Source organism: Pecten maximus, chromosome 9, assembly GCF_902652985.1.
Source record: "Pecten maximus chromosome 9, xPecMax1.1, whole genome shotgun sequence".
NCBI lineage: Eukaryota > Metazoa > Mollusca > Bivalvia > Pectinida > Pectinidae > Pecten > Pecten maximus.
The window spans coordinates 39,802,271-39,856,495 of record NC_047023.1 but is presented as its reverse complement, the minus strand read 5'-3'; the positions used below and the strand labels follow the sequence as shown (position 1 = coordinate 39,856,495).

At 34.6% G+C, this 54,225-nt stretch overlaps 4 protein-coding genes across 4 annotated transcripts; 1 reads left to right on the top strand and 3 right to left on the bottom strand.

Annotated features, from left to right (window-relative positions):
- Positions 1–17,155: 17,155 nt before the first annotated feature.
- LOC117335188 (DNA repair protein complementing XP-A cells homolog) lies at positions 17,156–23,307 on the bottom strand. Its single transcript, XM_033895171.1, is given in 7 exon segments — positions 17,156–19,279; positions 19,980–20,097; positions 20,985–21,151; positions 21,476–21,592; positions 21,734–21,843; positions 22,278–22,410; positions 23,218–23,307. Coding segments are annotated over 7 exon segments (834 nt in total). The 5' UTR covers positions 23,255–23,307; the 3' UTR covers positions 17,156–19,127.
- A 2,784-nt stretch (positions 23,308–26,091) lies between these two features.
- On the bottom strand, positions 26,092–27,534 carry LOC117335187 (alpha-(1,3)-fucosyltransferase C-like). Its single transcript, XM_033895170.1, has one exon. The coding sequence runs from the start codon at positions 27,411–27,413 to the stop codon at positions 26,190–26,192; it is 1,224 nt and encodes a 407-aa protein (XP_033751061.1). The 5' UTR covers positions 27,414–27,534; the 3' UTR covers positions 26,092–26,189.
- Positions 27,535–29,756: 2,222 nt separating this feature from the next.
- On the top strand, positions 29,757–41,355 carry LOC117335186 (deleted in malignant brain tumors 1 protein-like). Its single transcript, XM_033895169.1, has 11 exons — positions 29,757–30,024; positions 30,436–30,559; positions 31,113–31,264; positions 31,759–31,927; positions 32,287–32,607; positions 32,901–33,038; positions 33,464–33,637; positions 33,887–34,043; positions 34,737–34,900; positions 39,161–39,505; positions 40,995–41,355. Exons 2-11 carry the CDS (start codon positions 30,502–30,504, stop codon positions 41,315–41,317), a joined length of 2,001 nt encoding a protein of 666 aa, XP_033751060.1. The 5' UTR covers positions 29,757–30,024; positions 30,436–30,501; the 3' UTR covers positions 41,318–41,355.
- Positions 41,356–44,649: 3,294 nt separating this feature from the next.
- LOC117334008 (28S ribosomal protein S16, mitochondrial-like) lies at positions 44,650–48,603 on the bottom strand. The gene is made up of 3 exons (XM_033893427.1): positions 48,598–48,603; positions 46,316–46,487; positions 44,650–44,774 (listed from the first exon to the last, which is right to left on the bottom strand). Exons 1-3 carry the CDS (start codon positions 48,601–48,603, stop codon positions 44,650–44,652), a joined length of 303 nt encoding a protein of 100 aa, XP_033749318.1.
- Between the last annotated feature and the right edge of the window lie 5,622 nt (positions 48,604–54,225).

The following is a 54,225-nucleotide window of genomic DNA, read 5'->3' as shown; positions in this document are numbered from 1 at the left end:
ATCTCTTCCTATCGATTGGTAATTGCATTCGGTTGACAATTTTGTAATCTATTCTATTTATTTTTTATAATTTCAACACTTATACGTCCAGCGAAGAGGTTCCTTAGAAAGGAACCTATGCTGAAAACTATCCTAAAGTAATATCAAGGTTAAATAGATATAGCATTACAAGACCGAAATCACAGCGTACCTCACCACGGAATTACGTTTGAACTACACTGTCTCGCTCATTATGGACTTTGCTGATGGTTGTAACAATGGTCTGGCACTAGTAGCCATTTCGTTCTAATTATGACTAATTATGACTACAGCAATTAAAGGCATAGACCTGCGGCGGCCATGAAGATGACCATGTTGAAACATATATAAACACACGGGTGGAGGTTGTTCAGCTCACTTATATAATCTCCCAAGGGTAAGTGCACTTTGTGCGTGCACATTGTATACCACCAAGCGTGGTTGATTTAAGTTTATACACTTTCTTTTGCAATTGTTTTAAAATGAATAAAGTTTACATATACAATGTTATGACACTTAGTCATGTTACATATTTAACACAGGTCATAACAGCAAATTAAGTAAATGCAAAATATGCACATTTTATTCAACAAATCTTTAACAAACCAGCATAATTTGGAAACAGTCATTTACTTCAATCTGCAGGATGGACATTAAAAGCTTTAGATTTTGCCATTTTCAAGAAATCTGATAAAATACACCATAACTTGTATGGACGGAGCGAAAATATGATTTCAAAGATAACTCCTACTTTACAAATAAATGCAGAATGTACATTTTGCATATATAGATATAGAAGTAACTTGACCTTTTGTCACGTAACATTTAATTATACATGTATTAATAAAACAAGTCATAAACTGCAGTGCCCGGAGGTGCCTTCCGTGTATAAAATGTAGATCACGTCTTCAAACGAAAATAATATCAATATAAAATTTCAAACAGACATTGCAGATCTTACGAAAAGTGTGAGTAATCTGTACAAAGAAAGGGAAAAAACACAAGACAGAGCTAAGAACTACCATGCAGAAATTACAACATTGAAAGCACACAGTAAGGAATACGAGGGACGATTCAACGAGATACACAATGAATTAAAACCCATTAAAGATGAAAACGCAAAGCTAAAAGAATCGGTAGATACTCAAACCAAACAGCTGGCTGATGAAAAAATTAACTGTGACAGTAACATAAAAGAAATACGTAAAACAATCACTGACGCAAACGCTAAGATTAAGAAGGCACAAAGTGATCACGACAGAAACTTCAACACTTTAAAGAATGACATTACGACAACGAAAAACAAAATATCAGCCTGCGAACAAATCGCAAAAAGGTTCGATGATGAGCAATTAAACGGTGTGGAGAGTGTAAAAAAGACACTGAAATTAGCTCTACAGAGAACGAAGAAACAAATGAAAAGTGTGCGAGGAAAAAGTCAAAACAGTAGCGATTCTAACGGTACCTGTACGGTAGCTGTCCATAATGACGCCGCCGCAGGCGAGCAGTCTGGTGTAACGGAACAGGTGAGTGTTGCGGTATCAAACCGCTTCACTGTGTTGGATCCTCACAGCGAGAATGTCTACAATAGGAGCTACGCTGATGTGACTGGGCGGCGATATGAGGTCGGGTACGACACATGATCCGGCACTATCCGTGACACAGGTTCCAAATGATTCGGTGAGTAGTCCTAATACCGAACATGACAGTGGACAGAGTATGCACCCTACAATACCGGTGCACTTTCCATCGTCGGTCTGCAGCACTGTTGACAATAGGTCTAGAGTAAAAGACCTGGCGGATAAGTTTGTAGGGTATAGAACCCATACTAAAAGGAGGATAAGCCGTTTTTATGTGTACGGCATAAACAGTCGAGTAGCATCCGAATCGTCTATGCGGAGCTACTTAGAGCGATGCAATGTTCGCGTGACGCATTTACGGTACTTTCAAAAACGATGGAAAAGCACTGCATCCGCTCAAATGAACATTCTATCTGATGACGAGCACATAGTGATGGGGGAACATTTCTGGCCTGATAGTATACAGATGAGGCCGTGGATGCCCCGTGAAGTGTTTCTAGACGAACACAGGCGCGGTTAGCAACATGAACTTTATGTGCTGGAACATTGGGGGTATGAAGTCAGGAACTCCGTATCTTTTACAATGCTTAAAAGAGTATAATATACATGTATGTGGTCTATCTGAGCATTGGTTAAGGGAGCATGAAATGTCACATTTTGACAGCCTAGAGGCTATAGGGTATCAGGTAGTAGCTAAGTCTGTAGTAGAAGTTGATCCTTTTAGACGAAAATGTAATATTAGAGGTGGGGTAGCTCTACTTTATAAAAAATTCAGAGTTTAAAGTCCACGAGATTGAAATCGAAAATCCAAGGGTAGTTGGTGCAGACATATGCATATCACCGAGCCATAACATTTATTGTTTTGCTGTGTATATGCCGGCAGCTTCCAGATCAAATGATGTTTTTTATGAATATGTTGAAGTTTTGGAAAGCTTGTATTTTACGTACTCGGACAAAGGTAGAGTATTTTTTCTTGGTGACATGAATGTAAAAGTGAGAGGTCCGAAATATAATTTCAAGGAAGACGAGCGTACAATGTATTTTCAAAACTTTTTGGAGACAGCGCGCTTGTTATCGATTAATGTACAAAACATATGTAATGGTCCGACGTGTACGTTTTGGCCACAAACTGGCTTCAGTACTGTGATTGATCACATATTGGTAGAGTCACGTGACTACGACCTCGTTGATAAATGTGAAGTTCTAGACGACAGTGAATTAAATGTTTCGGAACATCTACCTATTATTTGTACGGTCGGTATCCCTGCCATTGACTCCATGTATGCAGAAGGCGGTAAACCTATGACATTTAACTGGAAGAAATCCGTATCAAATGGGAATGTTGAAAATTATAAAATGACTTTAAAATATCTGTTAACACAATTGATTCTGCCTGATATTATAAATAATGCTCAAATTGATACTTTTCAGGAGAACATTACAATGTGTATATTTAAAGCCTCCGAGCTCACACTTCCAAAAGTTAAGTATAAAAAGTATCTCAAACCCTATTGGAGTAATGAGTTAAGAGACCTTCATGCAAATATGCTCGTAAAGAGAAAGCAGTGGTTGAAAGAAAATAAACCTAGAGAACCTACTGTATTAAGTTATAAGGAGTATAAAGATGTTAAAGCTGATTTTAGAAGGCGGTTGCGGAAGGCATTTAACCAGTATATGTCTGAACAATTTGAGGAAATAGATAGATCAGGAGAAATAGATAATAGGCTTTTATGGCAATTATTTAAAAGCAAAAAATCCAGATCACGATACACACAAACAGAAATAAAACATCATGGTAAAACTTTTCGTGAGCCAAGCGATATATTGGAAGTATGGGCTTCTCATTTTGAAAATCTTTTTAAAGATAGTCGATGCGGTAAATTTGATGAATATTTCTACAATCACATTATGGATAGTATCAAAGATATTGAGACTAATATACATGAGGAGCGCGATGTTCTCTTACATAATCCAATAACAAAAGAAGAGGTGAAAAAAGTATGTAAATCTCTAAAGACTGGGAAAGCAGGTGGTTGTGACGGCATTGTATACGAACATCTCTTAAACGGTAGTGAAACGCTTTTCAGATGCCTAGCAAAGTTATACAATCTAGTTATAGAGTATGAATATATACCGACGGACTGGAAACGGGGGACCATTATAACGTTATACAAAGGAAATAATAAACCAAAGGACGATCCCAACAGTTACAGAGGGATAACATTGTAACCGGTTATTTTTAAAGTATTTGAGATGTTGTTATCAGAACGAATAAGTTCAGTTCTAGATTCCGATTCGCTTATTAGTAAACATCAATCGGCCTACCAGAAAGGCTTATGTAGTCTGTGTACATCTTTTAACTTGCAAGAATGTGTGAGGTACAACACGGAGAACGGTGAAAATGTATATGTTAGTTTTTTAGATAGCAATAAGGCTTTCGACACAGTATGGCATGCTGGCCTGCTTTTTAAGTTACATGAAGTTGGTTTAAAATCCAAAGTATGGAAAATATTGAAAGGTATATATACCGGTGTCAGAAGTAGAATTTTGTTTAATGGTTTACAGTCCAGATATGTACCGATGGAAAGAGGTATCTTACAGGGTAGTGCGTTATCAGCGAAAATGTATCTAGTATTTATCAATCAATTGTTGAAAGATATTGAGCAGAGCGGTAAAGGGTCAATGGTAATTGATATAAGAGTAAACGTCCCTACTCAAACGGATGATATATGTCTTATTAGTAATAAACGTAATGATTTGAAATGTATGCTTAAGATGTGTAAAGATTATAGTAAGAAATGGAGATTTTTGTTTTCCTCAGTCAAAAGTAAAATTATGTGTTTTAGTAAACACAAGAATATCAAGTCAAATTTTTATCTATACGATGAAAGTATACAAGAAGTTGAAAATATTGTCCATGTAGGTATAATGTTAAATTGTACATTACATTCATACGAATGCACCAAACGCGCATGTAATAAATTAAAAAGTGGTACAATGTGTCTAATTAGGAGTGGTGCACACCCTAGTGCACTGAACCCCGTGACTGCTGGTAAATTAATCAAACAAACTGTGTATACGTCAGCACTATATGGTTGCGAACTATGGATTTTATCTAGGAATGAAGTTTTGATGTTAGAGAGGGCACATAGGTTTATTCTCAAAGCAATTCAGGGATTTAATAACAGGACCCGTACCGATATGTGTTTGGGGTTGATTGGATGGACAACCATAGAAGGTTATATAGACATTAAAAAACTATTGTTTTTTGGAAGATTATGCCATTTAGAGAAGAGTACTTTGACATATTGTATATTTTTAAGAAGGCTTTACAAATCTATGTTAAGTGGAAACGAAAACAAGGGTGGAATTGTGGATGATATTATGAGAGTAATTAATAAATATAAATTGAATGATGTAATCAAATTATTTATTCAAACAAGTACATTTCCCTCAAAACCGAAATGGAAGAAACTCGTGAAAGCGTCAGTGTTGTCAAAAGAAGAAAAAGAGTGGAAAGAGAGAATGATGAGCGATAATGAATTCAGTAGATTTAGGCTTATTCATAATAAATTAGAACCGCATGTGTTATGGAAACTTGCAATGAAATATCCTTGCTGCAGAAACTCCATACATTATGTTATGAAAATTGTCGTTTCCAACTTTACAAATGAATTGACAGAGCTATGTCACAAATGCGGCAATATGTATAGAGATGTTTTAACCCATATCATATTAGACTGTAGTTACATCGATAATCTGAGAGATCAATTATGGTGTTCCATCGCATGTATTAGTGACACGGGTTTATTGTTGAGTGTCTATCTACATTCCCTCTCGGATAAAGAACTTGTACAAACCTAATTGGTGGACCAATTTATTTCGAATTGAGTAAAGTAGATATTGATGAATTCAGAAGAATAACAGTAGTTGCTGTTGAAAAAATGTCAAAAACTTATTACCAGTAGCGTGACTGACGTCACTACATTTAAATATTTTTTTTTTTTTTTTTTTTTGAATGGATGAATATACATCATTAATTACGGTTTGCACGTATGATTTAAAGTGTAATCTATTAATCATTGTAATTTAATATATGAGTATGTGAAATATATATGTCTAGAAAGTGATATTCGAATGCACCTTAAATGTAATGTCTGTTTATAGAGACATATTATCGTAGATTATGTACATAGTACCACTAATCGACTATAATGCACAAGTCTATTGTTAATTCCATTTGTTAAAAATTATGCACATTTAATTATTCCTACATGCATGTCATTCAAATGTATTTGTATATACACTAATGTATGTATTCTGTTTATAAAATCTTCATTTTGGAGGAAATAAAGAGAATAATAATAGATAACAAACTTCAATCCTTAAAATTCAAGACGACCGACCGCCTATTTTTCAAAAGCTACACGTGTAGGTACACTTTAGCCGCATGAGAATATAAAATCTACAAATTAAACTTTGCCTTCAAGCTCCTTATACATATCAGACGGTCTGTCAAATATCTCCGGATAACAATGATTACGGCCGGACGGAATGGCAACGCCAAGAGGCAGCACGTCCCTTTTGGACGGACGAACGACAACGCCAAGAGGTAGCACGTCCCTTTTGGACGGACAAACGACAACGCCAAGAGGTAGCATGTCGTTTTTGGACGGACGGAAAGACAACGCCAAGAGGTTGCACGTCCCTTTTGGACGGACGAACGACAACGCCAAGAGGTAACACTTCCTTTTTGGACGGATGGAAAGAAAACGCCAAAAGGTAGCACGTCCTTTTTGGACGGACGGAAAGACAACGCCAAGAGGTAGCATGTCGTTTTTGGACGGACGGAAAGACAACGCCAAGAGGTAGCATGTCGTTTTTGGACGAACGGAAAGACAACGCCAAGAGGTAGCACTTCCTTTTTGGACGGACGGAAAGACAACGCCAAGAGGTAGCATGTCGTTTTTGGACGGACGGTAAGACAACGCCCAGAGGTAGCACTTCCTTTTTGGACGGATGGAAAGACAACACCAAGAGGTAGCACGTCCTTTTTGGACGGACGGTAAGACAACGCCAAGAGGTAGCACTTCCTTTTTGGACGGACGGAAAGATAACGCCAAGAGGCAGCATGTCGCATTTTGAAACAGATGCGTAATATACTACATAAGTTATAAGCTTAAATAATATCCCATTATATTACATTTTTACCAGTGAAAAATCGAATAAGATTCATTGCATTACATTTTCCGATTTGACTAATTAAAACACTGCTTACAAACGACACTGTTAGATATCCTTTATGTCTTTGGGTATGACAATAGTACAGACCCGTGTACGTTCGCTGTTCCGTCTTAAACGCAAACGCTACGGAAGTGCTACGGAAATGGTACGGTAATGCTACGGAAGTGCTACGGAAATGGTACGGTAATGCTACGGAAATGGTACGGAAATGGTACGGTAATGCTACGGAAGTGCTACGGAAATGCTACGGTAACGCTACGGAAATGCTACGGTTGACGCTCACAAATAATCGACCGTTTCTGAATAAATTATCTGGTTCTTATAAAAAGCGGATCCTAGACGAAGCGAACACGTAGAAACGACAGTGCAATGGTGTTTGATGGAGTGAATGTTGTATCGGGAAGTGGAAGAACGTTTTATCAAATTGTACTACTATAGAAAACCTCCGTATGCAAAAAAACTGTACAACTTTTTAGAAACCGGAAATATTAAGGTCATATAAGGATCTTTCAAATTTAGGAAAATTTATTATTCTCGACAACAAAAGACGATAGCATTTAATTTCAAAATAAAATCACTCTCTACACTAGCGCTGCGGTCGCGTATGTGTTGTCTCTGTGTGTCCGAACTTTATTGTTGTGTTTTTATGTATTTATCTATATTTTCACTGCATTTATTCACTGCATTTGTACTGATAAACCGTAAGGTTTAAGAAATCAACTAATTGAATTGAAAAACTTGTATCAAAGTGTTAATTTAGGTACAGGTAAACAGATCAAGATTTCTGAACACAGATTGACCAGGCTATGAATAGACCCCCTATAGGGCTAATTGTAAAAAGGAGAAACTGACCAGGTGTGGTGATGACTTATACTCCTGAGCCCGATGACTCCTAATCAAGTGTATGTCCATGGCTGGCCATCAGGTGAAGTTGACGGTGGTGGGGAGGGGGATTAGTACCCATGGCAACAGGTTAGGGGGACAATTAAGTCAAGTACATGTACATGTCTGGCAAGTCTATATATAACAATCACTGGTACATATTACTGGTGTGTATGCATGCATTGACGATTTGTTTTAAAGTCTGATGTCGGATCAGAGGAAACTCTGGCAGGGGAGGGATAAAAACTAAAAACAAGACATCAATAATTATATACTTAAGAATATACAATGTACATGTGCAATCAGATACGTGTATATCACACGTCTGCAATGGAGCGGACTCTGTGTGTTTACTTGATAATGGATAACACTCTGAAAATCTTTATTAATGGACTTGTGTTGTGATCTAACGTTCAGTTGAGTGACAATCAGTAAACCTTTGCACCCAAGGAGAAGTGAGGAGTGCACGATAATTAGTTCACAACTGGGTTTTTTTTTTTTTTTTTTTTTCTGTTGTTTTTTTTTTTTTTTTTTTTTGTTGTTTTTTTAACTTATTGTCACAAAGGACATAACCAGGTAATACATTGTTTCAATATATAAAGACTTCAACAGTGTAGAGTGAAGAATCTACCTTTGAAATAAATTTTGATGTTGTATGCGATCATTTTAATCATTTACATGCTTCTATTAAAACACATCAGTTTGTGTCAGAGGCCTAATAATGGCTGACTCAGGTGTACATGTACTTCATGTAAATATTTTGTCGGACAAAATATTAATATTTTAAATTTTTATTGAATGTTAATTCACTAAAGTTTTGGCTTTTACATTGTTATTCGAAACTTGAAAGTTTCTTTTACAGTACATGTCATCTATATGATTTATACATTGTATGTTCTGTCGACAGATCTTGAGACATGTACAAATAAATGTACATGTCCAGGCTACATGTACATTACATTGAAGCCAAACATCTGGGAAAGGCCTGTTGCCAATGGCCAACTGGGCGCAATATGCAACCCTACAGCCTTGAGGACATGCATCCTATCACACCTTACCTGTAAGATGCTGATCAGTCTAGCTCTTTTGTGTCTGGCACATGGTATACCTGGCCAGGTGACCTGTCCCCAATTAACCCCCGGGGTCCTATTATGGCTCATTCTCACTGAGCCAACATATAGAAATTTACCTGTATTACCAGGCCAACATGTCAAATTTTACACCTGAGTGAGTTTAAACTATAGCAGTAGCCTGTTCTTACTTTCATGAGAGAAAATATAAAAATGTCAAATTGAATATGACTTATAAAATGATGACTCAAGTTCAAGTTCAAGTTCTTTATTTCCTTGAGCCTTACGGCTCATCGGTTCAACAAATATATACATGTACAGAAATGATACAATACAAAAACCACACACTCGCATACACACACTCACACACAACCGGACTAACACATACATTGTACAACAGGTAGAGTGTAGAAGGACATTTTTTTTTTATACTAATAAAAAATCTGTTCTTTGTTTATTACTGTATTTCATATATTTTGCTAAATTTGAAAGATCTTTTTTGTTTACTGTTTCTAGAAGTTGAATAAATTTGTACATACTAGGTTTATTATAATAATATTTCTTAATAAAACGTTTTCTTAGGTCTAAATGAAATACACATTTAATAATAAAATGAAATTCATCTTCAATGTCTCCACTGTTACAATAGGAACAAATTCTTTGATTTCTTTCTAAGTTATTAAATCTACCAATTTCAATATTTAATTTATGTGATGACAATCTAATTCTAGTTATTTCTTTTAAATTAGAAGTACCTATTGGTTTTGATAAATATGGCTGTAAGTAGAACTTTTCACTAATAAACTTGTACAGTGAACACTTGGAAGATGAATTGATTTTTTCTTTACATTCTTGTATACATATATCACATAGTCTGCATTTAACAATATTCATAATATAATCAGCTGTATAAATATCCCCATTTTGCCATATATACCCAACACCCATTCTATACAGTTCTTCTTTTACTTCATTCAACCATTCATTCCCGTTTTCTAACATATCTTGATAACAAGCATTTAACACACAGTTATTGGTTTGTTTTAATTTCAACCAATATTTAAAAATTCTAAATTTCCTCACTATTGCAAAAGGTAATCTCCCTAATTCTTGGTAAATCATACAATTAGAAGTACTTTTCTTAAACCCCAATAATCTTTTTAAAAACTGTAAGTGGATTTTCTCTATATCCGGTGCTTTATGAAAACCCCAAATTTCAGCCCCATAGTTAAATATACTACCGACGTATGTATCAAAAACATGTAGTTGGGTTTCAACGTTAAACAAATTTTTCTTTGATACTCCCGAAATTGAAAATAATGCTTTTCTTCCTTGTTCAGCAATTTTTTGTTGAGTTTTCTTAAATTTACCATTAAAATTCATTTGTATCCCCAGATAATTAAATTCATCTACGGTTTCTAATACACATCCGTCATATAACCACTTTTCTTCTTTTCTTAATTTACCACCGTTTCGGAAAACCATTACTTTAGTTTTGGTAGTGTTTACAGTAAGGTTCCATTTCTTTGTGTAAAGTAATAAAGTATCTAACATTTTTTGCAGTCCCTCGGGAGTTTCTGCCATTAAAACCATATCATCAGCATACATAATTAAAAACAAGTTAATAGTATATAACTCAATAGATGGACATCCTTCTGTTAGGAAATTCATTTCACAGTCGTTGACATACATGGAGAACAATAATGGTGACATTATTTCACCTTGGAATAACCCATTTTGACATTTAAAAAAATCGGACATATTATTATTATATTTGACACAACATTTCACATTTTTATAAAGTGCTCTTATAATATTCAACATTTTCCCTTCAACACCTTCTTTAATAAGTTTGTACCACAAATTTTGTCTGTTTATAAAATCAAAAGCTTTCTTGTAATCAATAAAACAGCAATATAGTCTTTTCCTATTTTTTAAAATTTTACTTATTAAGGTTTGTAAAACAAAAATGGCGTCTACAGTAGATAAGTTTTTCTTAAAGCCAAACTGAGCGTCACTTAATTTAGAATAATCACTATCAAATTTCATTAGGCGCTCATTTAAAATTGATGTAAAAATTTTACCTAAACAACTAACTAGTGTGATGCCCCTGTAATTATTGGTATCATTTTTATCACCTTTCTTGAAGATAGGTATAATATTGCCTAATGACCATGATGAAGGATAAAAACCAGATTTAAAGATATTATTGAACAATTGGACTAAGCAAGGCAAAAGTACCTCTTTTCCTTTAATAAAATACTCATTTAATAGTAAGTCTGGCCCACAAGCCTTAGAATTATTCAAGTTTCTGATAGCTTTAAGAACTTCACTATCAGATATCTGATTATCTAATTCATGAAACATATTATTTGGTACATTTATGTCATAATCATTTAAAAAATCATTGACCATTAGATTATCCACAGGTTCTGTTGTTGATAATTCACTAAAATAATTGTAAAAATCTTGTTCGTTAAGATTACCATGAACAATATTTTTCTTTTTCCTGAATTTACTGTAAAAAGCTTTAGGATTACTTTTTCTCAGAAAAGCCATCATATTTCCCTGTTGAGCTACATATTCACGTTTTAATTTAGCTTCGAGTTTTTTATACTCAAATGTTTCACCCTCTCTTTTACATTTTTTTTTTTCAAAACTTTCCTTTTTGCCGATGATGGTAAATTTTGTAAAGCAGCACGTTATATTTAAGACTCCTATCCGATATTGACAGAGTCTACGACGGGTGTAAAACTTTAAAATGTACGTTTTATATAAAAAAAAATATTGTTATATAACGTTTAGCAACAAAAGATATACAACTGAGTATCCCGACAGCTTGGGTGAGGAATCTCTAAAGAAAGAAACACATGCTAAAGACTTGGGTGTATGGGTCACTCCGAATCTTAACTTTTTATTTCATGTTAGATAAGTGGTTGGTAAGGTCATGCCAATCTACATATTTGGATTTTCAAAATGTTATTCGCTCTCTGTACATTAGTGCAGGCAGTTAGATTACTGCTCTGAAATATGGTCATCATAGCAAGAAATACTCGTACACCAGATTGAAGTTGTACAGGTTTTATTTTTTATTTTATTATTTTATTATTTCTATGTTTTAAATCAAAATTAAACGATAATAGTCTATATTACATGTAAATTTGTACACAATTCAACTTACCTAGTCTGGTATGAAGGCATTAATACATATATTTTTATTCAAATCTGTACATAGTCTGCTTGATCGAACTTTTACAAGATACTACTTTTTAGTTCCACATCTTTTTTTTGGACTAGGTCGAGTATCTCAACCTTGCTTTATCCCTGTAAATGCTGGATTATTGTAAGAAATTGTAATGTTCTTAAAAGAGTCCTAATTAATTTTAACTACCTTCGTCATGTTCCCGACAGTTTTTTAACGTTTCACTTGAGAGATTTATGTCGAACGAAGATTTGTTTTCAGAATTAGGTCTCTTGTTTACTGTTCATAACAAGACTTACTTGATTGTCTGGATGATTTCTATTTTGGACATCAGTTCTATTTCACATGTGTATGCACTTTATATACCGTATTTGCTCTTACTATGTAATTAATTTACTCTTGTTATACTTTATCAGAGACATATATATATATATCACACATGTAATATATACGTCTCTGATTTTATCAATTTGTTATCAATTCTGTGATTAGACCTTTGGGTTTTAAAATTGAAATAAATAATGAATAACTCCAAAGATCACGATGACATTCTCATTAAAGTTGTACGTTTTATGAATCAGTCTATAGCCTTAATTACCTGTAGGCTATAATTATCTCTTTTTGTTCTACCTTTCACACCTATATCACTTGGTCCACAAAATACCTTACCTTTAGTTTACCTGTATACAACATGCTTTGTTGTTTGTATCATTGCTGACAATTAAGTCTAACTACCCTAGTTTACCTGTGTGATACTGTCTGGAGCATTTGTACCCTATACATGTAGCCTGACCAGTGCATATTATATGAAACTGTTTTAAAGGTTAGACTATAGCACAGTAAAGGTAATATTGTTTATTTAACACGATCTTCATCTTGGTTTCCATCGTAATGCGTCGACTACTACTAGGATCCGCCATTTTTTATTACACTAAGATCGATGGACCATGTGACTTGACTTGGTTTTTGTGAGAGTGCTATTTTTTCTATACAAAGATACAGACAGATTTATAGCCGTATCTATGTAATTCTCACCTCCTTACATGTATAAAATTATTTGCTGTCGCTACATTTCTTTTTTGGCGTTCGGTAAGTATATTTACCTAAATTTCGTTTCGATAAAAAATACATTCCGCAAAATTTTCTACCGAACGGTTATGAGACGGTCTGTGAGTGAAAATAGGTAAACGCAAATGCTACGGTAATGCTACGGTGAGTGGACGCAAACGGTACGGAAATGGTACGGAAATGGTACGGTAATGCTACGGAAATGCTACGGAAATGGTACGGTTATGCTACGGTAATGCTACGGAAATGGTACGGTAATGCTACGGAAACGCTACGCTTCAATCGGAACTGCGAACGTACACGGGTCTGTAATATACCATTGTGTTTTGCTATGAAGATTCCTGTGACAGGTCTTGTATCCAAATGGATATCACAGGTACAAGTTCATGACTATGAATAATTCTTATGACCAAAATGAAACCATCATTGCTATTAATTAAATTTCATTCTCTTATGTCAATACTGTGTTTCGGTTGATCAATGACTGTTAAAGCTCTGTCAGCCCATTTGTATTATAGATGCGATTACTCCAAATTGTTACATTACGTAGAATTTTATCGACGGTTGCCATTAAATGATCGTACATCACTATAAAACATGACGTTGTTACATATAATCTTCCGCGTTTTATATCATCGATGCATTTTTATTTACGAATTAACACCTTACGCCAATTCTACATTTAGTCTACATCTATTCCTATCGATTGGTAATTGCATTCGGTTGACAATTTTGTAATCTATTCTATTTTTTTTTTATAATTTCAACACTTATACGTCCAGCGAAGAGGGTCCTTAGAAAGGAACCTGTGCTGAAAACTATCCTAAAGTAATATCAAGGTTAAATAGATATAGCATTACAAGACCGAAATCACAGCGTACCTCACCACGGAATTACGTTTGAACTACACTGTCTCGCTCATTATGGACTTTGCTGATGGTTGTAACAATGGTCTGGCACTAGTAGCCATTTTGTTCTAATTATGACTAATTATGACTACAGCAATTAAAGGCATAGACCTGCGGCGGCCATGAAGATTGACCATGTTGAAACATATATAAACACACGGGTGGAGGTTGTTCAGCTCACTTATATAATCTCCCAAGGGTAAGTGCAGTTTGTGCGTGCACATTGTATACCAACAAGCGTGGTTGATTTAAGTTTATACACTTTCTTTTGCAATTGTTTTAAAATGAATAAAGTTTACATATACAATGTTATGAAACTTATTCGTGTTACATATTTAACACAGGTCATAACAGCAAATTAAGTAAATGCAAAATATGCACATTTTATTCAACAAATCTTTAACAAACCAGCATAATTTGGAAACAGTCATTTACTTCAATCTGCAGGATGGACATTAAAAGCTTTTCAAGAAATCTGATAAAATACACCATAACGTGTATGGACGGAGCGAAAATATGATTTCAAAGATGACTCCTACTTTACAAATAAATGCAGAATGTACATTTTGCATATATAGATATAGAAGTAACTTGACCTTTTGTCACGTAACATTTAATTATACATGTATTAATAAAACGAGTCATAAACTGCAGTGCCCGGAGGTGCCTTCCGTGTATAAAATGTAGATCACGACTTCAAACGAGAATAATATCATCCATCATTTTAGGTACCGACATACGAGACATCCGGGCAACTCGCTATAGTACCGCGATTATATATACACAGCTACCGCTTATTACCTTACATAAAATCATTTATCAATTAAGTGACGATATTGTTAATTGGGTAAAGCGGGTTAACGAATTCTATTTGTATACAGTTGGCTAAAGTTAGTAAAACTACCATAGTTATATGATCGTTTTGGTTAGAATTACAGTCAAACCTCCCTATCTCGAAGTCAGTCGGATCACGATAAAACAAAATCGAGATATCACGGGAATTCGAGGTAACCGAGAGCATTTTATGTTTAGTATTTTTGCTGATGGATCTGAATTTTGACTTCCGAGTATTCAAGTTATCAGAGTTGGAGATGACGCAGACTGACAGTAACAAATGTACCGACATCGGTACAAGCTCGCCTCATACTATCATGTATCCCACACTAGAATTAGGGGCGAAGTCACCAAGCGGAATCTATATTGCAATACAATGGTACCGATATTTAAGCAAAAAAATACAATATTCAAAGGTAAAATATACAGAGTTTAAATTAGGTTTTACATTATTGAAAGCATTGAAATTATCATTATTATGAAATATATTCCACTTTTGATAGCAATAGTTAACCCCCACAACAACCCTGAAACCAAATATCAGAAACCTAGCACAATTATATAGGAGTTTAATGATGCAAAACGATGTATTTGACATAAAAAAATCCAAGTCCAAAATGTTTGGGTTTTGTTGTTGTTGTTGTTTTCTTTTTTTAAACTTTTTTTTCACAAAATATTCATGCCGTCTCCGGATAGTTAAAGTTAGCCCCCATAGCAACCATCAAATCAAATATCAAAACCCCGGTAAAACAATAAAGGAGTTTACTGATGCCTTTCAATAATTCCAACGGGATATTCCTCGGCGAGATCACGATATCATTCATCAACCTACATCTCTCGATACCCAATATGTTGAGTTCGTTTGTCAGTTCATCGCGGAGTCATTGTTGTATTGATACAGGCAATATAGTTCCACTACTTTCAGTTTTACTCAAATGTCTGTGCCAAGGATGATCCTCGTATATCGCGAGGAACATCATCCTCTATACATGTTTTAGGACTATGTATTCTATTGACAACCTGTACGTCTGACCTTGACAGTGTAAGATAGACACCACTGATGTATCAGACATATAAGACATGATTTAGGTAAGCATGCGGAATATTGATAAATACGAAGGACTTTATCACTTTGTCTTGTTTGTTTATAGATCCAGGGGTTATTTAGAAGATTACATTCCACATTGCTGCAGATTTATGCATCAGTAGGAGACCTTTTATACGATAAAATCCGACATGATGTACCTCTTGTTTGGAATCTATGGATCCAGTATTTGTAGAAATATTCCCTACAATATCCACCTACTGTAGGTACAGTTGGGAAGGGGGACCACAGTACTTCATTAGTGTATATTACAGATACTGAGATACATGTACTCATGTCCTTGTGAACATCATTATCTCATGTACGCTTTGGTTTTTAATCCATTATAATTTCAATGAGATTTATTGTAAAATATCTTATACAATTTCATTATTTCTAAAATTCTTTAAAAAATCTTGATACATCACTTAATGATGTCGAAATACCTTGTGGCCATGCTTTGTATGGACATGTTTCCATGGAATGATGTGAACAAATAATGTTTCAATATTTTCTAATATTTAAGGACATCGAGACAAAATGATCCAATAAACAATTTAAGTTACGACATACATGTAAATGGACAGTGTTCGGATAATGGTATTTATGCTGCCATGATCCTTACAGCATGGCGAGAATGGGCGCCGGACGCAGTACGGGAAGACGACGGACATAGCACGAGAGGACGACAGACACAGCACGAGAAACGACGGACACAGCACGGGAGGACGACAGACACAGCACGGGAGGACGACGGACATAGCACGGGAGGACGACGGACACAGCACGGGAGGACGACGGACACAGCACGGGAGGACGACGGACACAGCACGGGAGGACGACGGACATAGCACGGGAGGACGACGGACACAGCACGGGAGGACGACGGACACAGCACGGGAGGACGACGGACATAGCACGGGTGGACGACGGACACAGCACGTGCTCCACATTTAAGTATTGCTAGTACAGTCGGCAATACAAAGAAAAGTCAGTACTCATCATATGTATAATTATTACTGCAGTCGGCAATAAACAGATAAATCTGTAATCTTCCAATGTAGCATTATTACTACAGTCGGTAATAAACAGATAAATCTGTAATCACCCAATGTAGCATTATTACTACAGTCGGCAATAAACAGATACATCTGTAATCACCCAATGTAGCATTATTACTACAGTCGGCAATAAACAGATAAATCTGTACTCACCCAATGTAGCATTATTACTACAAATCACAAAGATAACCATATACTTATCAAATGTTGATACAAATTTAATTACTTCATTCACGTATACATTAGAACTAATCAAACCACTGTATACCACCCGTTCACTCAGTCCTAGTTACATTTTATTCAATGGTTTAATTTGCATATAACTGTTGACCTAGTTAAACAAACAGATAACAGACATTGTATTTTTTATCCTAACATGCTACAGATGTACTAGTCCAATATCATGACCCTGGGCCTTCCGGTTGTTGATAAGTCATGTTACGATTCTAACACATTTGACCCCTGTGACCTCGACATTAATTACCAAGGCCATTGTTTTTTTTTTAAATGTCGCCCCTTATACCAGCATGAAACTGGCCCAATACCATGGTTATAGGCCTCATTGTTTTTAAGACAAAGCTGATTTATAATTTCAAGTTATTCAACCCATGTGACTTTGAAAGCAGGCTAATGTCATTCTTTCGAACAACTTTGGTAACATTTTCACTCTAGTACGCTTTTAACCAAATATCATCACTCTGAACCTCTTGTTTATTGAGAAGAGGTCATTTAAAGGTGTTAACAAGTTTAACAGCTGTGACCTTGAAAGGAAGTCAAGGTCAGTCATTTTAAGAAACGTGAAAGTAAGGAAATCAATCAGTGAGAGAGTACTTCTACAGCCTAATGAATTGAAGCATCCTCATTTTTACTATAGAAGTACTACTTTGAAAGCATGAAAATGTAAAATAGACAAAATTTTATTAAATCATATACACTTACACAAATTTATCTTTTTTGTGCTTTTCATCTGAAGTTAAGATAAGTCTGAGGTAGATACATGTACATGTACATGTCAACGAAATGGTATAAACTTGTAATACAATAATACAGTGTAGATGGTGATTGAACATTGACTACAGAGTATTCAGATATCTAAATTATGTGTATTGTTAAGTGGTATGTAAATTGCATGTCTTATTCATAATTGATAATAGAATATCTCAATTGTCAATTTTCATCTAGAATTTCATTGAAACACAAAGGAGCACTGACCCCCAATTCTAGACTTGAGGCAGTTTCTGTTTCTTCTGGCCCAGTCTTAATTTGTCATGAAAGATATACAAGTACAATATACATGTATTAGATATGTCTCCAAGCTATTTTTTAAATGATTCCACATTGTTGATAACCAGAGGGAAAAAGCCTGCAGATAGCAATCATGTGTACATTTATCTATATTTTATATACATGTAGTGGTAAACTTAATAAATAAAGATAATTACCATAAAGTTTAAGAAAAAAAATCTTTATGTACGAAGTATTCCTATTATTATTACCCTTACAAAGAGCTACAGAATTTTATGACCAAAAATCATATAGCAAAAATTCAAGATTCTATTCCTCATATGACTCCAATCATGATAAAAAACACTGATTCTTTTGACCGAGATCTTTAAGATACATTATACGAAAAGTGAAAACAATGCAATATATATCTCAGTTTAACTATGAATATACTGTCTGAAAATTCTTTCTACGATAAATTGTTTAAAATTGAACAAAAAGACAGAATTTTTTTCAAAATGACAACACTGTATGCAATATATACATGTACACTAGGAGCTTAACTAACCAAGCTTTATTGCATTTCATATGTATATAAAACATGAAGATTTTTCTGTTCCATCCAATCCCTAAAAAAACACCCTGATAAATACAACATTTATATACACACTAATGTACATACATATGTACTTTTTTTGTACATGTTAATTTATTTCTGTGTACATTCTTTGCACTCTCTTAAATTCATTGCCGAGTCTGTCACACACATTTCATGCACACATATTTTCAGTAATAAATTAGCACTTACTTCCTCTTAAATCATTAACTTACATCCATACACTACAGATGAAATGTAGATACTGTAGAAACCCTACACAACATGGTCAATTCCATTAAGTTACAAATGGCAATTAAGTCCTGCGATTTTCACGAGTCACACCTAATTTGAGGCTCACATTTTTTCGTATGTAGAAACATGTCCACAAGTCTGACAAGTCTTACTGTACTCGTCCTCAGCTTCGTTGTAAACCTCGTCTCCATACTCGTGAACGTGTGGTCCTCTGTCCTTCTTAACAAGACTACTCCTAACGGCATGCCTTAATTCTGAAACATAAAAAAGGAAACAGCTGGTCAGTCAAAGATTCCTGACTGCTGGCCAGCCAATTAGGGCAAAATTCCTGATTAATGACAACTCAATATACAGTGTACATGTAACAAATAAATTACGCTTATATATACAAGCAACATATTTCAAATCAAAATCTATGTAATCAGTGGATCATATTTTAAATTATTGTCCTTTTGTATAACAGTAATTAGAACCATTTTGACAGTAGCTTATCCAAATCAAAGAATTATTTAGAGGAAAAATCAAGGTGCCTTAAAATTCATGTATCAATCAGCATTATCCTCCACCACCGTAAATCAATTCCCAACCTATTTCATTTTGAAACAACCACATATGTATCTAATAATCTATGCCTGCCATAAACATACATATTTTTAAAGAAGGGTTTGTTAACATTTTTTGTTCTTGTGTGTAGGGATAGAAATAAATGATGCAATAAAGTTAAATGTTACCAAATGGTTTTGTTTAACATACATGTATATTCTCAACTTCAAATAGTACACTGAATACCTAGCCAAGTGACTGAATATCTGAACAATGTGATGTGTAATGTTAGATATGAACTGTAATTTCTGTGTCATAATATATCTATCGATACTTATCTGAAACTTTTGAAATTCAAACTGTCAATATTTATAATTCAAATTAAAAACTTTTTGTACAGCTTACACTCACCTTTAACTTTCTTATCAAACTTTTTCTGCTTTGATTTTTCCCGGTTTTCTGCCCGTTTATCGTGAGCTTCCTCTATACTTTCTTCACTGCCCCAGACTTCAATAGCTCGCTGGTATACCTAAGACAGGATACAAGTTATACAAAAGTATAAGATAAAAAAAGAATATAAGTAAACTTATAAACTAAAACTTTGAAAATTAAAAGGTACATATATATCTTCCGAGATGAAATATATGTAATATCACACTTAATCGGAAAACAACACATATTACTGTACATGTACATTTTGTTCAGAATATACATGTACAGTACAATGTACAACAGCAGAAAGCACCCAGTTCTTTAGCGGGAGCTGGTACGTAGGGGATATACACAGCTTTAATAATGAAATTTCACCTACATATATGTACATATAAGTCTCCACCCCTTGATCTTTTTTGAACTGTTCGAAAGGAAATAACTCTGCATGCATTATTTAAGCAGGATTCCAAATTTCCATTAATTTGTGAGAAAAAGAAACAGATTGTATATTTTTTTTTGTATAACCCAAGAATACAACTATCATCCAGCTTTCAAAGATAGACATATAATATATACATTGTAGGCCTATGCACAATATATTCTAATAGCAATATTAGATAATTTTACTAAAATTTAACTACATGTACAAGATTCATGTTAATGCGTGATAAACTGAATCTAGAATACATAATTAACGTTAGTTTATATTTAAACTTAGGAATGAATGAGTTATTTCCCCTTGTTCTAGCATGTACAATACTCAGTTGTTTTAGGTTTTGTATTTATTTTTATAACAACCTATCCGGACAAGCTTCCAGTGAACAAGCTGCATGCATGTTTTAGAAGACTGTGGGTATGTTCATGTTTGCCTGCTTATGATAGAAACTGATGTCAACTACAGCATGTAATACATGTATACATACATGTGTAGGTATTTCTGGCTATGTTTTCTAATATAAGACTAGACATGACCCTGTGCCTCACCTGAGGTTCATAAAACAGCTTCATATCTCCCCAGGTGTTATGACGCTGGTTTTTACGAACAATGAACTTTAAAGGAGGTTCCCTTCGATCAAAATCAGCATCTTTTAGTAGATATTTATTCTTAGCATCTGTTTTAGTAATGAGAGGGTTGTCATCATTCATTTTCCCTGTGAAATAAAAATAAAAAAAGAAAGAAAGATATTCAAATAATCGCAATTGAACAATGAAACATGCACCCTATGATCCTTTTTATACACTTTTCATACAAAATAATAACATGAAGAAAATCTTCTTATATAGTTTAGTATCCATGGACATAATTAGGCCTACCCTTCAAACAGCAATTTAACAATTCTTTACAAATGTGAATCGTTGAAACTCTTGTCAAATATGTGCAGTTGCTTGTAAATTGTACTAATAAACAAAAAATATTTATAATATTACCTTTTTTTTCTTTTATACTTCCATAAACATCTTGGTGTTGGCCATACAGTATACTCACTTGCATTTATCACAGATAGACACATCAAAGTGTGTATGTAGATACGAGTCCATGAACTCCTTCTCACAGCTCTCACAGAGGAGATGGTCAACTCCAATCACAGGGCCTGTCAACAGATATCACAACTGATACTGGAGTAAATAACCGAATGGTAACTAGAATGTATTATTGATATAATGATATAATTATATTTTTTTATCATGACATTGATATTACTTATAGGTCATCAATGATAAAATGTTTTTACCCAATGCATGTTGGACTTTAGCCCGAGTTCTTTCTTCCTCCTCCTCTTCTTCTTCCAGGAAGAATCCTGCACCAGTATCTACTATCTTTGTGGGTGCTTTTACTTTTTGTCTAAAAATTACAGGAAAAATATACACAAATAAAACAAAACAAAAAAGAAACAAGACAAACCAAAAGGAAAATAAATTTGTGTCAGTGTAAAGTACAGCATCTAAAGTATCAAAATCATTTTCCCATTTATTACAAATTCATAGATAGTGATCTGTAGAAACCATATACATGTGTACCATAGGAGAAGCAACAATCCAAGTATCATTTTTCTTTATTTTGTATAATCTGATATATGTATAGTATATGAATAACATGGGATTCTTGAGAGATACAGGTACAGTACTGTAAGTGATATAAGTATACATGAAATAAAATCTTCTCCATACTCTACGGTTGTATCATTCACACTATCAAAGAATTATTTTAGAAATGCTTAGGAAACCATTGGACCAATAAGTCTTTCCCTGAGGTTCAGACATCTGAAAGGTAATTACCCTGATGAACCTGGCTTTTCTGTTGTGTATGGTCTAGTCGACAACCTTGTTTGTTTCAGCATCAAAGCCCTCTGACGATTTCTTTCAATCCGAGCACGCTGTGAGTCTGATAACTTCTTGACATTTTCTTCTACTACAATATAACATTCTTTTGTTATCAATTTTGTCTTAATAATTCACCCAATACCATGTGTTTTATGAAGATGTCCATGTGTTACATCCATGGCATTTGTGACTTTCAGTATCTTATGAAAGTTCAACCAATGTACATGTATCATCAGAAGTGTACTATGTACTCATATAGAATGAGAGGTCTCAGTCTGCCCTGACTGCATTGGCGTATAATTTGAAATATTGAGAGGCTTGCTACACCAAAAGTGCCCTTTGATAAAAACTTCTGGACCAGTAGCCAAAATTTACATTTTATACAAAAGTATCACCATTCTGCTTCCATCTTTCTTTATATTTGTCGAAAATGACTTACTGATACATGCACTAGAATGCAATATTATTAAATATATCAATTCAAAGAGCTATATACATTAAGTATATGCATTAAACATACATGGTCTTATAGTATACGGTGTATTTGATATGGATTAGGCTATAGTACATGTACATCTATATCTACAGTGTACATGTACATATACAAATGTATACATGTAGCTACTGTTGTAAGCTGAACAGTGTAAAATACGTTCCCACTAAAACAGTAGCTAACTGTGGACGTGATCATTATATTGGACCACAGAGGTCTGTTACAAATAATATGACATAGGATGTGGTAGCCCGAGTTTTCTCCAGCCCCGACTACAGGCACAGGTACTTGTGGACATGATAACGATGTTTTTAATTAAAATGGACTGTAGTCACAATGGATTATAGACATGTTAACAACATAACTAAAAAGTGAACTACAACCACATATTAATAAACCAACCATTTCCTTCATCCGATTCCGTTGTCTTTTGTTCCATTTTACAGAACTTATTCAGCTGAGTGCCGACCGCGATTGCATGTGAACATGAAACGAAAGTAGACGAAGAGTTCGTATACAGGGGAAAGAACTCTTTGTTTCTGGGCGTATTCATGAATAGGTATCACACAACTAATTATTTCATAATATGTTATTTCGAATGACTCCATCCCCTCAATCGTTAATTTGAAGTTTAAGTGTTGTGAAATTTATATCAAATTGAAGTTTGAAGATTTTTCGATCAGAAAAATGATGTTATTGGATAGTTATAATGGCGTATAAGAGCACGACCAGTACATTGTGTACTTGGAAGACAGTAGCCCGAGTTTCCTCTGGCCCTGACTCCATGTGTGCCCCAGACATGGTGTCGGGGCCAGATGAAACTTAGGCTAGGAAGACAGTAACCCTGATAAATACAGTGGACTGGGGAATTCTCGCCTTTTTACACCTGGAATCCTACGTCTTTCTATTTATTCTCGGAGTGTATATTTTTAATTTCCAAAGTCTCAAGACCATACCCTTTTATTCTTGTATATAGAAAGTACCCATTGCATGTGTGTACATGTACATGTAGTTACTCAGCAGGGAATAGCTAAAAAAAACCTAAGGAACACATTTTCTTCAGGGACTTGGTTCAGGAGAAACACTAGCTGATTGGCTGAATTGGTTATGTGAGACCTACATGTACACTTTGTATATAATACATATTCATAAAACCGATACAATAGGGAATTTTAGTTATAGTTTACAAAATTTCAGTGAATAACACATTGTAATATATACATATTGTAACGAAACAGGGTTTCTTGGTATGAGGTGTGTATTATCTGACATTTCCTATCCGTATCTCCAATCTCTGTGTCTTGATATTGTCGCTCTGCTTGAAAACCCTGTTTCACGGTGGTAAAGTCTGACCAGGACTGCCGAGCAGAAACATATACATGATATATAACATGTTTCTGCTGTCGTTGTATCAAACCACCTCCAACAACCAAGTGATTATCTCTGATCCAATATCTTGGTACTCGTTACCGGATTTTGACTAAAAGTCAGTACATTATGTATCTCCTCTATCTCAAATCGCTGTATCGGAACTACTGACTATGGAAAAATGACTAATAGTCCAGAAATAAATTGAAATTCTATAATTTTAAATAGCATCATCAAAATAACAATAACAAGGGATATTTACCCATAAGCAATTGTAATAAATAGAGGTTATGATAATGGACAATAATTTACTTTAACTGGAACTGGAATTCACACATACTGAACGACTCCCTCTCCTTCTCCATTACTATAGCAGCTTATTTATCAGAAACTCTGGTGATATTACAGTTTGCCTAATACATCAGATCACTAAACAACCAATCAAAGTAATGGAGATCTCAAATTTGATGACATATCTAGACATACACCAAATTATCAGCTCAGTATACCAATAACGTAATCTATAAAAGAGTCAATGACTCAAATTACAATAGGTGAATATTCAATCGTTAATATCTGATAGTTTAATAATAAGTAGAAATTATATAGAGTATACACTCTTGTAGGTAACAAGCTTCTAGGTTTGTGTACCAGTATAAAGACCACAGAGTATCTCAATGAATATACTATTGATATTATGTAGACCGCGGTGGCCGAGTGGTTAAGGTGTCCCGACACTTTATCACTAGCCCTCCACCTCTGGGTTGCGAGTTCGAAACCCACGTGGGGCAGTTGCCAGGTACTGACCGTAGACCGGTGGTTTTTCAAAGCACTGTCTAAAATACACAGATATCCTATAGAATTAGTATTTACTGCTAAACCTCCATTTGAAAACATTGCAAAAACATGTGTCGAATACTATCTCCACAACACACACAGTATTGAATCAAATTCCATATTACGATTCCTGAAATATATCTCAACCCCTTTCCAGGTCTTTCGACCAATCAGAAGCCTCCGTATGGTTGCTATGGCAACGAATCCCATTCAGTTGATTTTGCAGTCCCCTAATAACCCTACATACCAAATATCATTAAAATTAGACAATATCTCAATTTGGACCAATCAGAGGACAGGAAATGGCGGCCATTTTGTGAAAATATGAAAGTGAGGTAAAAGAGTGACCGGTGTCCCATGATGTACATGTACCTACATTGTACATATATAACAAATTTCATCAAAATCGGAAAATATCTAAATTTAGACCGAGCAGAGGCCTCCATTTCGTTTCCATTCATTATACAATGTACTAGGAATATGATGCTAATTACAAGTTTGCAAGAAAACAACTTCATGTTTATTAAATATTCAGCATATCGTAAAGGTTGTGTCTTTTTGCACAATATTTCAAAAGTTATTCCAATATCCAATTTAATCATGCTATTGTGCGAGGCCCCTTTGTTTGAATATCTGTGGAATTTCAGGATTATATTGGGCGAATAGAATAGTGAATATCGGATTTTTTAGTTTGTATTTTATCTCCGTTAGCCAAAGGCCTATCAAACAGAAGAACATCCAAATAAACACACAGACAATCTTGTGGAGAGACGAACAATTTATAAAAGAGAAAAAGAGAAGTAATGAGCTCTTAAGTTAACATAAGAGCTTTCCTAAATTAAAAAGTTTTCTCATATTCTGTACACTAAGTGTTTGTATTAATTCAAAACCACTATTTTTTTTCATTTTCTGAATTAGTTACATTTAAGAAAAAATGCATCTCGTCTTCATTTTATATAAGACGTCCGGAGTTCGATATCCCCATATCGGGCGTGAAGAAGTATGCGCAGGCATCTGCCAAACAACGTTGTTTATATCTAGATACTTTGGTTGTCTAAATAATCAAGCGGTTCTATCCGGACAAACAAAAGTTGATAAAGAAAGTGAATATGTTGTTTCAAAGTTATCGGTAAAATAGGTTTACTTTGATATAACTAGACCTTTGGAAGTTACTTGAGTAGATCTGTTGGATTTGTACAGATTTTGACATCACGCGATCCGAACAACCACCCATGGATATCCTTATACACCCTCCGATAACGTGTATTTACACCTGGCTTGTGCATTCGCTTACAGAGTTCACAGAACGATTGGAAAATATCAAGGCTCGCTTTATAATGTCTTCTCCATTCAAAATACCGCAAAAATAATGTTTCATTTTTACTAAGGTAATTAAGGAATTGTCCTAATTTGTCAGGACCGAGATAATCAATGGTATCTATAAAAGATCCCGGCGGTAAGTATAACGAGTTTAAACCGCCATTGCCACGTGTAATAGGTATAGTGTCTTGTGTCTTGATATACATGCTCAAAGCCTTTTCCGTGATGTAATCCCGACATAAGGAGTTTTCAAATGACAAATAAAACTTGTATGGCATAAGACACTCATTGTCCTTTCCCTTGGTGCACTTGTTAGCTTTGGAACCACAAGCTCCAAAGATGTCCACGGGCTGTGTGTTTCGGAGTATTCCCACATACTCTCGACGTTTGCTTTGTGTCTTACAATGGGAGACAAACCAAGCTGTAGAAGGCAAGGTTTTCACTGAATTTGAAGCATTTATGGATTGATATGCTGTGGTGAACTTCAAGGTTATGTTCGGTAGTCGCGCTGACGGATGCGGACATTTCTGAAAATCTCCGTGCAAATGTTGAAAATCTGAATCCCTACGATACGTCATCGTCCAGTTAAACAGTCCTTTCCATTTCCTTATATGTTTGTGGTTTGGCGGCGCCTCCTTTCCATAGAGGACCCAGATTTGCCCTCGTCTCTTCGGCACAGGATTTTTACGCAGACCTGGACCAAAAAATATCACCACATCTCTTTCATGGTAATGTTTAGTTCCAGTAGACAATGAACAATTACTAGGACATCCTCTGAACGCGTTAGTAATGTTAAACCATCTAGGAAAGCTATAGAAATGTATATTAACCTGCCGTGGTTTTAGCATACTGCTCTGTAGAATTAGTCCATCTGTTGTATATGATACTCCAGAGGCAGATGCCATCTTTGGAATTTCATCTATAACACCCGTCTCCATCGTAACGTATATGAGAACGGCAGAAGGAATAAAAGTTACCACTAGCGCTGTAGCCATGATACGCCTGAAAATGTATAAACAAGTATGTACATGTTTGATAAAACGTTTTGAAGTCCGAGTATAGATAGGTGACATAAATTATTATCATACGGTCTGAACTAGTAAGTTCGTTTGTTTGTAAATACCTGACGGTTAGATATGTATCTGTATGGTTTACTTAGTATTTCATTTGTAGATGACGGCACTGATGCTACAGTAAAATATGTGCATTATGTTTCATTTTGTTTGTTTGGATTTGTTATGGTCGAGACTATGTTGGTATAGACGGTGATAAGAAAAACGACAGATACAAACGAAATATACTGAAAACTATATTTATCAGAATTTTTATAGAATGAAGTTGGAACAGACGTTGTTAGATGTATGGTAGTAGCATTTGTAAGTGTAAAGGAAATAATTTAGTATTTCCCCATTGTCTTACTATTGCTATCAAGAACATGGTTATTAAATGTAAAATTAAGATCAAAATATACCACTTTCCCAAGGGTCACTAATGATAATCATTCATCAACGTAAAGAGTTTTGATACATGATAACATAAAAGTTAAAAACCCAGCCGTCTTTATTGTCATGCATTATGATCTACACACCATAATATTATCTGCAGTGATATTGACCACGATCAGAGGCTTCTGCCAATTAACTTCCTCTTTTGTCATGTTGACAATGTTCCAGTGTGATGCTGAGTGTCTACACCAGGGAAGTCTCACATCGGAAAAAATAAATAAATAATAATAACAATAAAAAAAAACAAAAAAAAAAGATTGTCCAGGCTTGCTTGGTCGTCTGGCTTAGCTGTTCCGATCTCGGACAGTTATTTGGAAGAATGACATCACTGTGACGCGTCTAACCGGAAAAATACATGCGTAAATATACATGATGCACCAGATTACACAGTGTCGATACGTTACCTTCACAACTACTATATAACTTACTTGTCTTTACACAATCCTAGAGTACCCATGGCGTCCATCTTCCTACATGTATATGGCTGTACATGCATATTTCGTATACACCCAGAATGTTTTTGTGTACATGTTATATAAAGACATTTAAACGTCAAGCTTTTTGCATTGTTGTTTATCATAATGATGTTAGTCTACATACCATACACACTGATACGTGTCGCTTACAAATGTAGTACCTAGATTTTGCAATGTCTAATGTATTTTTGTTTGTTTGTTTTGTCTGTTAATTGCAGAGTGAAGAACTTGAAAATTGACCAGATTGGAAGATTTGGCTATACATAGATACATAGTGTAAAGCAAAAGGCTGACTATATTAAAATATTACTTTAGATACATAGTGTTTAACCAATGGCTGACCAAATTAAAATATTACTTGAGATACATGGTGGTAAGCCATTAACTGACCAAATCAAAATATTGCTTTAGAAATAGATACATGGTAGAAAACAAAAGGCTGACTAAATTGAAATATTAGGTTAGACACAGATACACGCCGACATCCTTTTGGTATACAATAGCCACCATTTGTCTTTGTCTTTGGTTGATTTGCCAAACTTGTGAATCTTGTTGAGGGCGACACAACATTGTCCGCCTAAGAATTCCCTAGAATACTAGTAACATACTATTTGTTTCCCTAGATGTTTTCAAAATAGTTGATCTGATAGATCCCTTTATCTCGTATACATATCACATATTTACATGCAAAGAAACACAGTCCTTAATATTTCATATTTATTCACATTTATGAGAGAGATTTCAATTTAACCGGGGGCTATTCTATTGATTGACGGTTTCAGTATAGCAGTTTGTACACTAACATTAATTCTAATTTAATTACATGTGATGTCAACAGGTTACAATAACTGATCGCCCTCAGGCGGTAGTTGTACGCCGTATTTTGAAATGCAATCCATGTTAGGACAATGATGACACCACGCGAACAAGGTAAGGTACACTGTATATATAAAACAATGGCGACATTTGACCTTTAGGGGAAGATTTAACAACGAACCACGTCCTGGGAGCCCATACCACATATGGACATGTTCAACGTCTATTTATTTATTCATTTTATTTATTTATTTATTTATTATTTATTTATTTATGTATTTAAAATCAGGTGGAAATCGAAACGATACCCACCTCTGGTTTACAATCAAGTTTTTTTTCCCAACGAAATTTTCACTAATCATTTATGTTCGCTGTCCTTTTATTTTTCTAATAGGTGAAATTTGCATAGAAAATGCACTTGATATATAATAAGAGAAAATCCTGTAATTGATTGAACATATGAAAATATGAAATATACCATATAGTGTTCCCCATTTTTCTTACAGCACAATTACTTCCTACGTTTCGTTCAGCAATATATTTACCTTTTGTTGTTCATATATATATATATCTGATATGAAATGATAGAATCTTCTGATTCATTCACTAACAACTGTTAAATAAATCTTGAATGAAACGACTTCGGGTAACGAAATTATAGTTATCAAGATACAATGACTATGTTTTATGCATAAAATAAATGTGCGTACACAGCTAAGACTACATCACTAACAGAGACTGTCCTCGGCTGTGGGCCTATCTGTCGGAGATGTTCGAATCATCAGTGATGAGGAAAAGTGTGTGGTGAAATGATATATACTACGATGGCCACTGTTTGATTGGAAATACAAAGTGTCATCAATTTGATAACTGGACAAGATATACAAGTAAGTAACATTTATTATACATTAAAATCGCAATATGAAATTCTGATATGTATTTGTATCAATGTATGTATCTATGTCAATGAGGGATAAACTGCTATATACCTATCCTGATTGTTAGAGGGTTTTGTCACGTCGGCTGATAACGAGTTAGATTCTTGCTGTTTAAGAAAAGTTTGCATGTCCAATATTAATCATACATATTTTGCACCAACATAATTTTGTTACCATTGCGTTATATTTGAAATAAAATCTGAACATTTACAATTATCTTTGAAATATTATATAACGTTATTTGAACATATGTTGGTAACACCACAAGGGTAAATTACTGCAAATACACGTATTGATAAAATTCAAAGCTTAACATAAGTGATAACCGTATGTCTATTTATTTAATATTATATTTGAAAGCTATATTCCATCGAGCAAAGAACTAACAAACAACAGCTACAAGTGAACAAAGGAAGTCCAGCCATCATGATCAGTATAACAATACAGGCCTTTACACTACTGTCGTTTATATGCAGTTCAACAGGTAAGTTGAGACAGACTAGTTTTTATTTCATAAAGATAAAAAGAATGATTTAATGGGCTATAAATATAGCGAGACGCAAAGAACATAATGCTGATATACATTTTACATGGGGCGGGTTTATAGGTAAAGTGGTTTAACCTGAGCAGTTAAACAAAAGGTGAAGACACGTGAATACTAATTAGTAGGTCACATAATTGATATGTATGTAGTACAATTGCTCTAGTACATGACGTAATTTATTTATACCAAACTGCACCAAATAACCTTTCTACAAATTTTGATACATTGAAAATAAATGAATAATGAAGTTATTTTCAATACCAGGGCAATGGAACGTCCATGAAGTCATTAGTAAATAGTTGATATCGGTAATTGCACATTATGATTGGTATCTTTGGCGTGGTGAGAAAAACCCTTTTTTTCGCTTTCATCAAATTGCTACTACTATTATTTATGCGTGTGGTGAAAATAGTATTAACTTTAAAGAATACAGTAGCTACTTAAGTCGACTGAGTGTAGGTACTATGGCAATGAAATATACATTCATTTACAGCAATGTTCGTGAGACTAGAAGGAGGAGATGCACATGAGGGACGGGTGGAAGTGTCGCAGGATGGTGTCACGTGGGGCACAGTATGCAATGACGGTTGGTCGGACTATAATGCTCACGTAGTCTGCCGTGAGATGGGATACAAGTGGGGAGCGGTAAAACTCCTTTTACATTATATAAACGTGTTCATATGGGTGTAATGTATTTTCTATTAACTTGATGATCCAAAGTGATAGTCAATACGAAAAACTCCCAAAAAATATTTTGCAGTGGAAACAAATAGAAAATTTTAATTTGCAAATACATGCATTTCTGATAGAAAACTATAACTCCATTTCGATCCTGTTTATATGTATATAACTGTAAATAGGAAATCTACATACAAATAAGGGTTTAAAAGGTGTTATCAACCTTTTGTTAACATTTGAATCCGTTTAACAGGTGTTACGATACGTAGAAAAGGGAAGTCTTCTATGCTTCCCCCTTTATGATTCCCCCTATCAGCTCTTTTAATAAGAATTCTATCCACATACAGAACAGAGGAAGACATGTATGTATGATAAGCACCAAACGAAAATCGGCCTTTTTGTATAACTAATTCCATCCACACGAATATAAATGATAACAAAACCATCATTTTCCTTTATAGGCTAGGAGGGCGAGATACCTGTACGGTATCGGTACTGGTTCAATTTTCCTCGATGACGTCAAATGTAATGGACAGGAAACGGCGCTGGATAGATGTCCACATGCGCAGTGGGGTAAACACAATTGTGTTCACACAGAGGACGCGGCAGTCACGTGCCATAACAACATCGGTAAGTTTTTTAATACACAATGTCTAACTTGCGCAACCAAAACCAGAACCATGTATACAATATTCAAATAGCTTCCTTTGAATACCGGTATATGGAATTAAACAATATTGAAATGAGGAAATTAACAAGAAGTTAAATACCATATGTAAGCATTTACACAATAATATGTACGCCATCATTTGGTATGTCATTATGTATGTCCATGGTTCTTTTCCCTTATTTGATATTTGGTGTACGTTTTCCAGTAAACCACTATGATTGCTAAAAAGAAATGAAATTTTTATATTGATATTGGAAATCAACATAACCAAACACGTGTACTTCACTGTTATAATGTGACAAACCTCCCGGTGTTACAGTCCGACTTGACAATGGAGGACCGAATCACGGGATAGTGTATGTGCTGGACGACAACAAGATCTGGGGTGTCCAATGTGGGGATGGCTTCGATCGCAATGCCGCCGTCGTCGTTTGTAGAGAACTCGGGTTCCAGTACGGCCAAGACCTGCCGATAGGAACCTACGGCAAAGTTGATGACGTACACACAAAGTATATACAAGGAGACATTTTGTGCTCGGGTTCAGAGGTCACTATTAGACAGTGCACGTCCTCCAACACGTGCAACCAATACCCATATAACTACGGGGCTGTCGTGTGTTCTAATACTCCCATTACAGGAGGTATGTTGTGGAAATCCTTGAACATTCTATATCATAATCCTCAGAAAATAACTGAACAAAGAGACTTGAAGAATTACTTTCAAAGAATAACAGCTGAATTTAACAGGGAAACCACCTCTCAATGCCTACAGGAAGTAAGGAATTTGTTGGACATTTTCATGGTTTTAAACAACCCCTATACATTATATTTTTGCTATGTGATGTGAACATACTTAAACTAACCTTGATGCCATCAACCATTTAAATCTGCCAAATATCGTACACATGTATATAGTACTAGTATTATTTTCCAGGCAACGAAGTTAGACTTTTAGGCGACCAAAACACTGGTTTGGTTATGACCAACACAGCGGGAATCTGGGGAAATGTGTGCGGCTCCACCTGGGATGATCAAGATGCTAGTGTTGTTTGTAGACAGCTTGGATATGCAGGTAAGAAGTTTTATCACGTAATCGGCATATTTTCCTATGAATTTGCCAGTATAATATTTTGCATATAAACCCTGATACATATTTTGTTCATTGACTGGATTAGTAAAAATTCGATTAGTGTCATAATATGTACAATGGCGGTGTGTTATGAATTGAAAATGGGCCAACACAATGAATGAAACAGTTTGTTTTCATATAAACACGTACTTAAAACATTTCAGATTTAGTGAAAAACAGAAAGATGGCAATGACCAAAATATGTGTACTACAATTATCAGAAAAGATACAAGATCATCAATATCTATTATTCACACATGTATTTTAAGTAGGAATAAGTTATTATTGTCAGTCAGAATTATTTCTTGATGATATGAAACATTTGTAAAAACTCTCTATCACGATTTTTATACAAATGCAAATTCCAGGTGGTGTAGCATACGCGTTTGCGAGTAATTCCAGCATGGGACCATTTGTACTGGGGTCTGTGAACTGTTTGGGAAATGAGAGACAACTCAATGATTGTAATCGTCTGGAACAGGCTTGTATTTACTCCGACAAAAACGTCAAAGTCGCCGGGGTACTCTGTCACCAACGTCAAGGTAATGCATTCTTGGTTTGTCTACCCTGAAAAAGTCACGAGGTTTCTACATTGTATGTTACCAGTATAAAGGTAAAGAGCGTATTGATTTTATTGCCAAACACATTAACGTCAAGATTTTTGTTTTTTTAAGCACACAGAAATGTGGAATTTTCTTTTTAGCAAAGCACTTAAGAGGCGAAAAAGGAATGAACATGTGACTTTTAGACCATGTTTGATTATGCTGCATTATCACATCGCAATGTTATAGCTCCAGTACTCCGACTGATAGAGGAAAGTCCACGCGTCGGCCGACTAGAGATAGAGATGGACGGACTAAGGGGAGGCGTGTGTGACACCGAGTGGGACGTTATAGACGCGAGGGTGGCTTGTCAACAGCTGGGATATGCGGACGGTGACAACATGCGGTGAGTTCTCTACTGTATTTAATACAAGATTCATTGACTTAAAGTTCAGAGTAGAGCATATTTGTCAATCATATTTCCATGTCGTAGGATCTTTGTAGAAGTCAGTTAATGTCAAGTGTGTTTTGATAACAATATGTGTTCCTTTGTGTATTATTTTCTACTTTATTGGATTTTGTGTACCGATAATGTTATATCATTTTATATCTATTGTTTTAATTTTAGCGACTTAAAGATATGATGCAGTTTTGCTCTATCAATTCAATATTGAATGAACTTCATGTTATAGATAATGCATATAAGGTTTTTATAAGTGAAATTATTTGGGACGTAAATAAAGTTAAGGAAACTTGCGGAACAAATACAGAGATACAAAACAAAGCAGATATGAGGTCCTCCTGAATTACTTATTTTACTATATATTAATCCTGGCGCATCACATCACTTTAAGTACCAATATAGATACACTATACTACCGGAATCTACTTTTTATTGATAAAATACAATTTAATATGTTCGTGTGAAATTTACTATAATTGATACATCAGTTATTTTTTCCATACATCACCAGAAACAAAGTTAATATTTATTTCATTACCATACGGGACACAATTTAATCTTTCGATTTGAATTAAATTTCCATAATGTCTATTTTTTATGCTTGACTTATTATTTTGATAAGTATCTCCATTTCAGAGGATTGGAGGCGCCTTACAACACAACGTTTATGACAAACGTACAGTGCGCCAAGGGAGAAAAAAGTATTTTCGAGTGTAAAAATGATGGATGGGCCAACGATGGAAATATTCCCGCTTGTGCCGGTGGAAAAAGCTTTGCTGGAGTAGAATGCTATGAACACGGTATGCAAAAAGACTTTTATGAAAAGAAATGTCTACCAGAAATATTGAACTCAAATTTTAATGGGGATCGTTTGCAATCTCACTTCTTTTCGACATGAATCTATTGATTTTGATAGTATTAATTGGGATATTTTATCAGGCAATTGATCATCAAAAAAGGATCAATATTAAAATGTTTGTATTCAGATAATTATAACAATGCTTCAGTTCAATTACTCCTGAGTAAATCACTCTATAGCTATAGATTACTGGTGGAATTATCATTAGTAAGTCACTCTACAGCTATAGATAACTGATGGAATTGTCATTAGTAAGTCACTCTATAGCTATAGATTACTGGTGGAATTATCATTAGTAAGTCACTCTACAGCTATAGATAACTGATGGAATTGTCATTAGTAAGTCACTCTATAGCTATAGATTACTGATGGAATTATCATTAGTAAGTCACTCTATAGCTATAGATAACTGATGGAATTGTCATTAGTAAATCACTCTACAGCTATAGATAACTGATGGAATCATCATTAGTAAAGAAGTCGCTCTACAGCTATAGATAACTGATGGAATCATCATTAGTAAATCACTCTACAGCTATGGATAATTGATGGAATTGTCATTAGTAAGTCACTCTATAGCTATAGATAACTGATGTAATTTTCATTAATAAATAACTCAATAGCTATAGATTACTGATGGAATTGTCAGTAAATAACTCTATAGCTATAGATAACTGATGTAATTGTCATTAGTAATTCACTCTATAGCTATAGATAACTGATGGAATTATCATTAGTAAGTCACTCTATAGCTATAGATAACTGATGGAATTGTCATTAGTAAACCACTCTATAGCAGTAGCTATAGATACCTGATGGAATAATCATTAGAAAATCAATCTATAGCTATAGATAACTGATGGAATTGTCATTAGTGAGTCACTCTATAGCTATAGATTACTGATGGAACTGTCATTAGTAAATCACTCTAAAGCTATAGATAACTGATGTAATTGTAATTAGTAAATAACTCTATAGCTATGGATTACTGATGGAATTGTCATTAGTAAGTCACTCTACAGCTATAGATTACTGGTGGAATTATCATTAGTAAGTCACTCTACAGCTATAGATAACTGATGGAATTATCATTAGTAAGTCACTCTACAGCTATAGATAACTGATGGAATTGTCATTAGTAAGTCACTCTATAGCTATAGATTACTGATGGAATTATCATTAGTAAGTCACTCTACAGCTATAGATAACTGATGGAATTGTCATTAGTAAGTCACTCTATAGCTATAGATTACTGATGGAATCATCATTAGTAAAGAAGTCGCTCTACAGCTATAGATAACTGATGGAATCATCATTAGTAAATCACTCTACAGCTATGGATAATTGATGGAATTGTCATTAGTAAGTCACTCTATAGCTATAGATAACTGATGTAATTTTCATTAATAAATAACTCAATAGCTATAGATTACTGATGGAATTGTCAGTAAATAACTCTATAGCTATAGATAACTGATGTAATTGTCATTAGTAATTCACTCTATAGCTATAGATAACTGATGGAATTATCATTAGTAAGTCACTCTATAGCTATAGATAACTGATGGAATTGTCATTAGTAAACCACTCTATAGCAGCAGCTATAGATACCTGATGGAATAATCATTAGAAAATCAATCTATAGCTATAGATAACTGATGGAATTGTCATTAGTGAGTCACTCTATAGCTATAGATTACTGATGGAACTGTCATTAGTAAATCACTCTAAAGCTATAGATAACTGATGTAATTGTAATTAGTAAATAACTCTATAGCTATGGATTACTGATGGAATTGTCATTAGTAAGTCACTCTACAGCTATAGATTACTGGTGGAATTATCATTAGTAAGTCACTCTACAGCTATAGATAACTGATGGAATTGTCATTAGTAAGTCACTCTATAGCTATAGATTACTGATGGAATTATCCTTAGTAAGTCACTCTATAGCTATAGATAACTGATGGAATTGTCATTAGTAAATCACTCTACAGCTATAGATAACTGATGGAATCATCATTAGTAAAGAAGTCGCTCTACAGCTATAGATAACTGATGGAATCATCATTAGTAAATCACTCTACAGTTATGGATAATTGATGGAATTGTCATTAGTAAGTCACTCTATAGCTATAGATAACTGATGTAATTTTCATTAATAAATAACTCAATAGCTATAGATTACTGATGGAATTGTCAGTAAATAACTCTATAGCTATAGATAACTGATGTAATTGTCATTAGTAATTCACTCTATAGCTATAGATAACTGATGGAATTATCATTAGTAAGTCACTCTATAGCTATAGATAACTGATGGAATTGTCATTAGTAAACCACTCTATAGCAGCAGCTATAGATACCTGATGGAATAATCATTAGAAAATCAATCTATAGCTATAGATAACTGATGGAATTGTCATTAGTGAGTCACTCTATAGCTATAGATTACTGATGGAACTGTCATTAGTAAATCACTCTAAAGCTATAGATAACTGATGTAATTGTAATTAGTAAATAACTCTATAGCTATGGATTACTGATGGAATTGTCATTAGTAAGTCACTCTATAGCTATAGATAACTGATGGAATTGTCATTAGTAAGTCACTCTATAGCTATAGATTACTGGTGGAATTATCATTAGTAAGTCACTCTATAGCTATAGATTACTGGTGGAATTATCATTAGTAAGTCACTCTATAGCTATAGATAACTGATGGAATTGTCATTAGTAAGTCACTCTATAGCTATAGATTACTGGTGGAATTATCATTAGTAAGTCACTCTATAGCTATAGATAACTGATGGAATTGTCATTAGTAAATCACTCTATAGCTATAGATTACTGATGGAATTGTCATTAGTAAATCACTCTACAGCTATAGATAACTGATGGAATTATCATTAGTAAATAACTCTTCAGCTATAGATAACTGATGGAATTATCATTAGTAAGTCACTCTATATCTATAGATAACTGATGGAATTGTCATTAATATATCACTCTATAGTTATAGATTACTGATGGAACTGTCATTAGTAAATCACTCTATAGCTATAGATTACTGATGGAATTGTCATTAGTAAATCACTCTATAGCTATAGATTACTGATGGAACTGTCATTAGTAAATCACTCTACAGCTATAGATAACTGATGTAATTGTCATTAGTAAATAACTCTATAGCTATAGATAACTGATGTAATTGTCATTAGTAAATAACTCTATAGCTATAGATTACTGATGGAACTGTCATTAGTAAATCACTCTACAGCTATAGATAACTGATGTAATTGTCATTAGTAAATAACTCTATAGCTATAGATAACTGATGGAATTGCCATTAGTAAATAACTCTATAGCTATAGATTACTGATGGAATTGTCATTAGTAAATCACACTACAGCTATAGATACATGTAACTCACCGAATTATCCTTACTCAGTAGTAAATCACATCAATATTTTCATTCATATGTTGCCCCCTTTTAACGTACTTTAGTCAGGATTACTGTTTCGTCATTATAAAGGTATTCTTTTACCACCGTTATGATAACGTCCCAACGTTTGCTTAATGTCCCAATGTTCTACTCTTTGTTTAGATATGCTGCCGTTTAATTTACAAAGGACTATGCTTAGTAATAGAAATATTCATATTCAAAATGGAACTAAGATAAGATGGATATCAAAATGAAACTTAGATAAGATCGATATCAAAATGGAACCTAGATAAAATTTAAAACAAAATGGAACTCAGATACATGTAAGATGGAGAACAAATGGGACTTACATAACATTGATATCGAAATGGAACTTAGATAGGATGGGTTTCAAAGTGGAACTTAGATAAGATTGATAACAATATGGAACTTAGATAAGATGTATATCAAAATGGAACTTTATACAATAAAATTTAATCCACTCAGTGTTTAAAAATAGCGAATACGTCGTGAATAATGAATGATCGAGATAAATAGTTACGAACCTGTATGTACACGATAAAAATTGAAATGATAATGTGCAGCATGGACAATGTTGATAAAGTTTATAGGTGTGTACGATAAAAACAACAAAGACAAGAAAACGAAGGCAAAAACGTCAATACCAACAGTATAACTATGCCAGAAAAACGCAGAGTACAATGTGTAAGCAAGTATATGGTCCGTAATAACACCACGTTGATATTTGACCCTCAGCGTTCCTTGCCTCGACGCAGTCTAGTGATACTGGAACAACTGGAAGTGCATTAGTCTTCCATAAGGAAAGATGGTACCACGTCTGTGACCAGGAATTCGGACCTAAAGACGCCGAGATGGTGTGTAAGGAGCTGGGATTCCCCATTGGTGTTCCACTTATCAGTGAACCACTGACGGTCGACAATAAGTTCAGAATATTCTTCCTACAAATGAATTGTTCAGAAAATGCCACCAGTCTGAGCAATTGCCAATTTACCGAGACATCAAACTGTAGATCGAGTGTAGCTCCATACTTCCCAGCTGCTTACGCATCTGTGCTATGCCTTCAAGCAAACGCCAGACCAGGTAGGTTTGCATGATAAATTTGGGATGTTAGTTTCATAATAATAAAAAAAATGTGTTACAAAGGATTTTACAAAAGACGCACCATGAATGGCATCTTTAGTTGTGAAATTAATAACGCATGGAGTAAGTTTATTATGCCGAATACAGTTGGTTTTGATGACTTCTTAGTGATGCTAGCAATTCATTAAAAAGTCACGCTTAATAACCACGCGGAAAACTATTCCTATATATTGAAAATATCTTTTAATTAAAGCTATAAAAATACACGATCTAGAAATATTTATATCATATGGTTGCTCATTTAGTCTTTGTGGCTGCTGTTCATTATCTTTACCTGCGTATCAAAGCCAGAAAGTAAATTAACACGTCGGTCATCTAATCAATTCGGAAAGAGTGTCATTCATCTGAAAATGAAATATCGATAAAGCGGCATAATTAAATATAAATCACATACATATAACCATCGGAGCGACAACCATTGAGGCATCCCCCCCCCCCCCCCCCCCATAACAAATGCGTCGTCTTACTCGGATAAAGGGACAGCCATAGCTAGGTGGATATATCAATGAAAAAAAATGAAACTGCCACGCATGAACGATTTTACTAGGTAGAACAATTTTCATAAACAACTAACCTATACTTAATCAAACTGATTTTAACGTTCAGATGTACGGTTTTTCGAAACCGCTTTCTCCTGTTTGTAATACGGTATGATAAAGCTATCGAGTTGTACGATAATGTCAATAATCGAATAGCAAGGTCGGGATCGGCTTCTTTGAGAATATGTAAACTCAGTTTCTACCACAATACTGTAGGTGGTAGTTATTCAACTCCCTAGGCACGAAATAATCATTGCAACTGTTGAATAACATTCCGTTTATACGCTACGTGGAATAAACTCTAAATGCGTTTTGATTGGCTGACAAGGTGACCTTTGACCGGGACTATTTTCTAATCACGTGGTTCAATGCAATTTGATTGGCTAACACCTGAAGGCCTCTTTACAATGTCCTGGAAATGGTAACACACAAGAAGTAGTTCGCAGATGTTTTTTTTTTATATTCCTGAACATATCTATAGATTATGTTATCAATGTATTGCTTTGATAGAATAAACCTACTTATTACTTTGTTATGATTTGTAATAAATTGTAATATTTCCATACATTTCAATTTTTTTCAGTTTTGCATATTAATTAGCGGCATTTCAAATTAGGTCATATCCTTACACTACACCTGATATTGTGAAAAAAAGCACACGTTGACACAAAACAGGTCATTTCATCTTCAGAATAGCTCAATCGTGGTAGAAACAGGTCACACAAACGTGTGGTTGTTGTGTATGAAAGCTGGTGTTTTTGTAACTTTTGAAAAATAACTAATTCGAGCGAAAGAAATACCATATACAACAACCACTCGATGTGTATCCTCTATTTATTTATCAATGTACGGACAATAGAATTTAATGTGATATCAATATATCTTTTTAGATGTACAAGTTCATCCCCCGACCACTTTTCCCTCTAGTCCGGTCATGCAGATGTATGGCATAAATGGAACATTGTGTGCTAAGGGCTGGGATTACAGGGATGCTCGTGTGTACTGTCGTCAGTTCGGATACCGAATGGGTTTTGGAATACCAACGTCCACCACACAGGGAGCAAACCTAAACAATCCTGTCGTGTGGATGACAGACGCTGGATGTACAGGTTGGGAAATCGACTTCCGTCAATGTATTCGTGCTTCCGTTCTAGATAAGACAAAGGCCAGTGGCGCATGCGCTGGGGGTATGGCTTCGGTCTATTGTATTTAAAGAGTTATAATGAATAAATTAAAAGTGCAACATTGAAACTCGTCTTTTAATTTATTTATCTTCGAAAAAATCAAAGTTTTAGTCTAGTAAGTGTCAAATATCATAACTTGTGTATTCTTTCTTTCACGGAAGAAATTATTTGAAGAATTTAGCAGGACATAATTCTTCACCTCAGCATGCTAATGATCTAATAGTATGGATGTGCATTATGGTTACTCCAACGCCTTTTAACGATTTTAACATTTCAAGCTTAAAGCTTTTCATCACATCATGTTGCTGACCAAAGAGAATGGTGATTGGGTGACACAGCGGTAACACATGTCTGTCACCTAGGCGGCCGTGGTTCAATTCCTGGATTGGGTGTTAAAGAGTATGGGGAGACCTGCCTGACCACGTGGGTTTTCTCCGGGTTTTCTTGTTTCCTCCCGAAGTACGGCCACTCGCGTGTCTATATCCTAGCAATCAAGGATGATCAATATAATTTGATATAACTTATTTCGCAACGGTCGTAAATCCATTTCTTTTTCATACCAATGACAGCCTTTTTATTATTCTGATGTTGGATAAAGATCTTGACATGTTTGACCCTAATGACTAGTAGATCAACGGCATTCACTTGAATACGTTTTGTCGTCCTTCGTCCCAGGATACAGCTGACCCAAAACCCTGACTATGCGCTATACAGTGACTCTTAGAGAAGCCATTAAAGGAATTAGACATCCAATAGGATAACCGCACCATCCATTAGATGATCTTGTCTGAAACAGTCTCAACTTTTCTTGTCCGTTATCTTATTTTTCTGTTTTGACGGAAACATGTTACTGACGCAAGAACAAACGAAATTCGGCAAGGACCAAAAGTATCTTGAGAACTAGCAATAGATGGTCATATCAGATTTTGACAGTTGAAGTGTTCCTTTTCGTTAACCTATTTCTTGAGAACTAATGTAACCCTGGTAAATACTAGCCGCAATATACCGCTCGGCTAGGGAGATCTTCTCTTTAGCTCGATCGGTTGAGCGTAAGACTAGTAAGCCAGAGGTCCCGGGTTCGATCCCTAGCGGAGGCAGTGATTTAAATTTAATTTATCATGCGCTCTGTTACATTGGCGCCCATGTAGGGACCCGGGGGAAATACTCAGGATTGCTCCACAAGCATCGCTGTTACTCCTGGAAACTCGAGGACGAGTTCTTTCCTGGAGGGGGAGTATGTAACCCTGGTAAATACTAGCCGCAATATACCGCTCGGTTAGGGAGATCTTCTCTTTAGCTCGATCGGTTGAGCGTAAGACTAGTAAGCCAGAGGTCCCTGGTTCGATCCCTAGCGGAGGCAGTGATTTAAATTTAATTTATCATGCGCTCTGTTACACTAATAAAAGGATATTCCTCAAACTTGAGGTGTAGGTTTCCCTCAATCTCTGGTTGGGCCAGTTCAATTTCAAGTCTGATCAGAAAAATCAAAATAGCCATTAGTCAGACATCTCTTTGATTTTGACAATTGAGATTTATTTCAGGAGAAGTTCTTAAACTTAATGTGTAGGTTATCCACAATTATTTCTTACGGCCATTTTATTTTGAGACTGGTCAGAAATCAAGGAAACGAAAAGGGCCGAAAGATCAGAATATAAGATTTTCAGAGTTGAAGATTTTTTATTGCTACATCTTGAGAAATAATGACCCAGGAGAAAGCTGTATATGAAGTGTGGGAAAAACGTGAAGACTGTAGGTCTAAAAGATAACTGTAGCATTATTGCATACAGCTGTCAATGTCAATAATAACCATTTATCAGCCATTTTGGATTGCTCATACCAAATATACAAGATATCTGAAATATCCTGTCTTTACTTCCTCAAAGCCACCATATCTACAACAGACAAACAACTGACCACAGCTGTTTGAATAGTCTATAGCTACTATGTATTATAATGGTGGACTAAACAGTTGGGGACAAAATATACTGCACCATGAACTTAACCTGCCATTCAGACAAGTTAATAATAATCTAGATTGAATCTGCGTTCCAATGTGAACTTATTGTTCATAAGTTGTGAAAGAAAACAGAACAATTAAGTCATAAAACACACATTTGTATATTATACATTCAATTCATTCACACCTTGGTATATGTACTGATACATCCTTTACATTAAAATGTTTATGACTACTTAAAATGTCATACCCAGTCTATCCAAGTCATATTGTCATAGGAACAAAAAGTTAATCTGCAAATTACAAAAGCAAGAATTTAAAGTTTTACCTGAAAAATCAACTAGCTGTGATAAAATTTTACATTTTTTTTCATTTTTGCAAATTTCTTATATAGTAAAATGAGATCTATATCAAAATATGGCTGCTTTAATTGTTGAATTATGAGTGAAATTTCACTTTCATTGTAAGAATGTTATGAAAACATTTCATGATTTTGAAGAAAGCCAATGAGATTTTCAAATAGAGTGTGAAAATCTGAATGAGACTCTGGCAAAAAGGCATAAATACATGTACAAATATTTCACTCATTTGAATATCATTATGATCAATTCAAAATTCCAAGAAACAAATACAATACATAGTACAGGATTATTAATGTATTTTTGGCAGTAATATAACTAGAAAACATAGGCAGTTGGAAATTATGATTCTTATGTGTTTCAGTATATGCATCAGAGTAGAGTCACTTTACAGGAACATACAAGTAGCATTTGCTTTAAATCCACAGGGTAGATTGTTTATTCTAGCCCTGGCTTCAAGCGGTACAGGCTGTAAAATGAAATTTTAATTTTTACATAAAAAAATTTATATAATGATGCATTCAAATTTTTGTTGTTAAGCATTAGAAAATATGATAGTAATTTGGTCTGCCAGAGTTTTCATCTTTTAGATTTTTCTCCCTGGTTTTTCAATCCTTATAGGTCATGGGAGATAAGTCAATCACTCAATATGTGATAATGTAATACAAACACTATTTTTTCTACTTCGTTTAGGCTACCTTTCAACATTTAAACAAGTATTTTGTTTTGAGTGGTATAAATATATGCCAGGAATATGACAGAATATAAGCTCTGCTAAAGGGCACAAAACTAGAAAAACTTTAATACTGCTTTGGAATATATCATATCCACATGCATTCATAAATCACACTGTATTAATGATCACAATACCATTATAATTACTCAGTAGCAGTTTTGTGTTTTATGCCACGTAAATAAAGTCTTCAGACAGAATATATCATTACACACCGAAATTCATCCTGGTGATTTACACTTTTCTTTACACACCAGCTGGCTCCATCAGTCATTCGACATACATGTATATATACTTGTATCAGAATAACCATCACACATCTTCATTATCACTCTCAGGCTCTGTACTTGATTCCTCGGCAGATTTTGAGAGTTTTTTTGTAGCTCTATGTGCTGCTAAATAAGTGAGTGGATGGATAGGTAGGCACCCACTTAAACCTGGAAAAGGGAAGCAAAAATAATAAACTTTCTAATTCAATTTCTACATCAAAATGAGCTTTTCAGAGCTAGAGTTATGTGACACATTAATTGTTGCTGTACATTACTCTTAACTTTTGATTTTTTTTCTAATGTAACAAACCATACTCTTATTCATGATCAAATTGTTTTTTATTTTTGTGTCACTGAATATTTTTTATGATTTTCAAAAACTTAAACTGGGCCCCTAGGATCAGAACCACCTATTACACTACCAAGTTAGGTGAATATTTGTCCAGCAATACTTAGGGAGTAGTCATTTTATCAATATTTACACATTTTCTCCCCGACCAGCTCTGTTTGTCTGCTATATAGGAAGTTCCTACATAATAGTTCATACCAATTCCAACATTATTAGGTTAAATTCTGACATGCAGTGCGTACTTTAATAATGTTTCACCAATAATTGTAGTTATTATCATTATCTGTTATCAAATCAAATAGAAATGTTTACAGGTACAGTGGACTCTGTCTAAACCAGACACCTTTGGGAACACAAAATAAAGCCGGTTTGTAGAGAGTTCCGGATTGTAGAGATTCTACATTTATATCTTTGTTGAATGCCAAAAAAAAATGAATAAAAGATATATCATAAAGTAGATGTTATTGTGCATTATCAGTGAATACAAAAACTTTGAATTGAATAACATAATTTAATTCAACACTGGCAATATGACACTATGTGTACGTTACATCGGTTGAAAACAATCACTGATTGTTGTTTGTTTTGAGAGGCCTTCCACTGAGTCCGAACAATCAACCGATCTGACTCTTTCTACAAGTGCAGTTTCTCAATTTCTAATTAGTCCTTAATGTTGGCGACTGTCGCGAGATCCATGTTTGTTAATAATATAAACGGAGTAATACAAAAGGTGTCTCGTAATCATCATCTCCGACTTCCTCATCAGGGAATGTTCGTTTAACGAGTTCCGCGAAGGGGAAGCCAGCCAACATGAAACATTTCTTAATTACGATACATTTACAAACTCGTAACATTATGGGTATGAATTGACAAAATGCATTCATTATTGTACGTAACAACTGTTTAGGTGTTTATCCAGCCGTAGTCACCTGTTGACAGTGACAGTAAATGGTCAATTGATAATTTACCTGTGCGACAATTACAACTGGATAAACACTCGTCGGGAGCCCCTGAAGCTACCGCTACCAGGGAAACATCAATGGGACCGATGCCGTTTATACAGAGTAGATTTACTAGTATACAGAAGGAATGGGGCCGGAATATACGGCCGGATTACAGAATAGACAGAGTCCGGATTATGCAGAGTGTATTTACTATAAATAAAGAAGGGAATTTTTGGGACGAAATTGTTTGGCCGGATTGGAGAGAGTCTGGTTTGGACAGAGTGCACTGTACAATACACTGGAAATAAATCATAAACATGCAGATATATTACCTAATACAGTAGCAGCAGTTTTTGTAATCTTCGGTTTATCACAAAGAATTTTGTTTATTTTCTCCATGTTTAGTGAAACCATACGTTCATTGTTTGTGTTCGGCAAGGGGTCGTAGGTTCCAAGCTGAGCAAGGGGTCTAGCATTCCTAGGACTTCTGTTTCGTGTCAGAACGATATGGAAGAATGGTCTATTCGTACAGCCATGCAGAGCCAATCTGATCACAAGGTTCTTGCTCCTATCTACTAATCTTGGCATCTGAAAACAAAAATTAATCATTGATCAATATCTAAACTGCAATTTCACACTCAATAAGCTACCCTTCTTAGACGTTCAGATTAAGGGAGCTTTCTCTTTTGTTCAAAACAACTTCAGAATATATTTCTTACTCCCAAAAAGGAATTTTCGTTCTAGTATTAGGCACTCTGCATTTCAGAGAAATGGTTTATTTTTTACTTTGGTCCAATATATATCAAGGGACAAACTGAAAGACCTGCCTCAAATCAAGTATATGTATGTAACAGAACACATGATTAATTAGATATTTTATCACTGCCTCAGTTAGGGCCCGAAACCCGGACCTCTCGATTACTAGTCTTACGGTCAACTGATCATGTTAAAGATAAATTCTCTTTGGCCAAGTGGTGAATTGTAGCTTCATTCTATTTACCAGGGCTCCATGCATATGTATCGCACATGTCTGCTTATGTTGTATAATGTAAATGTGTAACTGCATATAAATACAAAAGATTGGTAAACTGTGCCGAGGGATCACACTTTATATGTATTATCATTACTAAATACATGCACCGTGAAATGAAAACATTCGAAAAGTTGGGGGCAATTATGGTTAGTGTGTAAATACACATGTACATCAACTGGCATCCAGTTGGAGTACTGGATTTAACTAAGACATAAACTGTATGTAAAGTCCCAGGGATCACTTTGGGCAGAGATTTGGGGATTTTTACCCATGTTTTTCAAAAAAATCTCATTAAAAATTCAAAATTGTACCTCTTTATACAGACAAATCTCATAGGAATTTTGCTAATCTCATAAAATCTCCCATATGTTTTAAGAGCCAGATGTATATCACATTGTAAACATTGTAATATCAATTGATATGGACATAGAGGCTTACAGCCTGCGTCCATTATTTATCGTATTAAATCGTATTAAAAGAGCCAGAGTTATCCCTGAAGTCCATCTTATTATGCATGGGGACAACTTTAATGAGACCAGATAACCAGATGCTCGTCAAATCTGTCTTTCCAAACACATGGATAAGATATTTCGTTTGTGTAATAACTATTCAACAAGTACATTGTGTATAAGTACATTTATACATATACATGTAGATGTAGTCTTGTTTTCGATCCAGACGACGAGTCTCAGTGAAATTGTAACTCGTGACAGGGACTCTATTATATATATCTGCTTGTTGGAACTAAGCAGAATGTGTATCATATATCCGTATCAAACAGCCAAGAAGATGAAGTTTTCGTGTTTGCAGATAGTAGTTTCTAATCCCAAATCAATAAAACAGCGAAAGGTCACACATTTAGGTCTGGCATCACAGTGTCAACACGCCAATTGGGACACATCAGATATTCGAAAAGGTTTATAAAACAAACGTGTAACTGATACACAAATTACCTTGATTTTTTGTTATGTCAGTGCAAGACAGCATCAGTAAATGAAAACAAACCGGCAAACATCACATGTGAATTGTAAAACACGCTTATCACGCAGATGAAAGCGTTTGTGAATAACAGATTGATTTAAATAATACAACGGCGGAGAATCCGTAGACTGTACAAAATATCCGGAATCATTTTAAAATAGTTTCCCTTGTTTTGCCAATTCGTTTCCAAATATCGTTCGGAAAAATAATAAGGTCTAAGTTTGTTTTTCTAATCTCAATAAAAATGTATGCATTGCTATACAATCTGTATTTAAAATATAGGTAATTCTGTTTTATATACAGACATATATAACATCAGAGACATATACAATGTATAGAACTATGACATGTCTCTGCTAACATATCTAATTTATTGAATAAATAGAGATATTTATTTTAAGTAGATATATATTTAAATACAGATAAATTAATGAACTAGCTAAAAACCCAAATGGCTCGTCATAATATCCAACTATACATCATATAAAAAAAACAGTTACCTCCCTTAGACGGTTAGTAAAATGCACTGACTCCATCTATTGTGGGGAATAGAACTTCGTCGACGAAAATTCCCGTCAAAGTTACGAGTATACGAGGATGGTCTTTGAATGTTTGAAACAATGACATATTCTGGGAACAATCCGTTACCAGTCAAAAAATCCTGGATGCATCAAATGTATTTACGTCCATATCGATAAATGGGAGTAAAAGTAAGACAAGACCTACATGTACCTAGAAGCGAGAGATGCATTCATAATCTTGTTGTTCTCTTAGCAACGTTTAATTGTGATGTAGTTTCCCCACCGCGTAGAGTGAAACCCAGGGAATTACCATGTATACAATTATTACATGTAACGTTAATTGTTCCATGTATTTCTGAATTAGATGTGTAACAATTAACACGCTGATAATTCAGTTGTCAATATGAGTTTGACAAACCTCGTTTTACTATATTAAGATTTTTTTTCTTTCTGATACATCGCTATAGCACCTGACACTTAGCCCCGTTAATTAAATCGTAATTTTAAATGTTTCCCTACCCCGGTTATTCCGTTCTAGTTTTAGAATCTGTCTTAGCGTTGAGGGTGACAACTTCAATGTTTTAATTAATGTTCTCGCAATGTTAAACGGGATTTAAATAATAAATTGAAACAGTGATTACTTTTCCATCTCGTTGGATTCCAGCATTAATAGAAAACAATCTTTCTGAAAAATCTTTGAGTTCCAGCATCAGCTCACTTCCGACGTGGCATTTGATAATCGTTTTGGGTGTTAATTAAGGTCGTGCGGGAGTACAGCGCACTACGAAGCCATACTAACGGGATCTCGATTTATCCCACTATGCTCTCTAATTGTTATCATAATTCAACGTTTGCAAATTAAGACAGAAATCACCAAAATGTGAACGTTATTTGTACATTAATTTATTTTTTATTCAATTTTCGATATGATCGTTATTGAAATAATGTGTCCTTTTAAACGACGAGGATATCTAAGTTTTGCAAGATATTGTTACTTGAAATAAATTATTACGTTTATTCAATTGATCAAGTTTAATATTTTCCAAATACATGTAGTTATCAACCCGCATCAGTTTTGAGCAAAAGGTCAGCAGGTAGTAGTCCTCATCGTCGGTCCCCAAAGAGTTTTTCTTTCACTCCTTTGACCCGAGCCAGCGAGGACAGAAAACGTGAACGACTTAATATTGCATCAAATTCAAAATTTCCAAAATCCATGTTGTCTAGAATATTATCAGCGTCAAATACTTTTTCAGTGTTTATGACAGTGAGCTTTTCTCAAGGACATCTAGTGCCTGAGATAAAACAAGATAATTTTCGTCCCAAAACGACCTTTCCTTCTCACAGTTCATTTGTTGAAGACGAAGTTCACTTGGTATGAAGCGTAATAACTCCCGTGTTTTAAATATTCAACTAATCAGAATTCACCTTTAGGCTAATCATCTCTTAATTGATCAACAAGGTTGAAGGTCATCGCGGCGCATTGCGTAATATTTCCCGCGCTTTTCTCAGGCCATAGCTTTCAATGTTAATCAAGTGACTCATATGGGTTCCATTGGTTTGCATCAAATACACCATAAATATTTCAAAACACATAACTCCGCCCTGGTGCTTGTTTCAAAATAGCTATGGTGTATTTGACACAAACCAAAGGAAACCTATTGGATAAGTTACAATTATCTGAGGCGTAGTGAAGCGAATTGTAAATTAAAGCTTCATTTATTTTAAATTTCTATCACATAATCGACCTGTTATCCAGTGAATGTCACTAATATACCATAAAGCGTTTCCCATTGCCTGCGTTCGTTAGAATTCCATTGTGACGCCAAATATGGACAATGACGTGACGTCATGAATTATAAATGGCGCAACAAAATGGCTGTCACGGTTTGATTATACTCTCCACATTTTGACATGAAAATATGTCATCGTGTAAGATTCTGAGTTAATTTATTTGATTTAAGCATCTTAAATTATTTTTATTTCATATGAAATTTGATGAAAATCGTCTCGAAGTACAATATTAGTTTTTGCATGCCAAAGCTCGTAAAATGAAAATTTTCAAAACTCGTTTCATAATTTACGGAATGAAACTCATTTAGATTTTACATATATACTAATCACTATTGTTGGCCCAGATAGAAGCGCGCGAGGGGTCTTATTGTTTGGGGAAATCGGGCCCATATGGTGGTGGTATTAACAGATGTTGGAATAATTTGTAAAAAATAATAAATATCAAACAGATAAATAAATCAAAATAGCTGAAAATAGAAAATGAATGAATAAATAAATAAGTCATTACTTAAATTGCAGGTAAATACTCCTCAGACGTAAAAAGCAGTACTTCTGAAAACAAGAATGGTTAATTGAATCCCGGAGTTACATTACAGTATAAACCGAGAGGGAGAGAAACACCGATAGTTAGAACACATAAATTGCATTTCAGAATTTTTTTAGAATTATGGTAACACATTAAATATGTATTTCAATTTAAACAGACGATGCTTTTTTCATGGGTAGATATCGTAGGCCCTTTGCCTTTCATTAAGGTTGGTATTAATATTGAGTTATAAATATGTTCCGAACCGGTACCCATAGGGTACATGTAAAACGTACACGCTTTAGTCATCTCATATTCACAAGTTGCATACGCATTAATTTAATCACAACAAACCCTGATGGAACTGTAATGGTTAATATAGTGATTTAAATTAATATATTTTTTAATCTCTAATGCCCATTTTCCGTTACTGAGACTTGACTAATTTGTAAGCCTCAAAGCGCGTCAATCACAAGAAATTCGATCACCTCCAATATTGATATTGAGAAATCATCGGGTCAAACTATCAATACATACATGTATACCGTCCATAACGCTGTTGGAATTGGGTTTAACGGAACAGCATGTAGAGCAACAAACAATGATGACGTCACAGGATCCTAATATATGACATGTACAAGAATTTAGGTGGCGTTTCGGTATGGAAATAATTCCAAACACAGAATTCAGCTTACGTTTACTCATATAACGTACGTTGGGTTAATAGTTTACCCATATAACGTATGTTGGGTTAATAGTTTACCCATATCACGTACATTGGGTTAATAGTTTACCCATATAACGTATGTTGGGTTAATAGTTTACCCATATAACGTATGTTGGGTTAATAGTTTACCCATATAACGTATGTTGTGTTAATAGATTACCCATGTAACGTATGTTGGGTTAATAGTTTACCCATGTAGCGTATGTTGGGTTAATAGTTTACCCATATAACGTATGTTGGGTTAATAGTTTACCCATATAACGTATGTTGGGTTAATAGTTTACCCATGTAGCGTATATTGTGTTAATAGTTTACCCATATAACGTATGTTGGGTTAATAGTTTACCCATGTAGCGTATGTTGGGTTAATAGTTTACCCATATAACGTATGTTGGGTTAATAGTTTACCCATGTAGCGTATATTGTGTTAATAGTTTACCCATGTAGCGTATGTTGGGTTAATAGTTTACCCATGTAACGTATGTTGGGTTAATAGTTTACCCATATAACGTATGTTGGGTTAATAGTTTACCCATATAACGTATGTTGGGTTAATAGTTTACCCATATAACGTATGTTGGGTTAATAGTTTACCCATGTAACGTATGTTGGGTTAATAGTTTACCCATATAACGTATGTTGGGTTAATAGTTTACCCATGTAGCGTATATTGTGTTAATAGTTTACCCATGTAGCGTATGTTGGGTTAATAGTTTACCCATATAACGTATGTTAGGTTAATAGTTTACCAATGTAACGTATGTTGGGTTTATAGTTTACCAATATAACGTATGTTGTGTTAATAGTTTACCCATGTAGCGTATGTTGGGTTAATAGTTTACCCATATAACGTATATTGGGTTAATAGTTTACCCATATAACGTACAGTACGTTGGGTTAAAAGTTTACCCATATAACGTACAGTACGTTGGGTTAATAGTTTACCCATATAACGTACATTGTATGTTGGGTTAATAGTTTACCCATATAACGTATGTTGGGTTAATAGTTTACCCATATAACGTATGTTGGGTTAATAGTTTACCCATATAACGTATGTTGGGTTAATAGTTTACCCATGTAACGTATATTGGGTTAATAGTTTACCCATATAACGTATGTTGGGTTAATAGTTTACCCATGTAACGTATGTTGGGTAACTAGTTTACCCATATAACGTATGTTGTGTTAATAGTTTACCAATATAACGTATGTTGGGTTAATAGTTTACCCATGTAACGTATATTGGGTTAATAGTTTACCCATATAACGTATGTTGGGTTAATAGTTTACCCATGTAACGTATGTTGGGTAACTAGTTTACCCATATAACGTATGTTGTGTTAATAGTTTACCCATATAACGTATGTTGGGTTAATAGTTTACCCATGTAACGTATGTTGTGTTAATAGTTTACCCATGTAACGTATATTGAGTTAATAGTTTACCCATATAACGTATGTTAGGTTAATAGTTTACCCATATAACGTATGTTGGGTTAATAGTTTACCAATATAACGTATGTTGGGTTAATAGTTTACTCATGTAACGTATGTTAGGTTAATAGTTTACCCATATAACGTATGTTGGGTAACTAGTTTACCCATATAACGTATGTTGGGTTAATAGTTTACCCATATAACGTATGTTAGGTTAATAGTTTACCAATATAACGTATGTTGGGTTAATAGTTTACCCATATAACGTATGTTGGGTTAATAGTTTACCCATATAACGTATGTTGGGTTAATAGTTTACCCATGTAACGTGTGTTGGGTTAATATTTTACCAATATAACATATGTTGGGTTAATAGTTTACCCATATAACGTATGTTAGGTTAATAGTTTACCCATGTAACGTATGTTGGGTTAATAGTTTACCCATATAACGTATGTTAGGTTAATAGTTTACCCATGTAGCGTATGTTGGGTTAATAGTTTACCCATGTGACGTATGTTGGGTTAATAGTTTACCCATGTAACGTATGTTGTGTTAATAGTTTACCCATGTAACGTATGTTGGGTAAATAGTTTACCCATATAACGTATGTTGGGTTAATAGTTTACCCATGTAACGTATGTTGGGTTAATAGTTTACCCATGTAACGTATGTTGTGTTAATAGTTTACCCATATAACGTATGTTGGGTTAATAGTTTACCCATATAACGTATGTTGGGTTAATAGTTTACCCATGTAGCGTATGTTGGGTTAATAGTTTACCCATGTAGCGTATGTTGGGTTAATAGTTTACCCATATAACGTATGTTGGGTTAATAGTTTACCCATATAACGTATGTTGTGTTAATAGTTTTCCCATGTAACGTATGTTGTGTTAATAGTTTACCCATATAACGTATGTTGTGTTAATAGTTTACCCATATAACGTATGTTGGGTTAATAGTTTTCCCATATAACGTATGTTGTGTTAATAGTTTACCCATATAACGTATGTTGGGTTAATAGTTTACCCATATAACGTATGTTGGGTAAATAGTTTACCCATATAACGTATGTTGGGTAACTAGTTTACCCATATAACGTATGTTGTGTTAATAGTTTACCCATATAACGTATGTTGTGTTAATAGTTTACCCATATAACGTATGTTGGGTTAATAGTTTACCCATATAACGTATGTTGGGTTAATAGTTTACCCATGTAACGTATGTTGGGTTAATAGTTTACCCATGTAACGTATGTTGGGTTAATAGTTTACCCATGTAGCGTATGTTGGGTTAATAGTT

Bases quoted from the DNA above. Each gene is read 5' to 3' on its own strand.
- LOC117335187 (XM_033895170.1), bottom strand. From the start codon at position 27,413: ATGTCACCTATCTATACTCGGACTTCAAAACGTTTTATCAAACATGTA.
- LOC117335186 (XM_033895169.1), top strand. From the start codon at position 30,502: ATGATCAGTATAACAATACAGGCCTTTACACTACTGTCGTTTATATGC. The intron at 34,044-34,736 runs GTGAGTTCTCTA...TCTCCATTTCAG, and splicing joins GCGGACGGTGACAACATGCG to AGGATTGGAGGCGCCTTACA. The intron at 39,506-40,994 runs GTAGGTTTGCAT...ATATCTTTTTAG, and splicing joins TCAAGCAAACGCCAGACCAG to ATGTACAAGTTCATCCCCCG.
- LOC117334008 (XM_033893427.1), bottom strand. The intron at 44,775-46,315 runs GTATGGTTTCAC...TCCCTTTTCCAG, and splicing joins GCCGAACACAAACAATGAAC to GTTTAAGTGGGTGCCTACCT.